A 72089-nucleotide genomic window follows, 5' to 3' on the forward strand; every position below is an offset into this window, starting at 1 on the left:
GCAGTGCAAACGCTTCGCAAGTAGCAACCAACGATGACTCTCACTACCCCCCTGCACATTGACCCCCTCCGTTCCCAGGAAGCACATCCTGTGTGTGTCAGAACAGGAGGCAGCATGAGGGCCAGGGACAGGAGGCAACCTATCTGGGTGACCGGCTCATTAAGTGTTGCAAGACTTCTAGAGAAGGGGGGGGGGGATAGAGAGAGAGAGCGAGAGAGAGCGAGAGAGAGATGGGGGGGGCGAGGGAGGGAAAGAGAGAGAGAGGTGGTAGAGCAAGAGAGAGGGGGAGAGGGGAGGAGAGGGAGGTAGAGAGAGGGGAGGAGAGAGAGGTAGAGGGGGGAGAGAGAGGTAGAGAGACGGAGCGGGAAAGAGGCAAGGGAGGGAGAGAGAGAGAGAGAAAGAGGAGGGGAAAGAAAAAGAGGAGGTAGAGGGGGAGAGAGAGAGAGGGGGAGAGGGAAAGAGGGGAGCGAGAGAGGGGAGGAAAGAGAGAGGGGGAGGGAGGGAGGGATGGGAGAGGGAGGAAATTCAGCAGGAATGGAACGGAGAGAGAGCGAGAGAAAGAGAGAGAGAAGGAGAGGCAGAGGGGGAGGGGGAGAAGAGGGAGAGGAGAGACTAAGGGAAAGGGGTGTAGGCTATGAAGGGTCGGCAGGTAGCCTAGCGGTTAAGAGCATTGCTGGTTCGAATCCCCGAGCTGACTACATAAAAAATCTATGTGCCCTTGAGCAAGGCACTTAACCATAATTGCTACTGTAAGTCACTCTGGACAAGAGCGTCTGCTAAAATGACAAATATATATATATATATATATATAAATTCCCCATATAATGTACTTTAGGCTCTCTATTATTTAGATATTAAGACATTTCCTTTGTTTTGTCAATCTGACGGCCAAGAGGAGTTACAAGAGGTTTACAAATATACATTTTTCATGGGAGCACCAGCAGAGTTATACAGTATCCTTTTCTGGTAGTAAATGTCAGATGGTGTTGTCAAGTGTGTGTGTGTGTATATATGTGTGTGTGTACGTGTATGTGTGTGTGTAAACCAAGAACAAAAGCGACGGCCTTCCCAACCACTGCTGAACCATTTCCGCTGAGCCACGGACGTTTCTCAGGCATCCTGAAAGGAAGAATTCTTCCAAAATGTCTCAAACCACGACAGAATGAACAAGTGCCAACCTTTTCTACAACAGCTCCCCACTGTCAGAATGTCAGACAGTGTTTAAAAAGCAGTGAACACAGAACAGCGGGTTGCAAGGTGTTTTTACACACACACTGTTTTCACACACAGCAGATTGCTCTCTGAATAATGTATGGTTAGTGGATGGAGTCTGCCATTTACCATGGGGGGGAAGGGGTAGTGTGAGCCTGTGAGTTCATATGAACTACATGGGTGTTAACAAAGTGTGTGTTTCTTTCTATCTATAGGGGGTTAAAGGTGTGTGTGTGTGGGGGGGGTTTCCCTACTGTAGGTAAGTGTACTATATACGTGCATTGTATTCAGTATGTGTATGGACATATTTTAGCGTGTGTGTGCGTGGATCCGCGAGTGTGTGTCCTCCCTCCACGTAGATTGGAGAAATGCCCACTCTGTAATGTGATTAAACAGAGATTTGTGGCTGAGCCTAAGCAATGTCACTGTAGTGGCAGGGGAATTGCTCAACACAAGAGATCTCAGCCAGGGAAGACTAGGTAGATCTCAGCCAGGGAAGATGAGGTACAGTAGATCTCAGCCAGGGACACACTCTGGCTCAATCTCAATTCGTCTTTCCTGATTCGTTGCATCCTCTGTCTTCATCTCCTTTCCAACCATATGTGAGGATAATGTCCATGGTGACTCACCTCAGGCCTTCTTCAAGAAATTGGGTTCCTCTCTCTGTCTCCACCTCTACGTCATCGCACGCACACACACACACACACACGACAGATCTGACAGCGAGTCCATCTTTCAGGGTTTATCTGTGAACCTCAATGACTCCAAGTGGCTGGAACCACATCCACATTATGAGTCTGCTATGCTCCTCCTGATGTAACTAGCCTCCTGATGTAACTAGCCTCCTGATGTAACTAGCCTCCTGATGTAACTAGCCTCCTGATGTAACTAGCCTTCTGATGTAACTAGCCTCCTGATGTAACTAGCCTCCTGATGTAACTAGCCTCCTGATGTAACTAGCCTCCTGATGTAACTAGCCTCCTGATGTTTCCACTCAGTGAAGTTACAGAACACCAAACCACCACCTGGGTCTTGTTAGTGTATTTGTTTAATAAACACTACAGAGAGACTGGGGATGCTCGAGCTCTCTAGCGTAAACTAGGACAGCTCTGTTTAAAAACTACATCACAAACACAGGCTGTGGTCATAGACAAACAACAGGCTGTGGTCACACACAAACAACAGGCTGTGGACTTCACTGAGCTTATCCTTCTTCTGCTCTCCTTCTCTCTCTCCTGACCGTCGCTCCTGCGCTCATTCTCTCCATCCAGTACACAGGGCTCTTTCCCAATACGTCTTCCCTTGATCCTCGCTGCCTCTCTCTCTCTGGCCTCCTTATCAAAATGCATTGGAGAAGAGGATCCGAGGGAAGGACCTTGGACCTCCTACAATGTGGTTTTTGGCGAGGAGCTGAGGAAAGTCAAATTTATGAGCCATGGTCAGAATTGTAGCAAACACAGCTATATTTGGACAGTGCATTGAAGTTGCAGGCCAGTCCTGCCAGCTACGGTCTCTGTTCTGACCAAGTTGCTGGCATCGCTCCCTAGCCATCATCGCTCTTCCAAACAACAATGGCCTTAGTTGACATCATTCCAAAATCTTTAACTCTCCCTCTCCTCTCTTTGTCCTATCCCTCTTTCTCCTTTCTGCCTCTCTCCACCTCTCGCTCTCTGTCTGATTCCTTCTCTGATATCCCTCTCTCTAGTGATTATGGAAACAATGGCCTCTCCTTCCTCCAATATATTTCCCTCTACTCTCTATCAAGCTCTCTCGCTCTCAATTTCTCTCCACCTCTTCCCGTGTCCTATTCCATCGCTCTATCCCACTCTCCTTCATCTGTCATGGGCCTTTCAATAAACAACATCCTCAGTTGACATCATTCCAAAATATTTACCTCTCCTTTCTCTCTTCACCCCATCATTCTTTCTCCTCTAAGTCAATCTCTCTCCACCTCTCTCCCTCGCTCCCTCCCTGCCCCTATCTCTCTGTGTCCTATTCCATCTCTCCTTCTCTTTCTCAGTTGACATTACTCCAAAATCTTCAACTCTTCCTTCCTACATCCCATCTTTCTTTTTCCTCATGGTCAATCTCTGTGTGTGTGCGTGTGTGGACGTGTTAGTGTGTGTGTGTGTGCGGTCACTGTGATCTAAAAGGAAAAACCTTTGTCAGGCCTTACTAAGAGTTTGGACTACACATCAAATTTAGCCCCACTCAACCCAAGTCAACTAATCAATCAAGATTCCATTAATAAAACATAAAACTTAACCAACATTTTCTAAAGGGGATTTTATAAGCCATTAAATTAGGTTTGATTCGTTCCAGAGGAAATTGAGATGGAAAGGACCCAAAACCTCTAGTTTGTGGTTGTGTCCCAAATGGTACCCTATTCCCTTTATGGTGCCCTACCTTTGACCAGAACCCTATGGGCCCTGGTCAATGGTTAGTGCACACATAGTGAATAGGGTGCCATTTGGGACACACAGTGTGTCTTTGGGCTCTATTTATCAATTCTACTGAATCAGCCTTTTATTTAGCTGTTGCCGGTAAACAGCGATACATCCCATCAACAACATTCTCCTCTCCTACGAGTGCTGGATTGCGCCTCTGCTTGCTCAGCGTTCCTTCTTTCCTATCTCATCCCGAGAAGCATCTTCATGTGGGTCGATTATTCAAATGTATGTACGTCAAAGCGTTGCTTGTTGCTCCCCTGGCACTGTTTAGCTCTGCCTGATTAGCTAAAGCGGTCATAACAGGGATGCTAATATACAGCTCTTATTCAACACTATACGGTGTCAACTCTACTTGGCTTGGCGAGAGTGTGTGTGATCTAACGCTCTCTCTCTCTCTCTCTCGATGCAGTGCACAGATTCCTAGCTCCTCACCGTGTGTGAGTGTGTGTGTGTGTGTGTGTGATCTAACGCTCTCTCTCTCTCTCTCTCGATGCAGTGCACAGATTCCTAGCTCCTCACCGTGTGTGAGTGTGTGTGTGTGTGTGTGATCTTACGCTGTCTCTCTCTACACGGTGCTGTAACCTCCTCTCACCTCATCCGTGTCCCCACATGAACCCTTTTGAAAGCCCTTAGACTGCAAAGCACTCCGAGATGAGAATGTAGAAGAGTATGTGTGAGTGCATAACGTGTGATCACTGTCCATACTTGCATACATACAGTGAAAGAGAGAAATACAATTTGATTTGATTGTGTGTGTGTGTGTGTGTGTTTAACTGCACACGTGTGCATGCCTGTTTCTATGGCAAAGACACAAACCTCAGTCACATTGAGTCCCTGGCACAGGACGGTTGAGACACTCGACTTACATTTCCCGTCAGAGTGATAGGGGGTCCATAAGATCTCTTCACGGTCGTATTGACCGTCCCTTTAAAAACCAGCGGACGTGATTGAATAATTCAATCTGGCGATGGTGGATAGGCAAGCACGCCGGAAACAAACGTTACAATGGCCAGATAAGATGTTTTACAGCAAAATGAAATCAAAGAAGAAGTGCTTGGCATTTTCAAAGGGATTTACGGGAATAGAGAGGAGAGAGATGCGCGCACACACACACGTCCGGGGAGCACTGGGACTGTGGGAACTCCTAGGGCCATAAAACATAAGGTAACAGCAGCAGTGGCCAGTTATTAGTTATTAGAGAGCCAGAGACCAGATCCTGGGAGAGGAGGTGGAGGAGACCAGAGCCTGGGAGGAGGAGGAGGAGACCAGAGCCTGGGAAAGGAGGAGGAGGAGGAGGAGGAGGAGGGAGGAGGAGGAGAGGAGGAGGAGACCAGAGCCTGGGAAAGGAGGAGGAGGAGGAGGAGGAGGAGGAGGAGGAGGAGGAGACCAGAGCCTGGGAAAGGAGGAGGAGGAGGAGGAGACCAGATCCTTGGAGAGGAGGTGGAGGAGACCAGAGCCTGGGAGGAGGAGACCAGAGCCTGGGAAAGGAGGAGGAGGAGGAGGAGGAGGAGACCAGATCCTTGGAGAGGAGGTGGAGGAGACCAGAGCCTCTGAGGAGGAGACCAGAGCCTGGGAGAGGAGGAGGAGGAGGAGACCAGAGCCTGGGAGAGGAGGAGGAGGAGGAGACCAGAGCCTGGGAGGAGGAGGAGGATGAGACCAGAGCCTGGGAGGAGGAGGAGGAGGAGGAAGAGACCAGAGCCTGGGAGAGGAGGAGACCAAGAACTAGACCCCCCTCCAGTCTAGCATGCCTCTTTGCAGTCCACAAATATACAAAGCAAATCTCCAGTAATATAATATACAATAAATACATGCCATTTAGACACTTTTAGCCAAAGCAACTTACAATCACGCTTGCATACATTTTCGTAAGGGTGGTCCCAGCGGGGAACAAACCCTCAATCCTACCAACTGAGCCACAGAGGACCGCCTTATCTTAGATCATTGGTCACCATAGCAACACCCACCCGTAGTATGCGTTCCAGCAGGTATATCTCACTGGTCATCCCCAAAGCCAACACCTCCTTTGGCCGCCATTCCTTCCAGTTCTCTGCTGCAAATGACTGGAACGAACTGCAAAAATCTCTGAAGCTGGAGACACTTATCTCCCTCACTAACTTTAAGCATCAGTTGTCAGAGCAGCTTACCGATCACTGCACCTGTACACAGCCCATCTGTAATTAGCCCACCCAACTACCTCATCCCCATATTGTTATTTACATTGTTATTTATTTTGCTCATTTGCACCCCAGTATCTCTATTTGTACATAATCTTCTGCACATCTATCACTCCAGTGTTAATACTAAATTGTAATTATTTTGCACTATGGCCTATTTATTGCCTTACCTCCATAACTTACTACATTTGCACACACTGTATATAGATTTTCTATTGTGTTTTTGACTGTACGTTCTGTTTACCCCATATGTAACTCTGTGTTGTTGTTGTTTTTATCGCACTACTTTGCTTTATCTTGGCCAGGTCGCAGTTGTAAATGAGAACTTGTTCTCAACTGGCTTACCTGGTTAAATAAAGGTGAAATAAAAAATAAAAAAATGACATACTGCCTTCATAACTTCATGGCCTGCCAGAATAGGTAATAAAGTATTAATACTCCACTTCCTTCTGCTGTACAGATGTTGTTTAATATTAACTTCAAAAATGTTATGACAATACAGTAATGGACTAAGTGATATTTACAGTATTGGAATAGTAGACCGGTAATAATATGGATGGAAACATAGGATGGTTGTATAAAAGGCTATAAAAGACAGGACCTGGAGGGGCTATGGGATATAAAGACAGGACCTGGAGGGGCTATGGGATATAAAGACAGGACCTGGAGGGGCTATGGGATATAAAGACAGGACCTGGAGGGGCTATGGGATATAAAGACAGGACCTGGAGGGGCTATGGGATATAAAGACAGGACCTGGAGGGGCTATGGGATATAAAGACAGGACCTGGAGGGGCTATGGGATATAAAGACAGGACCTGGAGGGGCTATGGGATATAAAGACAGGACCTGGAGGGGCTATGGGATATAAAGACAGGACCTGGAGGGGCTATGGGATATAAAGACAGGACCTGGAGGGGCTATGGGATATAAAGACAGGACCTGGAGGGGTTATGGGATATAAAGACAGGACCTGGAGGGGCTATGGGATATAAAGACAGGACCTGGAGGGGCTATGGGATATAAAGACAGGACCTGGAGGGGCTATGGGATATAAAGACAGGACCTGGAGGGGCTATGGGATATAAAGACAGGACCTGGAGGGGCTATGGGATATAAAGACAGGACCTGGAGGGGCTATGGGATATAAAGACAGGACCTGGAGGGGTTATGGGATATAAAGACAGGACCTGGAGGGGTTATGGGATATAAAGACAGGATCTGGAGGGGTTATAGGATATAAAGACAGGACCTGGAGGGGTTATAGGATATAAAGACAGGACCTGGAGGGGTTATGGGATATAAACCAGTCAACTAGTTGATGAGACACTACAGTATATGAGCTTCAATTATTTTGAAGCAGGAAAGAGTTTCAGGATAAAACAACAGAGAGAGGATTATGGTTTATGTAGCTGACAATACTGGAATCACTCACTAAAACACACACAATAGGCCCTACACACACACACACACACACACACACACGCACGCACACACACACACACACACACACACACACACACACTCGGCCCTACACACACACACAGACACTGAGGGAGATGGGAATCTGTGCTGGCACTGATGGTTCTTTTAGCAGGTTTCAGGTTGGTGGGTGGACTGGCTGGCTCCTCTTCATGATCTGATCTCATTCATAATTCACACATCCATTTATCACACACACTCCCCGCAGAGCACACTAATGAGCTGAGAGAGAGAGAGCGAGAGAGGAGAGAGTATGTGTATGTGTGTGTGTGTACGTGTGACCTGTACGTGTGACCTGTACGTTTGTGAGAGAGAATAGGAAGGGAAAGAAAGCGTCAGAGAAGGAAAGGGAGAGAGAGTGAGCGTGCATATTTGTGCACGTCTTCTGAGCTACAGATACCAGTTCTATTTGCCAATGTCAGCTGTTATGACTACCATGTATATCCCCCCACAGTCCTACACACACACTACACTGCCTAACCAGAAACACTCCAGACACACAGACTCCAGCTGACCCCGTCAGCTAGCTACTGGTTGTTGTTGCCATGGCACTTCACTGGGACCTCCGGGCAGAAGGATGGTTTGCGTTGCCGTGGCACTGCCTTGGGGATTGCCCTCCTCCCCAATGTGTTCTGTTCTGCTGAGGCTGGCATTTTGACGGGCATCTCTGACTCTGCCAGCTGAGTCAACACAGCGGACATCTCTGACTCGCTCTCAAAAGGAAGTGATAAGGGCTTCACAGAAAGTAATGAGCAGAGATCGTTTGAACATTCTATGTGTTCAATGAGGGGTTGGGTTGCTGTGCTAACTGCTAACAGGGTGATAGAAGGACGTGCAAATAGAGAACGGACCTGAAAGTCAGTAGCCAGAGCTTTGGAAGTAAAAACACTCTCCGTCCTTCTCCTTTTCAACAACAATGGGGATCTGTGTGTCAACCTTTCTCACTGTAGAGAGGATGGAGAGAAGAACCCTAGTGAGATCATCACTAAGGGACACTACCATCCTATCTCCACTGTTCCAACCCTGACATCATCACTAAGGGACACTACCATCCTATCTCCATGGTTCCAACCCTGACATCATCACTAAGGGACACTACCGTCCTATCTCCATTGTTCCGACCCTGACATCATCACTAAGGGACACTACCGTCCTATTTCCACTGTTCCAAATCTGATGTCATCACTAAGGGACACTACCATCCTATCGCCACTGTTCCAACCCTGACATCATCACTTAGGGACAATAAAGATCCTATGGATCCTATACCTCCACTGTTCCAACCCTAAGGTCACTTCTAATGTAACAACCCCGCTCAGTCAGCCCACTGATTTATAGCCTAATTACAGTTAACCTAAATCTCTCCCTCATACCCACAACAACAGGGCACTGCATGGCTGCATTGCATTAGTGCCGCCCTCCAGTTGAATGTAAACTAATGGAACAGATGAAACGTGTAGAGCCAGAGCCACATTACACCCCCATACTGCTCACTGCGGTAGAGTACGTCTTTGGGCATTTGATATGTTGATCATAGACATTAGGTTGGTTTCCTGGACCCAGATTAAGCTTTTTACTCCTGGACTAAAAAGCAGCTCACTAAATACTCAATGGAGAATATTAATTAGAAGAGGTTTTTAGAAACAGGAATAGGCTTACTATGAGTCCAAGAAACCGGTCCATTAATGTTAAGGGATACAACATGTTAAAATCCTGGTGAAGATCTCATTCAGCAGTCGCCACTGCTGATGGAGGACCAACAGAGCCTACAAGTTACTGATGATACGCAGATCAAGAGGAGCCAATCCATGAAGGAACAGCAAGGGAGGGATGAGAAATGCATTAAAGACACTCAGACACATTCTGGTCCCTACTGCATCTCCTCTTCTAAACAACATTTAAAAAATGTGAACACAAGGGAACACAGGGGGACTTTTCCAGCGATGGTGACCTTGCTGAAGAGAGAGGGCTGGGCTGGCAGTGTGATCTGTAAGCAGCAGCCAAAGCAGCAGAGCAGCTGACCCCAGGCTAGTGCCCGTTTACCCCCTCTCCCCGCCTGTACCCTTCCTGCCCACTCCAACTCACGTCCAGGACGCTTGACCACTGGCACTGACCTTGCTATTAACTGACCAGGCAGACAGCCAGACAAGGTCAGAGACATCCATTAACACGCCGCTAATTGTCCAATAACACTAAATGGTCAGTTGTCTCTCACTAAGCGAACTGCAAAGAGCTGGCCTGGTTACACAGTAGTTGATGGAATCAATGCTGGAAAAGTGAATGTGAAAAGCAGAGTTCCAGTGTTTACACTCTAACCAAGGTTACTGACTAAAACCTAGTATTATTCTATATTGATTTGGAGGATTATTCGTCCAGTTTATGCTGTTATACACAGCTTTGCATTTGCAGCTTACTATCATCAGGTGTCCACATAGCCTTAATGTTGATGCCTTCTGACAAGGACAACAACAGGCTACATTGCCAATATAACTCTAAAAGACAGCCATGTTCATTGCAGACATTGCTGGTAAACTGTGGGTCCCTGGATATGAAGTGTTTCTGTTCCTTTAACAGACAGAAAGCAGTGCTCTGATTCTCTCTCTCTCTCTCCTTGACCCTCCCTCAGGGCTCCCTCTGTCAATGAGACAGGACACTCCACTGGAGAGACAGCTATCCTCTACTGTTGATTCAGTTAGGGATTTCTAACACACACACACGCAGGCATGCACACACACACACACGTGAACATATGCCAGCCTTGTTAGAGCAACCACACTGCATGGAATGGGTAATAGGCCTGGTCTGATATTGCTGAGCACTGGCATTGTACTGTAGCCTACGACATAGCATAATTGATTGACTGGCACTATAAAACTCTAAGCTTATTACCATATCATAATTCTGCAATAACCTTGCTGTAAGTAACGGTTGCCAAATTCACCCAGCATGACACAGATCATTTTGCTGAGTTCTGGGTCCTGTTCAGCAAGGAACACTGTATCAAAAAATAAATATCTGTGTTGTAATGAGACAAGTTCAGGTAGAACCTTACCAGTTTCACTCGGCTTCAAAACGTTTTATGCCCACTGAACAGGGCCCAGCAGATTAAGCTAATGGTGTCCTGCCTCTGTTTGTCTTCACTCTACACAGTACAGTCCCCTGTCCTGTCCCCTCCTGCCACTGTCTGTCTTCACTCTACACGGTACAGTCCCCTGTCCTGTCCCCTCCAGCCTCTGTCTGTCTTCACTCTACACGGTACAGTCCCCTGTCCTGTCCCCTCCTGCCTCTGTCTGTCTTCACTCTACACGGTACAGTCCCCTGTCCTGTCACCTCCTGCCTCTGTCTGTCTTCACTCTACACAGTACAGTCCCCTGTCCTGTCCTCTCCTGCCACTGTCTGTCTTCACTCTACACGGTACAGTCCCCCTGTCCTGTCCCCTCCAGCCTCTGTCTGTCTTCACTCTACACGGTACAGTCCCCTGTCCTGTCCCCTCCTGCCACTGTCTGTCTTCACTCTACCCGGTACAGTCCCCCTGTCCTGTCCCCTCCAGCCTCTGTCTGTCTTCACTCTACACAGTACAGTCCCCTGTCCTGTCCCCTCCTGCCACTGTCTGTCTTCACTCTACACGGTACAGTCCCCTGTCCTGTCCCCTCCAGCCTCTGTCTGTCTTCACTCTACACGGTACAGTCCCCTGTCCCGTCCCCTCCAGCCTCTGTCTGTCTTCACTCTACACTGTACATTCACGTTGTCCCCAGTCTCACCAGGCCTTAGATGAAAGCACACCCGTCTCCCACCGCCACTCGCAGTATGCAGCGTAATGGTAATCCCCAGGATCTATTTACCCTTAGTCTTACAAACCATCCCTGCAGCTGCCTCCACAGCTTAACCACCCTCACTGACCATCTCTCCATGTCTGTCTCTGTCTGACAGCCCTCTTCACTTTCCTCTGCAGTCTACATCCCCCATCTAGTATAGACATGGAGACAGCTCTCACGTTTAGAGCTGAGTGACTATGTAGTGATTTGAGCTCTGAGTCTCGACTAGAATGACTTCAGGACAGAAACAGTCCTATTAAAGCTCTGAACGGGGTTGCAAAGTGGGCCAGTATAGGCATACATGCATGAATATACATGTGCGCACGCACGCACACACACACACACACACACACACACACACACACACACACACACACACACAGACCGACACACACACTCAAGCGTCTGTAACAGGGTTACAGTTTAACTGGACCTTACCATGAAACCCTGTTAGAGTACTTCAGCCAGATCATTGCTGTGGTTCTGCTATATTCTTCCCGGCGACCCAGAGGACTCGGCTAGCCTCATAGCAGCCTGCAGCAATAGACTGCTAATAGACCATGCTCCCATTCTCCCTCCATCTAGTTCTCCCTCCTTCCCTCCCTCCTTCCATTTCGCCCTCTGGGCTCTCTGAGAACGACCTCCGAGCTAGCGTCATTTCTCCTTGTCAAGGTCACAGGTAGCTGCATTAGTAACCTTCATGGTGTAAAGAGGATTGTTTGAATTACAAGCAGGCAGAAAAGAGAACTATGGAGTGTGGATCCCTATAGACTACTGTAGCATTGTGTTTGGGCAGTGTTTATGTGTGTGTGTGTGTGCGTGTGCATGTGGCTTCACCGATAACAGGTACCTGTTCTAGGGCTGAATTTAATAACAAGCCCATTTGGTATGCAGGGATGCATGAACATTCATCATCTTGACTATTTGCAGTTACCAGGGTCCCACTCTTTCCAACCAAATAAATTCCAATGGCGCTAATCAATTACCCCATCGCAAAGCAGCGAAAGGTGTGTGTGCCTGAGTGTAGAGAGAGAAAGATACAGACCAGAATACAAATTGAGTGTCTTAAGCCTCCATCTTCTAGTCGATTCTCTGTGATATCTAATACCCAAAGCCCCTTTTCCCTCTCAGAATACATCAACGCTTCATAAATTACACCAACATGACAGCCCTATTCTAGAGAATCAATAATATGTCTAATGATAAAAATGTATTGACAAAGACCTGAAGTGTTTTGGGTTATTAGTGAGAAATACGTGTTGAATGCCAGACCTGCGTCCCAAATGGCACCGGATTCCTTATATAGTGCTCTACTTTTGACCAAAGCCCTATGGGCACTGGTCAAAAGCAGTGCACTATATAGGGAATAGGGTGCCAGACCCAACCCAGGCCTGTGTAAAAGATATAACAAGTAAGAATTACTAGTATTAATCACTTTAGAGGAGATGAGATTACCCAGTCCTGTTTAATTATACATGTCCCTAGAGAGGAGGAGAGAGGAGGTTCAGGAGATGTGATCCAACGCTCCCCCAGCAGATCTGGGTTCAAATACTATTTGAAATAATTTGTGCTGTGATTGAGCTTGCCTGGCAAAATGGAACCAATAGAATACTTCCAAAACCGCAAACTCCACCCATTTGACACTCCAGACAGGCTAAAGCAAACGCTCAAAGTATTTGAAAGATTTTGAATAGTATTTAAACCCAGGTCTACTCCCCAGCTCTCTAGCAGAAGCAGTACACCACTGAGCTCAGCAGTACAGTTGGAGAAGGTCAGGGTTCTACATTCAACAAGAATATGATATAATAATAATATGATCCATTCCACTTCAAAGAAGCCTAACCAGCACTCGTCAGAGAGCTGTAATTGTCATCTGAGTTCTGTCATCTAAACAGACTAAAGAAAGCCATACAAACTGTAGAAATATAATTACTAATCCACCCATCATGGCCTCATTGACTTGAATGGGGATGCCCATTCTAGTAACACTATTTCTATGATGCTGACATTCAGCTCCAACTATAGCGTGATGATCTGCAGGTGCCATCGCTCCGAATTAGCCACCAAGACAGGATGGACACAGCCAGGTAATTTCCAGGGTGAGAGCCCAAAATAGCTCCCATTTCCACTGAGATAAACACACACTACAACAGGGGGCCGGGCAAACATTGCAGACAGGCAGGCGGGCAGACAGACAGACAGACCGACAGACACTCGACTAGACAGATATACCGACCGATGGGACCACACAGAGAAAAGGGGAGAGAGGTACGAGGATTGAAAAGCTGCATGAGGACGAGGAGATTCAAAAGCCTTAATCCACGTCATCGGCGCCCGGGGAGCAGTTGATGCTGGGGGTTAACTGCCTTGCTCAAGGGCAGAACGGCAGTTTTTCCACCTTGCCGGCTCTGGGATTCTTAACCGCTAGGCTACCTGCCGTCCCTTTTAAGTCTAATGACAGACGATACCGCGCTCCTTCAGAACGATGCACTCCACTTCCCCAACGATTCAGTCAGATCTGTCAATTTGACTGTTTAAGCCTAGGCTTCCTCTGCTAGGACCATTTTACATCTCAACTAACTCACAAGACATACTGCATACTGTCAGCAATTTTAGTGAAGGAAATGGAAGATTAAAAACAATGTCACCATGGCTTATTAGCACCGTGTAGACAGACACAAACAGATCCAGAATGGCTATTATTAGAGGGTCACTTAGGGGCTGGCTAGCTCATCCTTAACAGGATGCACCTGTGACATATAACTCTATGGCCACCAGCCAGACGCTATAACCACAATACATTGTAAACAGTTAGGTCAGACACAAGTGTGTTTAAGCATGTGTGTAATGAAATGCCTGATTCCCCCTTTAGACTGTAGAGCCGTCCTGAACTGGGTGGATATTTTATTTTCACATTGTGCTTTCCAGCACAGTTCCAGCAACTATGATGGATGTAACCAGTACAGCCCAGTAAGCCTACAGCTTGGCCTGGCTTAGCAGTGCGAAAGGGTAAAAGATCTAGTATAGATTTTTTTTAAAGGCTTGAATACAATCTTGGCCTATGAATGTGATGAAGCTTTTAAAAAGCGTTGAAGGTCCTGAACACCAAGAGTGAGACATTAACTTACTCAAAAGAACATCAAGACCACGGAGGGAGGGCAGCGGCACAACGATTAGTGTCTGGGTCAAAGCCATTTACTCCCACTGCCAGAATCCACACCCTCCCGCAACTTAACATTTACATTTTAGTAATTTAGCAGATGCTCTTACCCAGAGCGACTTACAGTTAGTGAGTGCATACATTTTCATACTGGCCCCCCATGGGAAATGAACCCACAACCCTGGCGTTGCAACTGCCATGCTCTTTACTGTAGCCTAGGTACGCTAGCCAGAGCTAGCGAGACAGTGGGGAAGAGCTTTCACAGCGAACAAGCACAACTCTCTCCTCCTGACAGCTAGCTCTCTCAGCGGGCCAAGGAAATCTATGAGAACAGGATACATCTTGGGAGGTAAACTGAATACATCATGGAGGGAAGGGAGGAGAGGGGAGGGGGAGAGTCAGAAGAGTGGGAATAGCACATTTATCCTGAGGGAGGGAAAAAAGGGAGAGCAACGAGTGCAGACGCGTACGCCCTCGTGAATCTAAAGAACGAGGGAGAAATGTTGCGCCGCAAATCACTTCTTTCTCTGACCGTTAAGCAAAGGGCACTTTCGGTAGCCTAAAGGCATGCACAATATATAGTCCTTCCTTATACCGAAACGTTGTCACTATTAAAAGGTGGAATAAGGACCTCAGTATTTCTTTCTGCAGTGTCTCGCCCAGAAGCTCAGAATCATGTGATGTAGTGCATGACGCCATTTCTTTCCCACACAGGTCAGCCAGCCCAGCATCCACCTACTAGCTGGGAAGGGGCCTTTCCCCCTGCATCTGGGACGCAGGTTCGTGGGAACGAGCCAGGTGACTCAAGTCATTTGACCTGAAAACCCTGACTACACACTGCAGGAGTAGAGTATACTGGTAGTGCTGCATGTTCATTAGATACACGACTCCACAACAACAAACCCACTGAATCGAAGCATGGTAGGTCTATCATTGCCCACAATGACAGACGTGTAGCGTTAGCCTCTGCTACTGCTAGGGCTGGAGAGAGAGACCAGTCGAGACCAGAATAAAGGAGATTTACATTTCTGCACATTTGAGTGGCGGTTCAATCCCTCAGCCTTTCAAACACACCTACGTTTGACAGCATAACTTTATTACTGCTAGGTGATAATGTACTGATTCTTCAAATGATGAAAAGAGGCATTAAGCCCAAGGTTTAGTTCCATCAGAGGTATTTGCATAAATGCATCAAATAAAAGCGAAATACTGGTCTCTCTGGAGTTGTGCGATTTAGCAGGGAGAGAGGGCGAGTGAGAGAGTGAGCGAAAAGGAAACGGAGAGAGAGAGAGAAGGGCGACCGAGAGAGAGAGAGAGGAGTCAGGCTGAAAAGGATGAGGTGCAGATGCACTGTAAACTGCTGACATCTCCATTTATAAAGAAAGCCTTTGCATAAATAGTGGCATTAAGGTAGGACAATCCCCTGGAGGTTCAGAGCCAAGGTAAGAGAACAGGGTCACATTGAGGATGACGTCTGGGTGGCAGGCAGGCAGGCAGTGTAACTGAACAGGGAACAGAAATAAGGGGGAGGAGGAGTACAACCGTCTGTTTGTGGTTCAGTGTCACATAAAACCAACACCCAGTCGGCCACAAAGGGCACCTCCCGACAAACTGAACCCCCCCATCTGTCCCTGATGTCCCCAACGTATGACATACGACGCTATGAAGCAGGTGCTGACCTTGACCAGTGTCAGGCCCCACTTTTCTCCCTCTCACGGACAACAAAGAGGGAACCACCAATCACCTTTGATGTAGTGGCCCTACATAAAGCTCTCATTCAGAACAGAAATGGGTGCACTGTACTGCAGCACATAAACAACGCAGCATAAAGGTGTCAGGGTTTTCATAAAAACCACATAGGTTTACTAAGTGAAAATGAACAGCCGTAACGTCCTTATTACTGCTGCCTGTGTTGTGAAACTGCCGTTAGGTGACCTTGCTGCATCAGTGGAGCACCGATAGAGAGGCCGTCAGTAATACAGAACAAGTCCCAGCGTATGTTAAAATGTTCCACTGCATAGAAAGATTGATATCAATACTGCTTCTGCATCTGACTCTCCCCATGCTATGCTAAAGCAAATACACAAGATTGCTAAATGTAACATGATATTCAATCACAAAAACAACAGAATAACTCCTGGCAGCCAGGCAATACTGGAAAGCAATCAGTGATGTAAAGTACTTAAGTAAAAATACTTTCAAGTACTACTTAAGTCACAGCCAGGCAATACTTAAGTGAAAATGCCAGAGAAGCCAGTGTTTGGAGGATATATTGGCATGGGTGTTGTTAGGCCCAAGATGAAGTCGAAGGCTACTTATGTAGGCTTCAACTGTAGTCAATGAGTGAACTTTACAGTTGAATATTGCAGTGGTGTACAGTACTTAAGTAAAAATACTTTGAAGTACTACTTATGTAGTTTTCTGGGGTATCTGTACTTTACTTTACTATTTTTGACAACTTTTAAATGATGTACTTTTTACTCCATACATTTTCACTGACACCCAAAAAGTACTCATTACATTTTGAATGCTTAGCAGGACAGGGAAATGGTCAAATTCACACACTTATCAAGAGAACATCCCTGGTCATCCCTACTGCCTCTGATCTGGCGGACTCACTAAACACACGTGTCATTTGTAAATGTCTGAGTGTTGGTGTGTTCCCCTGGCTAACCGTACATTTAAAAAAATAAGAAAACGGTGCCGTCTGGTTTGCTTAATATAAAGAATGTGAAATTATTTATACTTTTACTTTTAATACTTAAGTATATTTAGCAATTACACATACTTATCATACTTAAGTATATTTAAAACCAAATACTTTTAGACTTTTACTCAAGTAGTATTTTACTGGGTGACATTCACTTTTACTTGAGTCATTTTCTATTAAGGTATCTTTACTTTTACTCAAGTATGACAATTGGGAACTTTTCCCACCACTGAAAGCAATCACATAAATCACAACCCATTCCCACAGATGTGCAAGCCCCGCTTTGCAACCAGCTGGTTACGTACCTTTCAGCTGATCCGCCACCACGCTCTGTCCAACCCTCTCAGTGACCTGTCCATTCTCCCGCTGGTACCGGTCGTCCAGGAAGTTGGCGGTGGCCTCTGATAGGTGCACCTTCCCGGCTACGCCCAGTTGCTCCATCAAGTTGGCCAGGTTCACATCGTTGGACCACACGTCGAACTTAAACCGCTTCATCCCTAGGATACCGCACAGGACAGTGCCCGTGTGGACGCCCACCCTCATGTTAACCATCTCGCTCTTCTCCTGGCAGAACTGTTCGATGGCTTGGATCATGCCCAGCCCCATCTCTACGCAGCAGTAGGCATGGTCGGGCCTAGGTTCAGGGCAGCCTGCCACGCAATAGTAGCAGTCCCCAAGGGTGCTTATCTTCTCACAGCACGTCAGCTCACATAGCCGGTCGAAACGTCCAAAGAGGTCGTTGAGGAGCCCCACCAAGGCATGGGCCGACTTGTTGGCAGACATCTTGGTGAAGCCTACGATATCCGCGAAGAGGATGCTGACGGGCTCCATGCGCTTCATGTTGAAGGGTCTGAAGATGATCTGGCCTCTCGGGATTGAGGTCTTATTCCTCTTGTTGTTCTTGGGGCTGGAGATGACAGCAGCCGCACCGCTGCTGGAGTAGCGCTTGGCCGAGCTCCCGCCGGCCAAGCCTTCCTCATCGCCCTGCTTCATCAGGTCGTCGGCCACCCTCCGAGGCATCACGGAGTGGATCATGCGTTCTTTCAGCGCCTTCTCCACCTCCAGGTCTTTGCCGTGCATGATGGCCTGGCCCACCTTGAGGAAGGTGCTTCGCGATCGCACCTCGGACATGATGAAAAGGTGGATGCCGATGGCGTGGGCGCACAAGTGGAGCAAAGCTTTGGCTGGCCCCAGCCAGCGTAGAGTGTCCCAGTCCGAGTCTGCCCCCTCCGAGGCCTGGCTCCAACCGTCCCCAGCAGCCTGGGTGAGGTGGAGCCATCCCAGAGCCTCGAAGAGCACCGAGTAGAGAAGTCCCAGTAGCACAGAGGCATAGAGTCGGACGTGGAGGACGCTGTAGAGTAGTAGCAATACCTCCATGCCCAGGGAGAAGGTCCCTACTGGAGATAGGCAGGGGGCCCAGGCGCTTCCCCTGGGTAAGTCCCGGTTGAAGGTCACATTCCTGGGCTCCATGCCACTGACGTCCCCCACGTCCTCCACCACATCCTCTGGAGGGAGGGTCTCCAGGTCCCTGAAGCCGGCTGTCTGGATCTGGGGTGCCAGGGTGAGGGCAAAGGTCACCACGATGAGCAGCAGCGACGCCTGGTTGTAGCAGCGGGCGTAGATCCTTGTGAACGTCAACAGGAAGAGGAGGAGGCAGAAGAAGAGGAAGCAGGCGGTGGGGACAAGGAAGGCAGTCCGGTCACAACGGTCGGGGTTGGCGCTGAAGTACACCCCCCAGAGGAGGCTGGCGGCGAACAGGTAGAAGAGGACGTAGCGGAACCTCCGCTGGGTCTGGGGAAAGCACCTCTCCCTGCATGCCTCCTCCAGGATGGGAGAGTCGAACTTGGGGTCCCAGAAGTGCCCAGCGGACCTCTCGAACAGCTGGGGCATCTTCCTCTGGGTTCGCAGCCCCTTGACCACGGGCCTGAGAACCCCGGACTCTCCCGAGCTGCAGCTAGAGGAGATGCTGTACTTGCAGTGTTTGGACCCGCCCCCCATGAAGCCTCCTCCAATGCCACCCAGCGCCCCGGCTCCTCCTCCATGCTTGTGTTTGATGCTACTGCTGATCCTCACTGAGACGCCGCCTTCGCCGCTCGAGTCACAGCTCACCTCTGTGAGCAGCTGCTGATGTTGGGGGGATGCCATGTTTCTTTTTAATCTAACAGAAATTAGACGACAATAGAGCTAATTGCAATGTAGGCTATGAATGTATCCATAGTGTGGTACCCTCTAGTCTAGAATGAGTGTAAAAGAAAATAAAATGTTTTGGGGAAATGAATTTTGCACAGAAACTTCTCCAGGGAAAAAGTCTGCCAAGTTAGCTGTGTACTGTTCCAGGATTTTGAGCAGTTAATTATTGCCCCTCATGACGTCAATACTCCCATTCTTATACCTTCCCCTCTGTTTTGACGCACTTGTGTCGGCATGGTGCATTCAGTGCCCATTCTGTTGCAGTCCAAGTACAGACAACTGTTTTTGACTCATTGAAAAAGATTTGGGGAGTAGTCAAAATCTTACATAATATAACTATGTTGACTGTAGAAACTTAGTTGAGTAATACTACTTCAGTAACATTTCCAAGGCTCTCCCGTGACTAAACAGCAGACTGTAGCCTACTGGTATATTGGGACAAATTCTGCAGATAATGGCATAACTGAAACCTGGATCAAATTCCCTCATGCTCTCACTACTTGGCTGCCTGCATAGCCATTCTTTGTAAATGCACTGTCAAAATAATCCTCTATTGATTTTAGATCCCGTCTGCATTTCTATTCGTGTCTACAGAACTCCTGCCTGTCCTCTCTTATATGTTATATATTACATGTTAATGCTTTTAAGCAAGTTGACTATAATGAATGCAGAAATTGCTTCCAATTTACAGTGATCTATGAGGAAAATAATCCTTTCAAACTTCACGCGTAAGCACTTTGCTGACAGTGTGAGTAGAACTTCATCCTGTATTCCCAAAATAAACCCCTCCGCCGGCGTTGTATTGGCATCGCAATAAAGCCACAGTTACGGAACTATTGTTTGACATATGCCGGGTTATTTAAGGCGGAAATGTCCTCACATAAACAAGAAAGAGAAAACAAACACTGACGTCTAATGCCCCTTAGCCTTCTTTACCAACATGCTCTTGCTGTGACTAGGAAAAGGCCTATTCGTAAGTATTTCCATGGATGGAGCCCCGTCCTTTCCTGAGTCCCTCTCCGGAATTTCCAAAGCTGCGACTCCAATTCCTGGGGATACACCCTGATAGAACAGGGCAATTGGAAGAGGACAAGGTGGCAGAATAGTGCAAAGACCTGCACACATTTAGTAGACCTACAATTGAATTGGAGATCAAGTGTTCACGCACAAATACCTACTTTATTGGATCCAGACCATGCTCAGTCTGTGTTGAGTAAATATTGTTTTGATAATACAATCAAACAATACATGTCAAGTCAACATAAAATTAATTTTAATTTCCTGATAACTGGCACTGGTTTCTCCCATAATTCCACGAGTGACCGCAATTTAATTGTCAGTAGACTTCAGTCTGCCATCCATACAGGGCCACGGCTGAAGCCAGTCTTGGTTGTATGTAGCCCCTTTCCGTCCTCCTTTCCTCGAGTGGTGGAAACTTTTCCCACGCCACTATTCTCCCCATTGAGTCGCAGACGACTATCAAGTGGACAACCCGGGCTAATTACAAGCTTTCTCCCCTCCTCGTATCCCACGAATACCGAGTCCTCACTGAACAGACAAGAGGCTCCTTGATCCCCCCCCACCACACACACTTTAATTCAATTGCATGAAGAAGCAAGCGTCTTTTTCCTCTGTTCAAATAATTCTATTTTACTCAAGGCAGATTTGCGGGTTTAGCTATTTAAGCGCACTTCCCGTCCGATCATCTCTATGCCAGTCTCTTCATCCCTTGGATATTTTCTTCTATTCCCCGTTGTCTGGCCAGTCTTTCTTTCCAGAAGAGGCACAATGGATACCGCTGTAAAGCGTTGTGTGAGCTATCCAAGCACAGTTAAAATAACGGCGCTTTCAGAATCCGCCGTCCACCCGCATGTGTGTAGATGTGTGCGACTGCCTGTGAACGAGAGTAGTGACACCGGGGACGGACGTGTTTAGGTGCGTGCACGCAAAAGCGAGAAAGGGAAAGACTGGACTGTGGCGAGCACGTATTCCGGGGTAGGTGGGGTGTCTTTTATTTTTTTTACCCGCAGTGAGCGCGTCCGAGCACGCCCACATCTCGCCAGCCAAATTCTCGACAAGATGTGGGCTCATCACTCACCACCACCGCTGTTACCGAGACCACCGGTGTTTTTATCCGTAGTGTGGGGGGTATTCGTATTCGTGGAACCATGACAAAGACTGAGTATGGAGGTGTGCTAGGGCGGGGTGCAGCCTTGAACAAAGATAGCAGCAATCCCCAGAGAGAACAGCTCCCTTATGATATTAACGGTGCCATGTCCCCAGGCTTCAATATTGGGAACAAATTATTACAATCAAATGTCATGGGAAATGCTAGCCCAATAAATCTATTCATATCACCTGTCATTTATAATGCTCTATTTATTATGCACTCCTCCCCATGCATTCGTTATAGACCTAGAAAGTGACATTGGAAGGTTTTTATAGGCTACTGTATGTAGGCTTCAACTGTAGTCAATGAGTGAACTTTACAGTTGAATATTGCAGTGGTGTAAAGTACTTAAGTAAAAGTACTTTAAATAACTACTTAAGTCGTTTTTTGGGTTATCTGTACTTTACTTGACTATTTATATTTTTGACTACTTTTACTTTTATTTCACTACATTCCTAAAGAAAATAATGTACTTTTTACATTTTCCCTGACACCCAAAAGTACTCATTACATTTTGAATGCTTAGCAGGAAGGAAAATGGTCCAATTCACGCACTTATCAAGAGAACATCCCTGGTCCTCCCTACTGCTTCTGATCTGGCGGATTCACTAAACACTAATGCTTTGTTTGTAAATGATGTCTAAGTGTTGGAGTGTGCCCCTGGCTCAGTGGCGACCTGTCATTCAGGGCAGGTGGGGCAGAGCCTATAGTCTGTTTTAGAGAAATGTCATCATCAAATATTGTAAGAGCTTTCATTGTCTGCTTATATGCCCCCTGTATTTATCCTACAGTTCTGACTTGTTGTACAGGGAGAATACTGTAAGAATGGCCCAGTTTCTGAATTCTATCGCTGTATATTTCAAAAGTGCTGAACAAATAGTTATATTGACTACGTCCGTCTTAGCTCGCTCATTAATGTCTTAATCGAAATTACGGATTACCTCTTATCCGCTCATCATTCCCTTATGCCATAGTTTGTACATTTCAATTGTCAGCAGAAACCACATTTGTTTAAGCAAGTCAGCCATATCAGCTATGTTTTAAAAAAAGGCAGTAAATTAGGCTGAATGAACTGTTTCGCTGCCAGTCAAGGCTCCGCTGATAGCCAGGTGTAGCAGTGGTAAGGATTCACTCCATGGTGCTGAAAAGAAAGCTCTGCTGTTGGGGCAGCTTTATGTAAATACTTTTAGACTTTTACTCAAGTAGTATTTTACTGGGTGACTTTCACTTTTACTTGAGTCATTTTCTATTAAGGTATCTTTACTTTGACAATTTATTACTTTTTCCATCAATGGAATATTGAGACCATCCGCTTGACGTGCAAAGGGAAGTACAGTCTTGAGTAACTTCCTGCTCTGTCCGTTTGGGATTCGTGGGAACGACAAATAACCTGCCCTGCACTTTGTTGTCAAGTGCTGTATCCCAAACATAGAGACAGAAGAGAAACGTGTCAGGCTTTCAGACACGGCTATATAAAGAATCTCTAGGCAAACTAACACAGCAAACAACGGAGGGAAATTTCACAGCCAGGGATAGGCCGTTGCTGCTACCAGCTCTCACAGTCTCACGTCACAACATGGGGGCGCTTTTCTTTTATTATTAAGAAGATAACGCCAGTCTGCAAACACTTGACTAGTGAATATGCCATGGGCTAAACTTTCACTGGGGGACGGGGAATGTTTTATCATTGGAATGTGATACAAAACAGGGCAACAGTGTACTTTAGGACCATGCGGACGCCTCCAAGCGGTCGGGTAGCAGGTTTAGAGTTTTTATCCCACTGGATAACAAAAAAAAGTTATTTCCCCCCCACTTCTAAAACCAAAGTTGCACCCCTGGAATATGCTATGACCAACATGGAAACGTATGCCCCAAAGGCACCCTATTCCCTATAGTGCACTGAGTAAGACGTGAGTAAGACATTTAAGCATGTCAACCCCACGCAAGGCTGCCGGCCCAGACGTGTCCTCAGAGCATGCACAGACCAGCTGGCTGGTGTGTTTACGGACATATTCAATCTCTCCCTTTCCCAGTCTGCTGTTCCCACATGCTTCAAGATGGCCACCATTGTTCCTGTACCCAAGAAAGCAAAGGTAACGAACTAAATGACTATCGCCCGTAGCACTCACCTCTGCCATCATGAAGTGCTTTGAGAGACTAGTCAAGGATCATATCACCTCTACCTTACCTGTCACCCTAGACCCACTTCAATTTGCTTACCGCTCCAATAGATCCACAGACGATGCAATCGCCATCACACTGCACACTGCCCTATCCCACCTGGACAAGAGGAATACCTATGTAAGAATGCTGTTCATTGACTATAGCTCAGCATTCAACACCATAGTACCCTCCAAGCTCATCATTAAGCTCGAGGCCCTGGGTCTGAACCCCGCCCTGTGCAACGGGTCCTGGACCGACGGGCCCAGGTGGTGAAGGTAGGGAAACAACATCTCCATCGCTGATCCTCAACACTGGGGCCCCACAAGGGTGCGTGTCAACCCCTCCTGTACTCCCTGTTCACCCATGACTGCGTGGCCAAGCACGCCTCCAACTCAATCATCAAGTTTGCAGACGACACAACAGTAGTAAGCTTGATTACCAGCAATGATGAGACCACCTACAGGGAGGAGGTGAGGGCTCTGGGAGTGTGGTGCCAGGAAAATAACCTCTCACTCAATGTCAACAAAACAAAGGAGATGATCGTGGACTTCAGGAAACAGCAGAGGGTGCACCCCCCTATCCACATTGACGGGACCGCAGTGGAGAAGGTGGAAAGCTTCAAGTTCCTTGGCGTACACATCACTGACAAACTGAAATGGTCCACCTACACAGACAGTGTGGTGAAGAAGGCACAACAGAGCCTCTTCAACCTCAGGAGGCTGAAGAAATTTGGCTTGGCACCTAAAAACCTCACAAACTTTTACAGATGCACAATTGAGAGCATCCTGTCGGGCTGTATCACACCTGGTACGGCAACTGCACCGCCCGCGAACGGCAGGGCTCTCCAGAGGGTGGTGCGGTCTGCCAAACGCATTACCAGGGGGCAAACCACCCGCCTCCAAGACACCTACAGCACCCGATGTCACAGGAAGGCCAAAAAGATCATCAAGGACATCAACCACCCGAGCCACTGCCTGTTCACCCCGCTATCATGCAGAAGGCGAGGTCAGTACAGGTGCATCAAAGCTGGGACAGAGAGAATGAAAAACAGCTTCTATCTCAAGGCCTTCAGACTGTTAAATAGCCATCACTAGCACATTAGAGGCTGCTACTGCCTATTGAAATCACTGGCCACTTTAAGAAATGGAACACTAGTCACTTTAATCATGTTTACATATCTTGCACTACTCATCTCATATGCATATACTGTATTCTATTCTATAATATTCTACTGTATCTTAGTCCATGCCACTCTGTCATTGCTTGTCCATATATGTATATATTATTTGTGTGTATTGGGTATATGTTGTGAAATTGTTAGATATTACTTGTTAGATATTACTGCACTGTCGGAGCTAGGAAGCACAAGCATTTCGCCACACCTGCAATAACATCTGCTAAACACGGGTACGTGACAAATACAATTTGATTTGATTTGATTTACCTTTTAACCAGAGCCAATGGGCCCTGGCCAAAAATAGTGTACTATAAAGAGAATAGGGAGTGCCATTTTGGATGTGGTTGATATGACTGTATTATGCCCTGGTTTATTAACAACCACTTCTCCTGCGTTATCTTCCATCTCAGGAGTTTTATTATAAATATCCCCACTAACGTACACCCACCCTAAAGTTAGGGCTCTATTAAATCTGTAAAGCTCATGCGTTACAGATTTCGCAATAGAAATGTAAAGGGAATTTCCGATTGTGGGACATACGTAGCGTTTATCGTGAACGCAGTTTGCGCTAAAGCTGGAACATTGCCTTTAAATTTCAATCACGCTGTAAAGCTGAACTTCAGCGATGAGGATTGAAAAGAGCCCTTAATGATTGAAGTTACAGTATGTGATACACACACTACCTCAAACTCCAGTAAAAACCCTGCTGAGTCAGCCCTTCACTGCAGACTGAGGACTCAAATTGTGTGCGTGCGAGTGTGTGTGTGTGTGTGAGTGTGTGTGTGTGTGTGTGTGCAAGTGTGTGTGTGCGTTAATTCGTTTTTTATGTGTGTGTGGTGTGTGTGGGTGTGTGTCAGGTTGAGAGATCAGGCCAGCAGTGTCCCATGTGTGGTCTTTCCTGTCTGTAGCCCTGGAGGGTTGAGGATATGAGAGAGAGAGAACGTGGATTATATTAAACAGAATGGAGGAGGACACCTCTAGGGCTCACCTGAACCTGGTCAGGCTTTACTGTGGAAATGGATGAGGATTAGAGAGAGTGCTGACAGACACATGTAAAGGTGGTAGAGAGATCACACGTGGATAGTGTATAATATGATGTAAAGGTGGTAGAGAGATCACACGTGGCTAGTGTATAATATGATGTAAAGGGTGGTAGAGAGATCACACGTGGATAGTGTATAATATGATGTAAAGGTGGTAGAGAGATCACACGTGGATAGTGTATGAATATGATGTAAAGGTGGTAGAGAGATCACACGTGGATAGTGTATAATATGATGTAAAGGTGGTAGAGAGATCACACGTGGATAGTGTATAATATGATGTAAAGGTGGTAGAGAGATCACACGTGGATAGTGTATAATATGGTGTAAAGGTGGTAGAGAGATCACACGTGGATAGTGTATAATATGGTGTAAAGGTGGTAGAGAGATCACACGTGGATGCAGGTATGAGTACGCACACAAACAGGCAGAGACACATAGTCAGGTAGACAGGCATGCAGACACACAACACCTCCCTGTAATGTTTGAGTCACGACGACAGACTGTTGGTGCAGTGTAGCCCCCTCCCTAACAGAGTGAGAGGAAAAACCTCAGCCTATACATTTACGTCATTTAGTAGACGCTCTTATCGTGAGCGCACATTTATTTTTAATTTTTCATACTTGCCCACCGTGGGAATCAAACCCACAACCCTGGCATTGCAAAACGCCATGCTCTACCAACTGAGCTACATCGCTGCCGGCCATTTCCTCCCTACCCAGGACGACGCTGGGCCAATTGTGCGCCGCCCCATGGGTCTCCCGGTCGCAGCCAGCTACGACAGAGCCTGGATTCAAACCAGGATCTCTAGTGGCACAGCTAGCACTGCGATGCAGTGCCTTAGACCACTGCGCCACTCGGCATGTTCACACCAGTAAGCTATTGTACTGAATCATGTGTACTGTAGGCTACTGTACTGAATCATGTGTACTGTAAGCTATTGTACTGAATCATGTGTACTGTAAGCTATTGTACTGAATCATGTGTACTGTAAGCTATTGTACTGAATCATGTGTACTGTAAGCTATTGTACTGCGCCAGTCTCCCGAGTGGCACAGTGGTCTAAGGCACTGCATCGCAGTGCTAGCTGTGCCACTAGAGATCCTGGTTCGTATCCAGGCTCTGTCGTAGCCGGCCGCGAACGGGAGACCCATGGGACGGCGCACAATTGGCCCAGGGTAGGGGAGGGAATGGCCAGCAGGGATGTAGCTCAGTTGGTAGAGCATGGCGTTTGCAATGCCAGGGTTGTGGGTTCGATTCCCACGGGGGGCCAGTGTGAAAAAATAATGTAAAAAATAAGTTATGTATGCACTCACTAACTGTAAGTCGCTCTGGATAAGAGCGTCTGCTAAATGACTAAAATGTAAATGTAAAATGTACTGAATCATGTATACTGTAGGCTACTGAACTGAATTATGTAGTCTACATTGTGTACTGTAGGCTATTGTACCATTGTGTCTGACTGTATAGCTATTTACATATCTCTCTCTGCTGGACATGCCCTGTAACTACAGTGTTAACTACAAACGCCAAACCAAATATGTTGAGCGCAGAGCTGACAGAGAGGCACTCACAGTATTGTACACTTGATTTTTTTTCTTCCTTTTTTCCCTTGAATGAAACATTGTAAGGGCCTGGTTGATCAACAATGGTTAGTATGGGGTAGGAAGAGAGGGTGAGGATGAGTGACTAGTTTGTTAACAGAAGGGATTGGACATCTAATGCTGTTAGTAAATAATAAAATAGTATTCGTCAGACAAAGGCTGTCGCCGAAACGCCTCCTTTTGCTCTGACCTCTGCTGCTAAATAATACATTAGAACTTAAAGAATATTTCAGTGAGTGCAGGTTTTTCCTTTTGTCCAGTGTATGCCTTTTGAACCCGGCACCCAAAATACTTTTTGCTACTACAAACTTTAGAGTTGAGCACGCCAATTACTCATTCTAATGTTGTTAGTGAGCCATGCACCTCCCATGCAGCACCAGAGGCCTGTTCAAGAGGATGTAATGTTACAGAACGTTCAGATATAAATGTTTTGAGTACAACAAATCAGATAGAAATGTTTTGAGTGGAACATATCTGATTGTCTGTCAGATAGAACAGGGAATCATGTCAGCTCTATTCATTCTATTTTTATTAACAACATTCAGAAGGTTTCACATCACTGAATAGACCCCAGTTGATCCCCACCTGGCTGTAACAGGAGAGGAGAGACCTCAGGTCTGGAGTTCAGCTCAGCAGCCTCAGCTTAGAGTAGGATGAAGTTGCACCTAGACACTGATCTTAGGTCAGTGTTGTGTTCTTCCCCCTGATGGTTAAGGTGAGGGTAAGCTGATCCTAGATCTGAGCCTTTGGGTGACTTCTACCCACAGCCCTCAACTCTCACAGAGGTCAGGAGTCAAAGGGCTGCCGATAGTCATGAATCCGTTCACTCCTCCCTTCTACTTCTCTTCTTTACCTCTCCCTAAAGAGCAGAGGAAGTCACACTGTTCTAGAGTGCATGAATGCAATAAATTAAACTTGAACTAAAGGATGCAGCATCCTTTGAGAGGGAGTTACTCAACTAATCTTTCTCAGAAAATCCAATACAACCTCTTGGCACTAGTTTCTGTGTGTTGCAATGTGCCATTATCCTGTGTAATAAATATGTAACTGTGTGTAACATACTATGTTTTGTAATGATTGGCTACTCATGTAATCAATTACCTATGTTGAACTATGTACAGTGGGGCTGAAAGAAAGATTATTATTACAATATCTGTAAATGGCTCACTAACCTGCAGAAGAAATGGATAAAGACATACATGTCACACTCAAACACACATCATTTGGTTTATTTACTGTCACACCATGAGAAAGTTCTCCATCATTCATGTAACATGTTTCACTATTATATCCTGTTGGTCATTCAGCTAAAAAGCTGGCAAGCTTATCATTTAAAAGGAGAAAGAAAACTTTGAAATACAATATTGAATTCCTATCAGACAATGGAAGATTCATAGCCGGGTTGCCAGACCTGTTTGTACTTTGTAATGTGATATGATAGAAGGGTTGGGCTAAAGCACAAACAGACCTGGCAACTAAGCCGGCAAATGTATACTCAAACAACAACAGCAAAGTAAGCATAGTTAAGAAGTGAATCAGAGAGTACACCCCAAACCCCACCCCTCCCTACCACCAATAGGACGTGAAGGTCATGACCCCTGACCTCTGCATTCAACACAGTGCTCATATCAAAGATGGTGGATAAATGAAGATGTCCCACTCAGGCCATTTACCATTGAAAAAAATTGTCACAGTTCCGGTCTGCTTAAGGGGTGGTTCTCCCATAGACACCAATGCGATAGCAGCTGGGTCTGGTCTACTAGTTCATTGACTGCATATGAACCAGAAAAAATAAGGGAGTAGGATGTCTCGCTTCCTCTTCCATCTCTGCTCATGTCACAGGCTGTCAACAACCTGAGAGCGAGAAGAAGCATATAAAACAAAGATGGCCGACAGAGTGGCCCATCTTACAGCACCATACATAGGGTTTGTTGGTTCTGCACCATAAAGTTTGTCAGTTGTTTAAGGGAACATTATTGAAAGTTCAAAGTGAGAAAGGTAAATACATGCACCTATAATATCATCTGTTAATAAATAAATACCATCTGTCATCTAACATGCAGTGTTAAAAGGTATCTCGACAGTGTTATTACACCTAAAGGCTGAGCTTATAATGCCTTCATAGGAGAGAAAAAACATCAAGCTCTAATGTCTGTGGAAAGGACTGAACCCAGACAGCAGATACCTCAAAAATAAAGTCAAAGAACGTCGCACAGAATTGAGACCTGCTGAAATGCATTTTTCAAATAAGATCTTATAAAACAAATTGGCAACTCCTGTTTCCAATTTCCCATTTTATTCACATACAAGGGAGCTGGTGGTCAACTGTTTCAGTCTCACAATTTTTCCTTTTTATACAATGTTATATATTTTTTTCAGTTTTGTTTATTTTTCTCCACATGTATCCCCCCCATCACAGACAGTTCATTGTGGTTGTGCAAGGAGAGAGGAAGGAGATTTGTTTTTCTGTAATCTTCTCATCTCTCCAAGCAACTACTATTCTCAGCTGCCAAATCATACACACAAACCAACCCTCCCTCCCTCTATCTCTTCCTCTCCCCAAACCCTCAACACACCACCACCTCTTGTTCTCCTGAGAAACAATCCTCTAAATGAACCCCCTCCCTTCTCCTCTGTCTCCTCAAACAACGACATTACAGGCTTCTGACAGACCGGGGTCTGACAAATGTCGCCGCTCCCCTTTTCCTTTTTCACCTATCACTCCTTCACACCTCCTCCTTCTCTTCCCTCCCTCTCTCGCTCGTATTCTATCAGTTTTTCCGATAGCGGTTCTTTGGCTTGTCTCCGCATCCAGTGGCCTCGCAGGAGGACAGGCCGGGGGCCTTGCCTGGGTTGATGCTGCTTAGAAGACCGGGCAGCTCGCTGGTGATGGCCTTCTCGATCTTGTCCAGCAGGCAGCCACCTGAGTAGGAGCACTGGGCGGACAGGGACTTGAAACTGTCGATCGGGTTCACACCGAAGAAGTCCTGGTAGGCTTCACGGTTGGGCAGGTCGAACTTGCTCACGTTGGTCTTGGCCAGGATGGACTTGAAGATGAAGAACTTGTCCGGATCGTCCACGATCTCCTTGAACACCAGGTCGGGGTCGCTGAAGTAGCTCATCTTGTCTTTGAAGGTCTGGGACGTAGCGGTCCACCAGAAGAGCATGGATGCGACCGGATGGCATGCTGGTGGATGAAGGCGATCTTGTTCTCCATGCGGTTCTCGATCACCTGGTTTAGGTCTTCCAATAGGGAGATCTCCTCGCGCTTGAAGAGCTCGCGGCTGGTGTCGGGGGGCGTAGTCATAAGGCCAGAAAGAGCTGACGTAGACCCTTGGGGGGCTCTGTGACGTTGATGAGGGGCGCCAGCGACCAGGAAGAGGGCGCCGTAGACGCGCATCAAGTCCTGGGTGGCCAGGTTGTCGGCCTTGTTGAGGATGATGCGGATCTGGGACTCACGGCCCTTCAGCTGGCGGAAGAGCATCTCCAGCTCCAGGCCCACGTCCAGCTTGGTGGGGTCAAAGGTCACGAAGATGAGGTCGGCACGATCGATGAACCACTGGCACACATCGTTGAAGGGATAGCCTGGAGGGAGGAGGTAGAAACAGGGTCATTTAACATCAATGTCTTGGACAGTCAGGAGTCATGGTTGAATTCCATTTAACACAATTGAGGCTAGATTGATTCCTAAATGTAAATTTTTCCATTTTCCATTTTGGCCATTTATCAGACACTCTTATCCAGTGTGACTTACATCTTAAAATGAATGTAGATTATTATTACATAACACTGATTATTATTTATTGATGTGGATAAATGTATACTGTAGGTCTAACTGTGTAACGTAAATCCTACAGGTTTTCAGGGGTCACCACTGTCTTAAAGTTCCTCAGTCTATTTGAGATAAGAGGTGATCATGTTTAATATTTCATGTTCATGCGAATTTGAACTGAAGATATTGCAGCGACGTAACTTAGGATAACAGCCATGGCAAAGCTGTTGGACTGACAGTCGCAATGACCCGTGTTTGAGCCCCAGTCGTGCTACCGCCTGAATTTGCTACAAGATCTTCAGCGCTCCTGCTCTCCGTGTGCCTTACCTCTCTCCTGCTGCTTGCGGTTCCTCAATGATTCCAGGCGTGTCCACGAAGGTGACGCGTCCAGCAGCTTGTGGGGCATCTCAATGCCAATCAGCTTCTCAAGAAAGCTCTGCCCAAACTTCTCCAGGGGCGAGAAGGAGCGCGAGCTGTCGGCCGCCATGACGATACCCTCTATGGAGCGGGTCTTCTCGCCGTGCATGATCACAGTGAACTCAGAGGTAGTGGGCTCAGCACCTGGTGGAGCGAGGAGGATGGAAAGATGTGAGAGAGGGGGATGGAAAGACAGGAGAGAGATGAGACGAGAAGAGAAAGATGTGAGAGAGGGGGATAGAAAAGCGGGAACAGGAAAGAGGAGAAGATGCAGAGTGGTTGATGAAGGAGGGAACGGCAGGGGGAACAGAAGAATGAGATAAGATTATAGAGCAGAAGAAGATGAGTAAGTAGGTAGAGTGAAGAGTTAAGTACATCAGAAACCAGTTGAAAAACCAGGTACATCAGAAACCAGGTGAAAAAACTCAATTACCTCGACTAACCTGTACCCCTGCACATTGACTCGGTACCGGTACCCCCTGTACATAGCCTCGTTATTGATATTTTATTGTGTTACTTTTTTAAAAACTTTATTTTATTAAGTAAATATTTTCTTAACTCTATTATCTTAAAACTGCATTGTTGGTTAAGGGCTTGTAAGTAAGCATTTCACAGTAAGGTCTACACCTGTTGTATTTGGCGCATGTGACAAATATATTGATTTGATTTCAAAACCAGGTACATCAGAAACCAGGTGAAAAACCAGGTACATCAGAAACCAGGTGAAAAAAACGGTATATCAGAAACCAGGTATATCAGAAACCAGGTGAGGTTTGAAGGGGCTTACCTGTGTACAGCTGGTAGGGGCTGTCCTTCAGGCCAAGCAGGTAGTTGATCATGGAGGACTTGCCTACACTCCAGGGCCCAAGGAACAGCACCATGGGCTTGGAGGTGATCTCCCCATCTGTCAGGTAGAGAGAGGAGGAGGAGGAGGTGGTGATGCTGGTTAGAGCCATAGAGGTTCACTGCACTCATGACGACATGGAAGGCCAGAGACATAGAACCGCTCAAGTCCGTCTAAAACATAACCCGATAAATCACAAAAGCCTATACACTGGGAGTGTATTCAAAATGAAAGAATTGCTGTAATATTGTTACCTACAATCACACTCAAATAAAGAGAATGAGACACTTCCCTGAACGTAAATCGATGTTCTTAAGATGGTCAACGAAAACTTGAGTTGTTATATGCTGGCCAGCTGACAATGTAGAAATTCCAGCATGTATTGTAAAGGTTCCAGACCTTTCTGTGTTTGAGAACATGCTTCTCAACTGTAGGGGTCAGGAACCAGTGCAATGGCCAATGGGATGCAGGCTTGATGCTTCCTCAACCACAGGCTGCATGGTGCACATGCTTGTAGGTGACAGACAATAAAGATATGACAGCAAAGCTGGACCATGTGCAACTATAGAAATTGTAGTACTTAGCCGGAATTTCTTTCATTAGTTTGATGATGATGCTGTCAAGTAATGATCCTTTGGTGAACAAAAAACCCCCATATGAAACCATGATGAACAGCTTGCTGTTAAAAGATTAGTGAATAAATCATTCCATCGGAGCTACTAGAGTATGCAGCTTTTCCTTTTTTAATTTTTTTTTACAAAACCCCCCCAACAATATCTATACAGTATGTTACACATGCCCTGCATTGTGGCATACCCATTTCTATGTCTGGCACAGAGCGCAGACATACACTGAGTGTACAAAACATTATGAACACCTAATCTTTCCATGACATATACTGACCAGGTGAATCCAAATAAGGATTTTTAAGCCTTGAGACACTTCAGACATTGTGTGCCATTCAGAGGGTGAATGGGCAAGACAAAACATTTAAGTGCCTTTGAACGGGGTATGGTAGTAGATACCAGACACACCAATTTGAGTGTGTCAAGAACTGCAACTGCTGGGTTTTTCACGCTCAACAGTTTCCTGTGTGTATCAAGAATGGTCCCCCACCCAAAGGACATCCAGCCAACTTCACACAACTGTGGGAAGCATTGGAGTCAACATGGGCCAGCATTGCTGTGGAACGCTTTTGACACCTTGTAGAGTCCATGCCCCGACGAATTAAGGCTGTTCTGAGGGCAAAAGAGGGTGCAACTCAATATTAGGAAGGTGTTCTTAATGTTTTGTACACTCAGTGTATTGTACTTTGTCTACCGTACTGTACTTCTCTAGTCTGCTGAGAGAAGACACCTAGCTGGGCAATCAGCTGGCAATTAGCAACATACAGTGGTTCAGAACATCTGTTCATGGAGTGAGGTGAATGTTTGCATCTGTCTTTCTCTGAAATGGCTCCCTATTGCCTAATAGCGCGAGAGCTCACATGGCTCTGGTTAAAAGTAATGCACTATAAACAGTGGGGGAAAAAGTATTTAGTCAGCCACCAATTGTGCAAGTTCTCCCACTTAAAAAGATGAGAGAGGCCTGTAATTTTCATCATAGGTACACGTCAACTATGACAGACAAAATGAGAAAAAAATCCAGAAAATCACATTTTAGGATTTTTTATGAATTTATTTGCAAATTATGGTGGAAAATAAGTATTTGGTCAATAACAAAAGTTTCTCAATACTTTGTTATATACCCTTTGTTGGCAATGACACAGGTCAAACGTTTTCTGTAAGTCTTCACAAGGTTTTCACACACTGTTGCTGGTATTTTGGCCCATTCCTCCATGCAGATCTCCTCTAGAGCAGTGATGTTTTGGGGCTGTCGCTGGGCAACACGGACTTTCAACTCCCTCCAAAGATTTTCTATGGGGTTGAGATCTGGAGACTGGCTAGGCCACTCCAGGACCTTTAAATGCTTCTTACGAAGCTTCACTCCTTCGTTGCCCGGGCGGTGTGTTTGGGATCATTGTCATGCTGAAAGACCCAGCCACGTTTCATCTTCAATGCCCTTGCTGATGGAAGGAGGTTTTCACCAAAATCTCACGATACATGGCCCCATTCATTCTTTCCTTTACACGGATCAGTCGTCCTGGTCCCTTTGCAGAAAAAACAGCCCCAAAGCATGATGTTTCCACCCCATGCTTCACAGTAGGTATGGTGTTCTTTGGATGCAACTCAGCATTCTTTGTCCTCCAAACACGATCGAGTTGAGTTTTTACCAAAAAGTTCTATTTTGGTTTCATCTGACCATATGACATTCTCCCAATCCTCTTCTGGATCATCCAAATGCACTCTAGCAAACTTCAGATGGGCCTGGACATGTACTGGCTTAAGCAGGGGGACACGTCTGGCACTGCAGGATTTGAGTCCCTGGCGGCGTAGTGTGTTACTGATGGTAGGCTTTGTTACTTTGGTCCCAGCTCTCTGCAGGTCATTCACTAGGTCCCCCCGTGTGGTTCTGGGATTTTTGCTCACCGTTCTTGTGATCATTTTGACCCCACGGGGTGAGATCTTGCGTGAGCCCCAGATCGAGGGAGATTATCAGTGGTCTTGCATGTCTTCCATTTCCTAATAATTGCTCCCACAGTTGATTTCTTCAAACCAAGCTGCTTACCGATTGCAGATTCAGTCTTCCCAGCCTGGTGCAGGTATACAATTTTGTTTCTGGTGTCCTTTGACAGCTCTTTGGTCTTGGCCATAGTGGAGTTTGGAGTGTGACTGTTTGAGGTTGTGGACAAGGTGTCTTTTATACTGATAACAAGTTCAAACAGGTGCCATTAATACAGGTAACGAGTGGAGGACAGAGGAGCCTCTTAAAGAATAAGTTACAGGTCTGTGAGAGCCAGAAATCTTGCTTGTTTGTAGGTGACCAAATACTTATTTTCCACCATAATTTGCAAATAAATTCATAAAAAATCCTACAATGTGATTTTCTGGATTTTTCTTTCTCAATTTGTCTGTCATAGTTGACGTGTACCTATGATGAAAATTACAGGCCTCTCTCATCTTTTTAAGTGGGAGAACTTGCACAATTGGTGGCTGACTAAATACTTTTTTCTCCCACTGTAGGGTGTAAGGTGCCATTTGGGATGCGTCCCAAGTTATGACAGACAGAACAGGACCTTGGCAGACAGAACAGGAACATGGCAGACAGAACAGGACCATGACAGACAGAACAGGACCATGACAGACAGAACAGGAACATGACAGGCAGAACAGGAACATGACAGACAGAACAGGAACATGACAGACAGAACAGGACCATGACAGACAGAACAGGAACATGACAGACAGAACAGGAACATGATAGACAGAACAGGCATATGACAGAGAATGGGAACATGAAAGCAAAGGCTTTCATAGCAAGCTGAAGGGTGAGTGTGAGTAGACATGGTGTTTGTTGGGCTGGTCAGGGTCACTATGTACTGTCAGTGTAGATATATTTGTAATTCAGTCATAGGTAAAAAGCCTAAAAAAGTAGGGGGGATTAATTTTTTAAAAGTAAAAAATAAAACAAAAGGTAAAAGGAGAGACGTTAGGGAAAAAAAGATGGAGAAAAAAGCCAGACAAAGTTTTGTTGAAAAATGAACCCACTGCCTGTCGAATGTGTTGCGAAACTATCATCTCCCTCACAGTGGATGGAATGGATTTCTCACAAACATGGGAGTGTTCCTGAATCTCCTCTCTACCTCAGTTTGCTCCTCAATTCATGCACCTTGGTTGGAAAGCGAGGTAGAGGCAGTGATCCCTCCCCAAAACATGGGAAAGAAGTAAAGAAATGGCCAATTTTTATTGAAGGAGAGGTACTATAAGATTATCCAGTGATGAACCAATTATACCAATGATGCCATCCAATTACAGTTTTTCTAAACTTCTTGAAAACATTTCTTGGAATAATATTGTCCGATTGTTAAAATGGTGAACACAAGATACAGAACTGCATTTTAAATGCATTTTCAAAAATTAGTTTCCTTTACAAAACATGAATTACATTCAGAAAAACTATACGAAACACTCAAAACTGCAAATACATTCATAAATAAAACATAATGCCTGATAAAAGATGAGCACAACCTTAATATGTCTTGCACCATGCTGACTAAACTGAACGTTAGTCTGTCTTCTAAAAGATTCCATAAAATCTACATATTTCTTTGCAGTCACTTTGATAATATTGAGGCCTGATTCATTCATTGACAAGTGTATCATCGCAATCCAATTCCCTGTATTCTACCTGAGGCTGTTCTGGTGCCATAGACTGAGAAAGTATTTTCATCTCAAAGCAGAAAAACAAGCCCCAATAGTAAAAAGGAAAGGTGAATACAGTGGAGGATATGTGGCCTATGATATGAATAGATAGGCCTTCAACCAAACCAAAGCAAGCTCTGTAATGGAAGGTTGTCGGAGATGGCGACTTGGGAGTGACCCAAAGTTACTTAGAAGCGACCAGACGTTGTTGTCTGCATCTCTGCATGTCAGAATTACAGAGGAAATCTGAAGGATCATCAGATCTTTAGTATAGAACTTTCCCTAGATTGTATATTCCTTACTTAGATTTGTGTGTATGTGGGTATATGTTGTGAAATTGTTAGATATTACTTGTTAACTATTACTGCACTGTCGGAGCTAGAAGCACAAGCATTTCGCTACACCCGCAATGACATCTGCTAAACACGTGTATGTGACCAATAAAATTAGATTAGATTTGATTTGGTATGATTTAATACTGATAGAGCTTTTTAGAACTTTGTGCCCTTGTATTTGTTCATTGTCATTGTTTCTCTTCTGATGGAAACAATATTTTCATGTTCTGTGAACAAAACACTTGACGGTGAGTCTTGTATCCACTGATGATATTTGTATTTAAAGTTTATTAAAAGAGTGTCTAAGATATGCAATCCACGTACAAAGGCAAGAAAAGTATCTTATTTTTTTATGTCCCTCTCTCCCACCCTTACCTGTGCTTACTTTGCTTAAGCCAGTGCTGCACATGCACCCCCCAGTTGCAACAACTGCAGCCCCACCCTCCCCATACATGTACATACCGGTAGTTTACACTAAAGGCATGTTTGAATGCTGTAGGACTCTGTACATCTTTGATTCCAATGGGGTAGTGCCTTTAAGCATCCCAATTCTAATGGAGGACAACTCAGGGAATCCTTTCTCAATAGGAATTCATGTGTAACTGCAGATTGATGATCTCCCCTTTTTAATTGATTAGTATAGAATTAAGGGACTGAGTTAGAATGATATATTTACTTAGTATCAAGGGGAAATAAATCACTAAATTGTTTTGTGAACGTTTAGTCATATAAACAGATTCATAAAATGACCTCTTAAATGAGTTTAATTTTACATTACAGTAAATCATGTAAATGCAATTTCTGCTCAAATTCACCGCAGTTCAAAATGATGTGAATGAAAATGCCTATACCACAACTGATGACAATTGTGACATACAGGATAATTTGGGTGCTCCAAACAACCAAACTGGTTGCCAGTGCCATGCTTTAGGCAAAGGTCCCCCTATTATACCAACCTGTGTTCCCATCCCCCAGTGTTCGTCCGGCTGTTAGGTGAAGGGGTGGTGAGGTGGGGATGAGGAAGGGGCAGACAGTAGAAAGGGCAGAGGGAGAGTGAGAGGGAAGGAGAGATGTCGGGCATAATCACATGTTTAACTGTCAAACATGCAGATCTATGATGGACGAAGTTGAAGGTTACTTGACCACAGTGTAGTCCTGTGCACTACACTCCATACAGTTCAATTCATTATGTGACAGTTAGTCAAATTACAGTAAAGTGGGAGACATAGCAACATCTTAGAGGAATTTCTCAGTCAAGGGAATGAACCATTGCTTCAATGACACCTGACTCACTCTAAACCTTTTTAACACAGCATCTGAATATTCTGGGCCACTCTATGGCTTAGAGCTTCATATAAAACCTTTTATTCTGACTATGTAAGGATAAAGTATTTTTGTCATTATTGGGATGAGTGTGTAGGTTAACGGTCATGCCAGGCCACAAGAGGGCGAGCTTTGCTTCAAGATAGGGAAGTGCAGTTGGGTCTGCACAGGTTGACCAAGGGAGGAGTGAAAGTCATCCTCCATAACATTAACACCTCCTATGAATACCCTCTTTATAATGCACTATAACACATTTTCTAACGTTTTATGGGCTATGCATAATGCATTATATTGCACAACATGGGTGATAATAACTGTTTATAAACATCCATAACAATACTGCAGTAAGAGTTCTATTAAAGTACTTAAAATTTAATGGTTTAGAAATATTTTAAACATTCTTTAAAAATCTTTAAAAAATAAAAAAAACGTTGAACATGGTGAGGTGTACTCAAGAAGAAAACTTACAACAAAAAAAAAGGGGGGAGAGAAATATCTAAATGGTAGCCTGCTGTACCTTTTCTCCAGGATCAAAGAACAGAAGCCATATATGGGTGATACATGGCACGTTTCACAGTGTTGCATTATGGGGGACTTATGAGTAGTTGAATATGTGCAAGTGTGTTTATATTCATATGGAAGAACCACTTGTTCAGTTTTTCAAAGGAACAATAAAAAGTATATTAGATTAAGTAATACATAATAATTGATTGTATTTATCTGGTGCTATTCCAGTAATACATAATAATTGATTGTATTTATATGGCGCTCTTCCAGTAATACATAATAATTGATTGTATTTATATGGCGTTATTCCAGATGCTCAACATGGACTTTACATAGCACATTACATACACATTTATATGACTGGATATGTGATACTGATGAGCGCTTGAGACACTCATTGTATTTAAAAATATATAGCCGTGGGTTCTTTCATATGGATATAAAGCCTATATACAGTATATCTCTTTACCAGAGTAATGCCAGCCTAGGAGACCGATTGCGCAGATGATTCTGTACTCTATCCTATGAGGGAGGAGTGTGTTGTACGAAAACATATCAGTCAGCAGTCAACAGTCAGTCAGGTCCAAATGCTAACTTGATGTCCATGTACGCAACTCAAGTTTCATGCAAATCTCCCATTGACATCAATGCAGGATTTATGCAAAAGTTCAAGTTAGGTGCACAGACCACTAGCTAGGATTCAAACCCTCAGTCAACATGTCAACCCAAACAGGGAACCCTGTCCACACACACACACACACACACACTTAGCCTGATCCCAGATCTGTCTGTGCTATCATGTCAACTAATAAATTACAAGGTGACATGGTAGCACAAACAGATCTGAGATCAGGCCAACACACACTAACAACCTGAAGTGGTAGCAGGGTGCCAAGCAAAGCCCTCACTGTACCTGAGATCTCGTGTGCTCTGAGCTCGTTGTACTTATAGGCCTGTTCCATGGGCTTGATGGCTGAGTGGTAGATCTTACGTAACTTCTGAAGAGCAGCTGTACGGGGAGAGAAAGAGAGAGAATGAGGGGAGGATGGTAAGAACAGGGTTCAAATTACAGCAGGGGATAGGAGAAGCTGGGCATCCCCCATTACAATTAGGGCCACCATATTAATTGAAATATCAATGTAAGCCCCCCCATAATTGTCAAAAATATAAATGTCGGGCACCCCCAAGTGGCTTCGGGCACCCCCAAGAGTCTATATATTTTAGGTGTGGTATTGGGCACCCCCAAGAGTCTAAGTATTTGAATCCTGGTACCCATGGTAAGAAGGAATGTAGATGGAATGAGATAGAGGGAGGGAGGTAGAGTTGGATGGAATGAGAGAGAGGGAGGGAGGTAGAGTTGGTTCACGTAAGAGGAGAGGTAGAACGGTAGGAGAAGGTAAGACAAGGGTAAGACAAGGAAACATAATAAGATGATAAGGAGTGTAGATGAAAGAAAGGAGAAGAGAGGTAGTACAGGAGTTTCAGTTAAACAGGAGAGGCAGAAAGGTAGGAGGAGGTTAGATTAAATGACAAACAAGTCATTATGGAATGAGAATGTTGGGAGGTTCAGAGAGATAGAGCGAAAGAGAGAGAGAAAGAGAGGGGGAGAGCGAGAGAGATGGGGGGGATAAAAGGAAAACAGATTAAAAACAGAAGATTTGGGACTCCGGTAACACTAACGATGTTACCCATTAGTGCTAATGGAGAAGAGGTCCATTAAGGCTCTGGCACCACGTGTTTCTTTCTCTAACTAAAGCTATAGACTGCGTGTTAAAAGGCACCTATTCGTATATAGTCCACTACTTTGACCAGAGACCTATGAGCCGGTGAAAAGTAGTGAACTATATACAGAATAAGGGTGTAATTTGGAACGCAGCCATACACAGGAAAGTACCCATAGACCCATAGAGGATCACCCATCATTACTTTCTATGATGTGCTCCATTAACCCATAGATTAGCAAAATGACACATCAGAGCAATACTGGGAATATATTGAGTAAATTTCTCCAAACATAAATATGACTTTTTCTCTGTAATAACACTACTGGCATTTGACAGATAATTAATAGTCATAACGCAACAAATTCAGAATCAATGCAGCATCCCAAATGGCACCCTATTCCCTATTTAGTGGACTACATTTGACCAGAGCCATATGGGCCCTGGTCAAAGGAAGTGCACTACACAGGGAATATCCCATGTCACACCAGGAGCAAACATGTCAAGTGAATATCTGCAAAACGCTCTACTGCATGTCATGTTGTATCTCATAACATCCTTGTGACAATGCTAATGCTCAACAATGAAATTTGATAACGTCAACAATGTCAAAAGCTCTACAGCCTATTAAGATGTGATCACACTTGACCATACTTGTGATCATACTTGACCTGACCAGGAACAACTCTGGGCCTCAGTAATATAATTAACGTATTATTTACCATGATAGTTTTCTGCTGCGTTCTCCTCAGAGGCCAGCCTCAGCGTCTCGTCGATGTGTGATCTGTCTCTCAGGATGTTGCTCAGGACATCCTCCACCTCCTCCTCTGTGGAGAGAAACAACAGATGTCAGTCTCTGCTAGTGAATCTTTGCACATTGGACCGGTTTAACTGGTATAGGGTATATGACAGTGGAGGCTGGTGGGGGGGAAACGGGAAAGGTTTGTTTGTGCTAATTTGATTTGCAATCGCAGGCCAAAAGTGCCAGAATTTACTGGTATAACGCCCCTCTAAAATATATGGCTGGTGCGTCCCAAATGGTCCCGTATTCCCTACATAGTGCACTACTTCCTGAGATTGTAAATCATGTTTTAGCACAAAACGTGTGTGTGTGTGTGTGACTGTTTATTGTCTATTTCACTTGCTTTGGCAATGTAAACATATGTTTCCCATGCCAATAAAGCCCTTTGAATTTAATTGACAGAGAGAGAGGTGCTGACTGTTGCGTGTCGTAAATGTTCCATTAGAGGCTTTACAGAGGCCAATTACCACCATGCTACATCAAGGGTCATATCAATCAGTAAAACTGATGTTTCAACCTCTCTCTCTATTGCTGGGGTCTACAGGGATGGGTGTCAATATATAAATAAAATGACTAATGTATTCTAAAGCATAAGAAAATGACTAAAGCATAAGAAACAACAACTACGAAATGAACAACTATCAGTGGCACCATACAGTATCTGAATAACAAAGCCATGGGTGAGTATAAGGGATATGTTCGTTGTATTAACTGAGGAAAAACAACCCTTTGTGATATCAATTGTACTGCAAGCGCCTTTCCTCAAACTCAGCCACAGGTTGGGTAGCTACCATACAAGTTCTCTCACAGAAGCTGCAGGGAGGATATTCATGGAGATTCCTGTCTATCTGTCTCCCAGTCCCAGAGACATACTGTAAATGGAGAGAGGAGGGGATGTTGAATGAGAGACATTTATATCCAGCTACATGGCTGTGGGATGAACAATTCCTCCTGGGAGGTACATTTAGCAGTGTCCCCATTCATTAACATTCTAGCATTCTATGTGTGTGTGTATGTCTCTGGGCCTGGGAGATAGATAGACAGGAACATCTATGAATATGCTGCCTTCAGCTTCGGTGAGAGCTTCTGTGTGTGTGTGTGTGTGTGTGTGTGTGTGTGTGTGCGCGCGTGTGTCTATGCATGTGTGTGTGTCATCTCCTAATTTGAATGCCTATGTTATTTATTGCATTTGATCACAGCTGCTACTACAGTACGATCAATTCTGTAATTAGACAGACTGCTGAAAATACAGGTTTGTTTCACGTAGCCTTGGTTTCACAACAACACCATAGTGTGTGTGTGTTGTGGGGGACTCCCCAGTTTCATAACAAACTGGGATAGGAGAGTGCTGTCTCTCTCAAGCATGCAGGCACACACAGACTCTCTCTCTCTCTCTCTCTCTCTCTCTCTCTCTCTCTCTCTCTCTCTCTCTCTCTCTCTCTCTCTCTCTCTCTCTCTCTCTCTCTCTCTCTCTCTCTCTCTCTCTCTCTACCCAATTGTCATACAGAGGGGAGAATACGTAAGACTTTCTCTACCCTTCGGCTTCACCTCCTCTACTCACTGTCTAAATATAACCCTCTGTTAGGACTGTCCTTGTGTGCCCAGGAAAGAGCCTGTTAGGACTGTCCTTGTGTGCCCAGGAAAAGGTATAATTTTATGGCCCCTGACTGTACCATACAGGGGCCACTAGGGGCCCACAACCAGATCAGGTTACACAGCAGCACTACAGCCATAGAAATATAACTACCAGAACAGGTATTCCCATTCAAGTCAATATTCTTTGATGGGTGGACCAGCGGCCATATTGAGTGTACCCACAGGAGTAACACCATGTCAGCCATATTGAGTGTACCCACAGGAGTAACACCATGTCAGCCATACTGAGTGTAACCACAGGAGTAATACCATGTCAGCCATATTGAGTGTACCCATTCTGAGGTGGTCTGAGGGGCTTTGACTGTTCTAGTAATTCTAGTTATATGACTACAGCTACAGAGCAGAGCTATATTTAGGGGCAGCTGGGATATCACCCTGATTCATACTGCTACACCCAGGGTGTCGTGGAACTCGGGTGCCGCCTCCGTGTCGGTCCTGTCACGGGAGATCGGTATGTGACTCTTAGTCGAGGTAGTTCCACTTATAAAGTCAATCACTAGTTTCAGAAGTCGGAAGACACCCAAGTGATAGATGGTCATGCTGGAATACTCATACACACATCTAGGTGGCATAGTCGAGTACCTCTTCTCCCTTGGCTGCTTGACACATAGGCCTCCAGTAAAACGGTGGATATAATTGTTATGTTCTGAATTGCTCAGAGTGTCTAAGACAAAGTGTAAAGCTAGTTTATACTGCAAACTACACCCTAAACTATATGGATAGAACAAACTACACCATAAACTACAGTGGGCTCCAAAATTACTGCCACCCCTGACTGGCAATGCACAAACAATAATTTAAAAAATATAAACAAAATAATCATAGAGAAAAACTCAAAATACCAACATGTGAGAAATACTGTACTATATTAATGTTCCAATGGAACCCACCAAAATCATTTATTGATTTAATTAAAAATCAATGTCCTCCAAATCAAGGTTTCACAATTAATGGCACCCTTAAAGATTATTGTAAATAACATTTACCAAAATTAAAAACCAGGAATTATATTCCAGTATTTAAGTCTTAAGGAACTATATTGACCCATTACATCACTTCCTGTTTCAATAGGGTATAAAAATGAGGTAACACGCATGCAATATCCCTTTGTCATCCAACACCATGAAGAAAACAAAAGAACTGGCAGTTCAAAAGAGAGATGGTTGTAGACCTTCATAAATCTGGCAATGGCTACAAGAAGATCCACAAACTATTGAATATACCACTGAGCACTGTCAGGGCAATTCTTTTTAAAAACAGTTGAAAACCTCACGGGTAGAGGACGCAAATGCATTTTGCCCCCCAGGATAGGGAGGAGGATGGTGAGAGAAGCAACAAAATCCCCAAGAATCACTGTGAAAGAATTGCAGGCCTTGGTGGTGTCTTGGGGTCACCAGGTCTCAAAAACCACCATCAGACGCCACCTCCACAACCACAGGCTCTTTGGAAGGGTTGCCAGAAGAAAGCTCTTTCTGACCCCAAGACACAGACACAAGCGATTGGAGTTTGCCAAACATCATTTAAATTATGACTGGAAGAAGGTGCTCTGGTCAGATGAGACCAAAATTGAACGTTGGTCAGATACAGCATCGGCATGTTTGCCGTTGAAACAGAGATGCATACAAGGAGAGGCACCTCATTCCACGGGAAATATGGTGGTGGGTCAGTGATGTTTTGGGGCTGTTTTAATTCCAGAGGTCCAGGGGCACTGGTTAAGATTGATGGCATAATGAATTCCACCAAGTATCAGGCAATTTTGGCTGACAATCTGGTTGCCTCTGCCAGAAGGTGGTAGCCGTAGGTGGACTTTCCAACAAGACAATGACCCAAAACAACTCAAGATCCACACAGAAATGGTTCTGTGACAACAAAATCAATGTTCTGCCATGGCCATCTCAGTCCCCGGACCTCAATCCAATCGAAAATCTGTGGGCTGAGTTAAAGAGGGCAGTTGATAAGCGCAAACCCAAGAATGTGAAGGATCGTGAAAGTATCTGCATAGAGGAATGGTCCAAAATCCCTCCAAATGTGTTACTTAACCTTGTCAAACATTACAGGAAAAGGCTCCATGCTGTTATCCTTGCCAGAGGTGGTTGCACAAAGTACTAAATGAGAAGTGCCAATAATGATGAAACCTTGATTTTGGTGACATTTATTTTGTATTAAATAATTGTATGATTTTGGTTGGTTCCATTGAAACATTAATAAAGTACAGTATTTCTCACATGTTGGTATTTTGAGTTTATCTCTATAATTATATTGTTTATATTTTTTAAAGTATTGTTTGTGCATTCCCAGTTAGGGGTGCCAGTAACTTTGGAGCCCACTGTATATGGATAGAACAAACTACACCCTAAACTATATGGATAGAATAAACTACACCCTAAACTATATGGATAGAACAAACTACACCCTAAACTATATGGATAGAACAAACTACAACCTAAACTATATGGATAGAATAAACTACACCCTAAACTATATGGATAGAACAAACTACACCCTAAACTATATGGATAGAACAAACTACAACCTAAACTATATGGCTAGAACAAACTACACACTAAACTATATGGATAGAACAAACTACACCCTAAACTATATGGATAGAACAAACTACACCCTAAACTATATGGATAGAACAAACTACACCCTAAACTATATGGATAGAACAAACTACACCCTAAACTATATGGATAGAACAAACTACACCCTAAACTATATGGCTAGAACAAACTACACACTAAACTATATGGATAGAACAAACTACACCCTAAACTATATGGATAGAACAAACTACACACTAAACTATATGGCTAGAACAAACTACACCCTAAACTATATAGTTAGAACAAACTACACCCTAAACTATATAGATATAACAATGGATGTAAATTCACTACTGCATTGTTTCTCCTTCACAACTGAACATATTGACAAACCACTTACCTAGACAGTAAACAGAGAAGATATTTGTTATTGAATCATACATTATTGTATTTATAACTGAATCATCTAAATGACACAAAGTCATAAATGACATCCTCTCAGCAAATACTGCTCATTTTCACCTATCAATGGTTACCAAAACTGTACCTCCTAAAGGTTTTCTCTGAATGAACGTGAAAAAGTCAGACATCAAGTTCCCGTCCCTTCAAACATGATCAGACCTCATGTATTCCTCTGTACTTCCCCCTCAGTCCAGTCCAGACACCACCAAATGTTCGCCCACAAACGTAGAGCAGAAAATGTTCCAAAGCTCTGGCCCTGAGAGGTATAATGCTGGAGATGTCTGTCCAGATCAAGCTATGCTGAACAAAGGAGAAAAATGAATAAAATGCAAAGAAACCACTACTAAGGACACCAATAAGAAGAAGAGACCTGCTTGGGCCAAGAAACACGAGCAATGGACATTAGACCGGCGGAAATGTGTCCTTTGGTCTGGAGTCCAAATTGGAGATTTTTGGTTCAAACCGCTGTGTCTTTGTGAGACGCGGTGTGGGTGAACGGATGATCTCAACATGTGTAGTTCCCACCATAAAGCATGGAGGAGGAGGTGTTATGGTGTGGGGGTGCTTTGCTGGTGACACTGTCTGTGATTTATTTAGAATTCAAGGCACACTTAACCAGCATGGCTACCACAGCATTCTGCAGCGATACGCCATCCCATCTGGTTTGGGCTTAGTGGGACTATCATTTGTTTTTCAACAGGACAATGACCCAACACACCTCCGGGCTGTGTAAGGGCTATACTACCAAGAAGGAGAGTGATGGAGTGCTGCATCAGATGACCTGGCCTCCACAAACCCCTGACCTCAACCCAGTTGAGATGGTTTGCGATGAGTCGGACCGAAGAGTGAAGGAAAAGCAGCCAACAAGTGCTCAGCATATGTGGGAAGTCTTGAAGGAGTTCCCACATATGCTGAGCACTTGTTGGCTGCTTTTCCTTCACTCTGCGGTCCGACTCATCCCAAACCATCTCAATGGAAAAGCATTCCAGGTGAAGCTGGTTGAGAGAATGCCAAGAGGATGCAAAGCTGTCATCAAGGCAAAGGGTGGCTATTTGAAGAATCTCAAATTTAAAATATATCTTGATTTGTTTTGGTTACTACATGATTCCATATGTGTTATTTCATAGTTTTGATGTCTTCACTTTTATTCTACAATGTAAAAAAGAGTAAGAATAAAGAAAAACCCTTGAATGAGTAGGTGTATCCAGACTTCTGACTGGTAGTGTATGTTCACCAATCCACCAGAATAATGGATCATATGGACATCATCTAATACCAGAAAACATACTATCACATTCGTGTCTTCATGTCTATGATTGAAACCATTCAATCACAAATTAGTATTTCTAACATCTAAAAATGTTCTAACGCATATCACAACTCTTGAATGACAACAGATTTAAGCTAGCAAGTGACTTCCACAGTCCAGTGATCTTTAACACAGAAATACTTGGAGTGAAAGTAGAACATCTAAGCCATGTAGGATCCCCAGTGTCAGTCAGCCAGCTGGATCTCAGGTTTAAAGTTCTAGAAGGAACCAGCGCGGATGAGGATACGTGACCTCCTAACCTCCCCTCTCCATTTAGCTGGGGAGAATCCGCCTCACCCCTATCATTCAACACTGCCCCAGGTGCTAAAGAGATCCTCTGGCTAACTGGACTATTCCTTGGCTACACCAGGGTCATGTGGCCCTGTGTAGCTCAGTTGGTAGAGCATGGCGCTTGCAACGCCAGGGTTGTGGGTTCGTTTCCCACAGGGGGCCAGTATGAAAAAATGTATGCACTCACTAACTGTAAGTTGCTCTGGATAAGAGTGTCTGCTAAATGACTAAAATGTAAATGTAATGTTCATTAGGGCATGCAGCGTTATACGCTTCAAAACGTTCTGCAACACAAAACGAAAATGAGCATTTCTTATTGGACAAGGAAGTTAATTTTCCGTCCACTTTCTTCTGTTTGGTGCCTAATGAACACATCCCCGAGTCATGATACCAACCACGGGAGGACTTAGCCTTCCCAGTGGGCCGTGATGTTGAGACCAAAGGCCTGGACCTCTGACTTTAGCTGCAAGGCTTGGACTCAATCCACAAGCTACTGCTTACTTTGTCACTCCTTGGCTTCATTTGCATTGGCCAAGTCTCAAAAGAATGCTGCATCAAATGACCCAGAAAAATTACGTAGTGGCCACTGACCACCAAACTTATTTGTTTACTAGCTTCTGCAGTTAGCATATTTTATTGACATTAACTGTTGATGATTTTCATTTTAAAATAAAAATTAACACACTCAACAGCATCAGCTCTGATTTGGAGTCTTAGAGTTGTTAGAAGATATGGATATGGAACTTTGTTTACACTGAGCAGACATTAAAAACATTTTAGTGCAGTGGGCTAAATCAGGGTCACACAGAGTGTTTCTTGGCAGTCTTAAACAAATCTACTTTGAATCAAAAGTATACACATCACACGCATGGTTATTGGCTTAAAAAAATTTCATATATAGAGTTGAAATGCATTCCATTTTGAGTTTACATCCCAATATTACACTTTATATACATCACAGAAGACTGAAATATAACAAAACCGTTTGACATTGAAACACTGGATTTTCTAAGTATATATACAAAAATACAGTTGATTAATTATGAAATTATGAGGCCACTAGGTCATTTCACTTCAGGAAAGAGCTACTACCACATTATACCACATTAAACCAGAGGAACAGGACCATACGTCCCATGTTAAACATACAAACACACTCATCCTATAGACACAGACCTTCTGCTGGTTTCACTCTGCTTGCTTACATTATTCACTAGTGTTAACTGATGGATGGTAAAGACATACACTGTAGCATTGTGTCAACGCTAACCAAGGGAAGTTATTACATGGGGGGCCTTGAAACTGTCTTGAGCCAGAGTAAGAAGGGAGAGGTTAGTGATCGTTACAACACACCACAGCAAACAATTAATATGAGCATATTCTACTGCTCAGGCTTCAAATGAATGCTAGACAGATGCTCCTTTCAGCGCCAGGAGGCTGCGGGCGGCAGCGGCATGATAGCGATGACATACGCTGCCTGCTTAAGGCATACTTGTGCACTGCCGATGATAGTGGAGTCAACCTGCTAAAAATAAAGACTGCGCAATGTTGCTCTCAGCACGGCCCAAGAACAACCAACAACCAAAGGTTAGCAGGGTGGATAAAAGTCCAGATAGGACAAAATATTGCTTTTCAACAGCTTCAACAACAACAGTGTATTGTATAAGCATGTGATAAAGAGCGACTTTGATAACTTGATACCTGATACCTTCTGGAACCTGAGTGAGGCAAGCAAAGGGTGTGCAATGTCTTACCTAAAGTACTGTGGTCTGTTAAAGTGGTCTGGTACAGTGGCCTGTTAAAGTGGTCTGGTACAGAGGCCTGTTAAAGTGGTCTGGTACAGAGGCCTGTTAAAGTGGTCTGGTAAAGAGGCCTGTTAAAGTGGTCTTGTACAGAGGCCTGTTAAAGTGGTCTGGTACAGAGGCCTGTTAAAGTGGTCTGGTACAGAGGCCTGTTAAAGTGGTCTGGTACAGAGGCCTGTTAAAGTGGTCTGGTACAGATGCCTGTTAAAGTGGTCTGGTACAGAGGCCTGTTCAAGTGGTCTGGTACAGAGGCCTGTTAAAGTGGTCTGGTACAGAGGCCTGTTAAAGTGGTCTGGTACAGAGGCCTGTTAAAGTGGTCTGGTACAGAGGCCTGTTAAAGTGGTCTGGTACAGAGGCCTGTTAAAGTGGTCTGGTACAGAGGCCTGTTAAAGTGGTCTGGTACAGAGGCCTGTTAAAGTGGTCTGGTACAGTGGCCTGTTAAAGTGGTCTGGTACAGTGGCCTGTTAAAGTGGTCTGGTACAGAGGCCTGTTAAAGTGGTCTGGTACAGAGGCCTGTTAAAGTGGTCTGGTACAGAGGCCTGTTAAAGTGGTCTGGTACAGAGGCCTGTTAAAGTGGTCTGGTACAGTGGCCTGTTAAAGTGGTCTGGTACAGTGGCCTGTTAAAGTGGTCTGGTACAGAGGCCAGTTACAGTGAATTAAGATCAGTGAGGCCCGGGGATGTCTGTGAGTCTCCAGACCAGCTAACACTCTAGGTCTTAAAATAGAGTGGAGAATTCTCTGCCCCCCTCCTCCTTCTATCCCCTGACCCATTGTAGGGCTATTTCTGGCCACAGGGGGTACCAGCTCCAAACGCTATAGCACCTGTTGCTACCCCCCAGCAACCAACCATGTCCTGCACAAGCCTCTGTGTCCAGCCATGCTCCCCTGACCCCTGACCCTGGGATGTGTCGATGTCAGCTACATGTCAGCCATTTTTGTTTTAAGCCCAGGAATTGACCACAGAAACTCTACATCAAATTAATGTTCTTCTTCTTTTTTTCCTTCTCTTCTTGGAACATGAGTAGGGCCTAACTTGTTACTTTTACAGTCTATAATGATCATCCACAGAATGACTTGTCTCTTATCATATGTTATCGATGACACTAGATCAGTGTCGCATGGGTTGGGCAGTCATGTGTGGTAAGTGTGGATCAGAGTACTCCATCCATGGAGATGAATAGTGTGGTTAATAATCAGGTGGATCTCTTGGTGATGAGACACCATTGTAGATAGTGATGCTGCTCCTCTCTGATGGAAATCCCCTGGCCCGGTGTAAAGGTCGCCTGAAACTCCCCGTGGCCCAGGGTAAATCCACAGGGTTCAGAGGACGCTAAAGACCTAGCGGGCTAATCCTGTTAACGCTAATTTAATTTACCTCCACTCCCTGGTGGTGCAGCAAGCACAGCAGAACTTCATCTGGGGTTTTTACACTGATATTAGATGTGAATGAGAGCACCCACACACACACACTTGCGCACACACACACACACACCTGCTCACATGGACAAGACACAGCAATCGAAGCAGGACATTTATGTGTGACCTTTACATACCTGAGAGTACTAGAGAATACACTGTAATGTATTACATACTGTTGTTACACTATACAAATGTACTGTAATGTATGTTGCATACACTATTCAAATGACTGCCAGTGCTTTGAAGGCTAGATTCTCTTTATTCTCTGTTATCTGACTCCCAGTGACCCCTGGACCAACTAAGTTTATGAACTTCATGAACCTCCTCTACAGTACTTGTTAATGAATAAACTAGTTAGTCCTGATATGGCCCCCATAATAATGGAGCATGCAGCCATACCAGGGCATAACAAGACTAAGAACTGGTACGTTCACAGTATTGATTGAGAGAGAGATTAATCTGCCACCAGTATCAGGATGATTGTAACATTCCCTTCAGTTGGGGTGCATCAGTGAGATAATGAACTGCTATAGTTGAGGCGTGACACAGAACTTCCCCCAGCCCTGGCCGCTAAAGCCTGGAGAACATCAGGGCGTGTCTCACCCGTCCCCAAAAGCCCAGAGCCTACGAGCCTATACCATCATCGGCAGCTCTACCCGCAGCATTCTGACTGGATGTGCTGCCTGTTGCCGGTCGGAATGTTTCTCCAAACTGAACTACGATTGCCTGGCAACAGGCTCAACTCGGATAGACACATGGTCCGAGTGACAGATGTCCTGGGGTTCATATCAGAAGGTTCGCCTGGCGCCTTTGGGGGTTAATTTAGAGAGTGCAGGAGGTTCGGGGGCTGATGCAAACTACAGTATTGACATCCAGAGGCAAGAGACATGATGTCCTCTCTCTCTGATCTATATTATCCAGCTCTATGCTGGATGTAGGCTAGAGGGTGTGGATGATTAGAAAGGGAGGTGTTAAGTACAGATGTATTTTCTAAAGCTCTATATTCTGGGTTGGCTAGAGTGTCCGATCTATTTTCTACAGCTCTATATTATGCTGGGCTATACACTAAGTGTACAAAACATTAGGAACACCTGCTCTTTCCATGACATAGACCAGGGGTGTCGAACCCTGTTCCTGGAGAGCTACCTTCCTGTATGTTTTCGCTCCAACTCCAGTTGTAAGTAATCTGGTTCATTTTATCAACCAGCTAATTCTTAGAATCAGGTGTGCTAGATTAGGGTTGGAGTGAAAACCTACAGGATGGTAGCTCTCCAGGAAAAGGGTTGGAGAGCCCGGACATAGACTGACCAGGTGAATCCAGGTGAAAGCTATGATCCCTTATTGAGGTCACATGTTAAATCCACGTCAATCAAATCAAATAATTGTTTTTATTGTCACATGCTTCGTAAACAACATGTGTAGACTAACAGTGAAATGCTTACAATCAGTGTAGATGAAGGGAGGAGACAGGTTAAAGAAGGATTTTTAAGTGTTGAGACAACTGAGACATGGATTGTGTATATGTGCCATTCAGAGGGTGAATATGCAAGACAAAAGATTTAAGTGCCTTTCACAGGAGGTTGGTGGCACCTTAATTGGGGAGAACGGGCTCGTGGTAATGGCTGGAGCGGTATAGGTGGAATGGTATCAAATAGATGCCATTCCATTCGCTCCGTTCCGTTCCAGCCATTATTATGAGCTGTCCTCCCCTCAGCAGCCTCCACTGGTGCCTTTGAACGAGGTATGGTAGTAGGTGCCAGGCGCACCGGTTTGAGTGTGTCAAGAACTCCAACGCTGCTGGGTTTTTCACGCTTAACAGTTTCCTGTGTGTATCAAGAATGATCCACCAGCCAAAGGACATCCAGCCAACTTGACACAACTGTGGGAAGCATTGCAGTTAACATGGGCCAGCATCCCTGTGGAATACTTTCTACACCTTGTAGAGTCCATGCCCGGATGAAATTAGACTGTTCTGAGGGCAAAAGGGGGTGCAACTCAATATTAGGAAGGTGTTCCTAATGTTTCGTACACTCAGTGTATGTAGGCTTAAGGGTGAGGATCTATGTTCTACAGCTCTATATTATAATAGGCTATATGTAGGCTAGAGGGTGAGGATCTATTTTCTACAGCTCTATATTATGCTGGGCTATATGTAGGCTTGAGGGTGAGGATCTATTTTCTACAGCTCTATATTATAATAGGCTATATGTAGGCTAGAGGGTGAGGATCTATTTTCTACAGCTCTATATTATGCTGGGCTATATGTAGGCTAGAGGGTGAGGATCTATTTTCTACAGCTCTATATTATGCTGGGCTATATGTAGGCTAGAGGGTGAGGATCTATTTTCTACAGCTCTATATTATAATAGGCTATATGTAGGCTAGAGGGTGAGGATCTATGTTCTACAGCTCTAAATTATAATAGGCTATATGTAGGCTAGAGGGTGAGGATGAGTAGGGAGGTGTTAACAAGTCTGAAGCAGCTTCTCAAGAGGCCGCTGACAAACCACATGACACTCAATGATGCATCCAAATAAGGAAGGGAAAGGGGATACCTAGTCAGCTGCACAACTGAAAGCATTCAACAGAAATGTCTCTTCCGCATAGGGATGCAACATTCAGGAGTTATTGTCAAATAGAAAGGTGAGAATTAGCCCTGCTCTTTACTTTGCATTTCTATGAGCAACTTTCTGAACATGGAGCGGATTTTCTGACCCAATAACCCCCTTCTAATTGTTGCAACAGAATGTAATGGTCCTTGGGGATTGTTGGTTGTAGTGGTGATTTGGTGGCTGTAAAGAAGAAGACAAGTCCCATATCCTATCAGTAGCTGTAAGTGTGGTAGCCAAGCAACAAGCCAGTATCAGGTATAATTGCTCTGCTGTGAATAACCTACTCCGGTAGTTTTCACTGTGTTAGGTTTACATTCCTGTCCAGTCTCAGACAGTTCCCCGTGCCTCAGACCAGTTGGCCTACTTCACTAACTGGATGCAGGAGTGTTTATGAGAGAGTTTTGGCAAAATCTGCTCTGAGTGCATTCCAAACAGCCCTCTCAGTTACCCCCCCCAACATCTTGATTCAGAATGAGGACCCGTCTAGCCTCATGATAGTTGTGATATAGCCATCTTGGAGCACCAGGTGGTCTCATCTCAGAGTTCTTCCTGGTCAGGTCACATGGTCAGGAAACATTCCTTGGCCCAATCATCACACTCATACTCATTTACATACCTTAAACACATTTAAACTCCAATACACTGGGCACACAAGCTCTATCCATATGTACAAACCCATACATAGACTCCAGACTAAAGGACAAACCAATTGTCAGCTTGTGTCCAAAATGGAGACAGAGTTCATGCCATTTTACAGTTAAAGAACGTTCAAAGGACTACTGGACCGGGGCTGTTTTTAGGGTTAAATCTTAGAGGGATTTTGTGGCTTAGAGGCTCGCTGGCCAATGTCACAGGCCACAGCGTAAGCACTCTTGGTGACATGGTTCAGGAGGCTGGCACGGGAAGGAGGGCGAGGACCGTGAGGATCAGTCTGAGAACACAGTGAAGTGGCACGGGATGGAGGGCGAGGACAATGAGGATCAGTCTGAGGACACAGTGAAGTGGCACGGGATGGAGGGTGAGGACCATGAGGATCAGTCTGAGGACACAGTGAAGTGGCACGGGAAGGAGGGCGAGGACCATGAGGATCAGTCTGAGGACACAGTGGAGTGGCACGGGAAGGAGGGCGAGGACCATGAGGATCAGTCTGAGGACACAGTGGAGTGGCACGGGAAGGAGGGCGAGGACCATGAGGATCAGTCTGAGGACACTGGGAAGTGGCACGGGATGGAGGGCGAGGACCATGAGGATCAGTCTGAGGACACAGTGAAGTGGCACGGGATGGAGGGCGAGGACCATGAGGATCAGTCTGAGGACACAGTGGAGTGGCACGGGAAGGAGGGCGAGGACCATGAGGATCAGTCTGAGGACACTGGGAAGTGGCACGGGATGGGATGGGATGGGAGGGAAGGGAAGGGGGGCGAGGAGAGGGTTGCGAGGGCGCTTTACGCTGGGGTGTTGATCTGACACTACTCTCCCGGCACTCCTGTCACTGATCCACAGAGACTCACCAAGTGACCGACCTTGAGGGAACTGAGGGGCTTGTTCTAGAGGGGGAGCAGGGGGTCGGGTGTCCCCACTGCCAGCACTGTAGGGATGCCCCAGGCCCCCAGGCCTACTGCTTGCCATCAATGGGGGACACAGAGGGAAAGAGAGTGCCCGTGTCACCCCATATCTCCTCACACTTCAGGTTGGGCCAAAGGCATTCTGTTTAGTGTTACTTCTCTGATTAGTATTATGGCTTCTAGTGTAAACACTCAGGAACACAGGACAAAACAGCAATCAAATGTTAACACTTATCTCCCACTGACTTCAATGCGTAAATCATCCAAAATCAGGATTCTGCTTTAAGTAAGAGAAGAGAAAATGCTCCAGTTAGCACAACAGGGAGACAAGACTAACCCTGGTCTGAATGAGCAGTCCACTGTCTGAGCACCACTCCTGGTTAAACAGGTGGCCTGTAGAAATAGCCATTAACAGTCAGGATAACAAGTATCCCTTTCTAGCAGTGATTAATCCAGTTGAATTATCCATGTCATTAATAGCCATTGCAGTAATATAATTTGATGATGACATACAATAGCCTAACTGAACATGACAGTGCTTCATTTCCATCTGGATGCTCCAATCTCTTAACCATGTATCACTCCAACACTTCGGCTACAATACGATTCCCTTAGTCGTTGCCAATACTGTTCCCATGGGCTTTGAAGGACCTCATGCTTACCAAGAAAACAAAATTTTCTGGCAACCATTGTGTCAAATATGGACAACATCCCCATATTTCAGTTTTACAGTGTAATCTAGGCGATGCTAAAATAAGCCTAAAGTAGGCTAATGCTAACCTGGTTAGCCCAGAGGAACTTCCTGGCAGTCCTTCTCCACTCATATGAACAAGCCATCCACAGGAACAACATCATCACCCTACAGTAGCGCTCCATGGAATCAGTGTTACACACTAACAAAGTTAGCTATAGGACAGGCTCATTGTAATGGCTGGAATGGAATAAATGGAACGGTATCAAACACAAACATTCCCATTCCAGCCATTACAATGAGCCCCTCCTCCTATAGCTCCTCCCACCAGCCTACTCGGATAGCATTAGCCACCTGGCTTTGCTATTCAATGCTACATAGCTAGCCACCCATGCTGCTGGACCAGGCTAGGCCCAAGCTAAGATAGCAGGGGTTGTGACTAGAGGGAGTACAGCTACGAGCGGAAATAACTTTTCGTGGCAGGTTAGGAGAGCATTTTAACTAACCCTAGCCCTTTTCCTAACATTAACCTAAGTCTCCTAACCTGCTGCGTAAATTCTCCTAACCTGTTAGGAAAAAGTTACTTCCGGCTGTAGCTGTAGTCCCTCTAGTCAGAACCGCTAGCAGGGCCTGTGTGCTCCCGCTCCGGCCTCCTCCGGCCCCGCCTGACTCGATAATGCATGTCCCTATAAGGCCAGCTGCTGGGAATAAATTGTGATTGTGACAGTGCAGGGTGACAGCAGCTGTGGAGGCAATGTTGCTAAAGGGTAGTGCTGTGTCTGGGGAGGGGTGGAAGGGGGGGGGGATCTATAGTGGACGGTGTCCGGTTACGGGACGCCTGCCTTTCAATCCTAGACACCTGACAGCAGGCTGGGACTGGGATAGGAAGGCCTGTTGCCCTGGGACTGAGCGGAGCCCAAGGACGGACAAGGGTAACAGGAAGAAACTGTTTTACTTTCGAGAGATCCCTCCGCCGCATTTCTGGAGAGAGGGTGATCTTGATGTAATCAAGGAGTAATCTGGGCATTTTATTTCAACACTTGTGTCATGGGCACCTATCCTACACAATCAAAGGCAGATAAAGCTATGGACAATTCATGTAATCGCTTGAAAATAAAAGTATGTAATATATATGAATGAATCCAGTAAAATGTCAAGCTAATCAGTCAATAGATACAAGTATCAAAAATGTCCCTATGACAACTACTTGTCAGCAAGGACAGAGAGAGAGGGAGGGAGAGAATATCAAAGAATGGGAAAGAAAGAGGGGGTGAGAGAGAAATTGAAGAAAGGGAAATCGAAAGACAGAGAGAGAGAGAGAGAGAGAGAGAGAGAGAGAGAGAGAGAGAGAGAGAGAGAGAGAGAGAGAGAGAGAGGAATCAAAGAAAGCGAGACAGAGGGAGAGACAGAGAGAGTGATACACTGAGGGTATGCAGGCTCTTCTCTCTAGTACAATCTGAGAAGTTCCTTCAGCTGGCGCCAGACTTTAGGACAGGTGACACCGTCACCACGCCAAAAGTTTCTGGTGTATAAAAGTCACACCCACTGTGTGTGTGTGTCTAATAAACATCTTGATGAGACTTAATAAAGGAATATATGCACACACATAAAAAATAACGAGAGACTGCAAGATGTGCCAAGTTTGCACCATTTTTAAAAGGACGGAGGCCTTAAAATATTCTGTCCTGATTGAACCTAGCCTTCTACCATATTTAATTAAAAACCCTTCGATTTTGAATAGCGCTGCAGGATAGCAGAGAGAGAGGGACACAGGTGTCTATGCTCATGCCTGTGTCCGGGTGGCCGCCACTGTTTGAAGGACCCGTGCAAGTCCTGGCTTAAAACTACAACACTTAAAAACGACAAAAACTCCATATCTACAGTACCTTCTATGTCCCTATAAACCCACACAACTGACTGACAGAAGAATCCATCTGCATAGTTGCTAAAAGCCCAAAGAGTAAGACAGTTTAGTCCACTGAAAACAATGGCTGGACGTATCAGTGTAGAGATCTCAGAATTTTTCAGTCTGAATAACGTATGTTGGATAAGTAAAATCGATCCAGTATATTTGTCTGTCTACAAGCCACCAAATTGACTGGACAATGAAAGCATGCTAAGACATCCAACCAACCCAACCATGCCACGTCTCATACATTTGATACATGAGCTGTACCCCAGGACATGTACAGTTCAGTACTGTAGTCTTCCAACGACCAATAGCACTAACAAGCCTATAAACACACATCCATACAAAATCTATGTATATCGACATCCACATAAACATATAAAATGGTAGATAAAGTGTGAGGGCCCCTTACCTGCTGAGGCCAGGACCAGCAGGCTGATGAAGCAGCAGATTGAGACTATACCCTTCATGATGGCTGCCAGGAGAACACTGAGAGCCTCACTGACTATATATACCAAGGCAGGAAAGTCAAAGGGTGTGAGATAGAAAAGGGGGCGGGTCAGAGAGAGAGAGAGGGCCGTTGGGTGGAGGTTATGTGGGTGTGTGTGTGTGTGTGTGGCATCACAGGCGTCAGAGATGACACACAGGGCCTTGCGCGTAGCGGCAGCTGACTGTCTCTCTTTTAGATAGACAGGCAGTTTGGGCACTGACGTCAACACATGGTGACAGAGGTTTAGCCTTTCCTTGTTAAATCATTCCTCAATTTATATTATATTATACAATGGTATATGGATTAAAATAGCATGTAATATTAGATGCTGTACAAACTGGGACTGCTGATACATTCATATGGTTGAATGAGTGGTAAAATCAATGTATTTACATTTTACACCCACTGAGCAAATTATGATCTTTTAGGATTTAGGGATAATTAAAATAACAATAATAATTACGATAAACCATATTCACAAATTACACCCATTATCTGATTAACATGAAAACGCCTTGTCAACAACAGAATGCAAGTAGCAAGTACTGTAGCCATGACAGTTTTATCACTTTTACTACACAAACCATTCACAATAAATAATGTTAATTTAACGAGGTTGATTCTGGCGTTGAAATGAGCTGTCCAACTCGCTCTAGGTCTGTTAAACATTTTCATTTGGATGCCATGTTTTGGGGTTATCAATCATAATAGTGACAGAGCTTGATTGTGTATGTGTGCGTGCCCATAGGCGTGTGTGTGTATGGGTCTTTGTGAGTGCCTATGTGTGTGTGTGTGTGTGCGTGTTGGCTGGCACAGCACGACCACAGTCACCCTGGCTCCCCAAAACAGCGTGATGGGGGCTTAGTACTTTATCACAGTGAACCAGACACTGTGGTGAAAATAATCTCACAACTACTCAGTCAGAATTAATGTCTCACTGCAAATGAATCCTCAAATATGCAGGGTTTACATTTTTACTTAAAAATGTATTAAAGCCAAACAGTGGTTCATGACCGATTTCATTATTGCTCTGTACAGTACAGTACAATGCCTTCTAAAACTGGAGATGGTGAGTTTGGCCATGGCAGTTTGGTGATGGTTAGATGTAATTGTTGTATCACAGGAGGAAATACATAAACGTGTCTTACGCAGGAAAATCTCTTTCTTGAGGACTTAGAATACACATTCAACCTCACTCTGTTAAATAGAGTGCAGACTTTCACAAGTGTCAGTGCTCTACTCTGTGAGCCACCAGGCCTTGGGCAGAGATAGTAGACATCTCACATATGCCACACTACATTAATGCCATTATTTACATTACAACGAAGAGGTTGTTTCTCCCCATAAAATGAAGATAATGCCACCCACTAACACACAGCACCCATCAGATGGAACGTACCATGTGTGGTGTCAAGTGGATCTCTCCAGGTGGCTAGTTACTTACTTCACTGGTGTTGGGCTGCAGCAGGTGAGTAACATTATGAGTCTTTGGCTGTGGGTAGAGTTGGGAAGAGACAGGGGTCTAGCCATTCATGTAGGCAGGATACGTGCCTGTCATGTCCCTGCAGTGCACTACAGGGACGGTAGTTCTACGAGGCTCACCCTGCAGTTCCTCCAGAAATATAGTATCCAGAGAGGATGACCTCCGACCCCAAAGAGAAGACTGGCTCTGGTTGCATAGATGGCCGGGACTGGAGAGGAGCGAAGCATGGTTAATCCTGACTGAAGCTAGCTACTTAACTACCTCAACAAACTTGCAATTTCCCCCCCATGTCCCTTTTGCTTTTGACATTGAATATCTTGAATCAGGGCTATCGCTATTCCAGGATACTGTCCTTCTTAACGGTGACTTTCGTTCTCACCTCTTGGAGGGTGTGATGTTCATGTTCTCAAGACTCAGATTCGTCTCGTTTACACATGGTCTGTATATTCTGTGCCTCCGCGACCATGTGCATGTGCTCCGCAACGTAATCTCGGAACCCGCTAGCTAGCTAATCAATTCATGTGATTTGTTTGTTACAAGACCAAACAACATGTCTACGGACCATTCTGGGGAAACATTGGCCAAATATCAACAAAAAAATACAAAAATAAAAAACTGGACAAAATAGACATCCAAATAAAAGGCAGAAAATGGGGCTGGATCGGCCACTAAGGACATCCAACTTCACCAGACCCTGGTCCCTGACAGGGAAACCATAGGACAAAGAAACTGTGGAAGACCAAGGAACACCTAGATGGAACAACAGAAGTATTTATGGAAAGAACTCAAGAAACGGGCCCAAGAAAACCGGTGGAGGTGGATGACCTATGCTCACCATGGAGTAAAAGGGTTTTTGTCAAGTCTGTCACAAGAGAGGAGCTCCAACTTAACTCTGTCTGGTACTATCATGTTTATTTAGGTGGTGTTCCCCTGCTCAGACGTTGCATGCATCAACCAATGGTTGCGTGCCACGTCAGACTGTGCCACCGGCACTAGATTGCTAGAACATACAGTATGTGGTTAGCTGATATGTAAAATACCTACCCAGGCGTTGTAAGATCTGGCATGCTTCAGCAACGTCTGAACAGAGAAACACAACCTTAGTCATTGTGAACATTATCCACCTCCTGCTGTGTTGACTTTACACAACTGTCCAATTTTTGCCCCCACCAGGAGTTTCCCTGACCATGTGACCTAGCAGACCAGGTGCATGTTGGGATCCAGTCAGACCAGGTGCATGTTGGGGTCCAGTCAGACCAGGTACATGTTGGGGTCCAGTCAGACCAGGTGCATGTTGGGGTCCAGTCAGACCAGGTGCATGTTGGGGTCCAGTCAGACCAGGTGCATGTTGGGGTCCAGTCAGACCAGGTACATGTTGGGGTCCAGTCAGGCCAGGTACATGTTGGGGTCCAGTCAGGCCAGGTGCATGTTGGGGTCCAGTCAGGCCAGGTACATGTTGGGGTCCAGTCAGACCAGGTGCATGTTGGGGTCCAGTCAGGCCAGGTACATGTTGGGGTCCAGTCAGACCAGGTACATGTTGGGGTCCAGTCAGGCCAGGTGCATGTTGGGGTCCAGTCAGACCAGGTACATGTTGGGGTCCAGTCAGGCCAAGTGCATGTTGGGGTCCAGTCAGACCAGGTACATGTTGGGGTCCAGTCAGGCCAGGTGCATGTTGGGATCCAGTCAGACCAGGTACATGTTGGGGTCCAGTCAGGCCAGGTACATGTTGGGGTCCAGTCAGACCAGGTGCATGTTGGGGTCCAGTCAGGCCAGGTGCATGTTGGGGTCCAGTCAGGCCAGGTACATGTTGGGGTCCAGTCAGGCCAGGTGCATGTTGGGGTCCAGTCAGGCCAGGTGCATGTTGGGGTCCAGTCAGACCAGGTACATGTTGGGGTCCAGTCAGACCAGGTACATGTTGGGGTCCAGTCAGGCCAGGTGCATGTTGGGGTCCAGTCAGGCCAGGTGCATGTTGGGGTCCAGTCAGGCCAGGTACATGTTGGGGTCCAGTCAGGCCAGGTGCATGTTGGGGTCCAGTCAGGCCAGGTGCATGTTGGGGTCCAGTCAGGCCAGGTGCATGTTGGGGTCCAGTCAGGCCAGGTGCATGTTGGGGTCCAGTCAGGCCAGGTACATGTTGGGGTCCAGTCAGGCCAGGTGCATGTTGGGGTCCAGTCAGGCCAGGTGCATGTTGGGGTCCAGTCAGACCAGGTACATGTTGGGGTCCAGTCAGACCAGGTGCATGTTGGGGTCCAGTCAGACCAGGTACATGTTGGGGTCCAGTCAGGCCAGGTGCATGTTGGGATCCAGTCAGGTCAAGTGATCAGAAGAACTCCTGGCCCTACGTAGAATAGCGCTGAATAACAGAACACCAGGGTTGGGATCAATTCCATTTTAATTCCAGTAAATTCAAAACTTAAACTAAATTCCAATTCCACATTTTCCTAATTGAAAAGCATTGAGAATTGGAACTGGAACTTCAGTGTACTTCCTGAATTGACTGGAATTGAAATGGAATTGACCCCAACCCTGCAGAGCACTGAAGTCAGAAGGTGTCCCTTGGTTTGATAACTTCTAGTTTCAGAAACGTCCAGATTCAGAAACTTCTAGAGCTTCAATTATAGCTTGAGCAAAAGAGAGGAAACAATGGAGTCATTGAGAATCCTTTCTTTTGACGACCAAATCTGCCATTTGACAGCTGCTAAATTCCACCCAGACAGCATGGATAGTGCCTGTCATAACATGGCAAGTGTCATTATTCCTGCAGTACCATCATGGGGGCATGATTCAGAGTGGGTCTGGGCACCAGAACAGTTATTACACAATTCCAATGGGACATTTTTGAATGGCAATCACATGTCTAGTGTGAACCTGTGCGCTAGACAGGCCGAGATAGTATGAGTGAGGGAATGAGAGAGAGGAAGAGCGGGAGAGAGAGAGACTGAAAATGAACACTGCATAGACACCCTAGTACTAGAGGACAGTGACATGCCACCTACTGGAGTCACCAGTGCTGCAAACTGTCACAGACTCCGATGGTGACGGTGGGCCATCTTTATTTAGCACCGGACCAGCCTGACAGGGGATCGGCACAGGCGGCAGGGGGCTTCTGGCACGACAACCAATCACAAAGGGACACTTGTACATAAACCAGAGCGCTGGAGAGTGAACCAACAGGAGGGAAGGAAGGAGAGCGAGAACCTGGGCCATGTTCAATAAAACCTGTTTTATGACTACAGAACAGAACCCTTTTTTAACCCTTTGCTATAACATCACCGGTATCATAGAAATTGCACTGCCTTAAACATTTCATAAGTTAAAAACAGATATTCATCTGACATAGTTAAATTGCTCTTAAATGCTAACATGCTAGCTACACAAAGTGATAGCGATAACAAACAGAAACGAGACCAACTTGTAAAAAATGAAGTACAAACTTTATTATTCTGTCTTTACAAAAGGCACAAGCCTCTTCTTTATCCGCCCACAAGTTTATTCTTCTTCTAAAAAACTCAAAATATAATAGCTTCTCAACGACCGTGTGGACTGACTGTCCAACAAAACATAATTAAGACAACAGATAAAGAGGAGCTGGGGAGGAGAGGAGGGCGAGGGATAGGGCGAGGGAAGACAGGATGAGAGTCTTGTGTTGACTACAGACAGACAAAGAGATGAGGGACAGACAGACAGGGGTCGTATTCACTAGGGCACACCGTAGCAATGGAAAACGAAAACAACTGTTTCTTATTGGGCAAGGTCAGGTAGTGCTGTTTCAGTCCATTTTCTTCCGTTTGGTGCCTAATGAATACACCCAGGGTATATGACCGGGTCAGACACAGGAAAATACACAGCTGTGTGGTTTTAGTCTCACAACATATCAAGAGCTTCAGCCAAGGAGAGGCCCCCTTTAAGAAAAATAAGAGGAACCCTCTCCCATATATAGTACAGTAAGTGCTTTAGAATCGTAACCCCCCATTCAATGACCCCCCTCCCTGACCCCGCCCTCCTCACAGACAATCTGTTATGTATCTTACAGAAATATTGGATAGCCTAGAAGATACACCAAAAAATCAATGGGACAGTGCTTGGCATCAGCAGAGGAAATGTTTGAACACAGGTACTGAAAAGGGGTACGAAAAGGTTTCTACAGACAAAATAACATTTTGTTCAGCAATCAATATTGAGGACTGCCCCCTCCAATCCAGATTATAAGGTTTATAGAGGGCACACCCCAAGAATCACTGACCATTTCCAAATAATGGAACTCAACATGGCTAAGGGAAAGTACTGTATATGTATCGCAGTAACCATTCAGCTTGTTTTCTGCCTGGGTGAACACAGTGGTCGCGTTCCAGGTGGACTATATTGCAGTCTCACTGCACGCAGCAACCTATGGTTGCGTGCCACGTCATTGACTTTCCAGTCGGGCATCAGTTGGCTGTATAATTTTGTGGTAAGCTGATACAAAAACACCTATCCAGGCGTTGTGAGGTCTGGCAGGCGGCTGCAATGAAGTGGCCTTGAATGTGGCCAGTGTGAATCCACTGTAAATACCAAGAAGGATGGATAAGAGGGAGATGCGTCTAATCTGTCCAGCAGTAAAGGACTCCCTCTACACTCAAAGGGAAGACATAAGGGACAATCAACATATCAATCCAATTTGCCATCAAATTATTTTGCATCAAAATCGATCCCTTTGTTTTTGGCCGTATTGTGGCCAAAACCGTTGCTTTTTGCTCTTGAAAAGTGCCAGTTAAAGATGCTAAATGTAATGGTAGAATCTTCTGGAATGTCTAAAAACAATGCATCCACAGCACACTAAAGCCATGCATAAGCCGCCAAGTGTGTATTTATATTGAGAGGTTCTCGACAAAAAGGTTTACCGTATCAATCCTATTGACCAGTGTTCAGGCTTTCCCTATAGGTGTAGTCAGCCTCTACCTCTTTCTCGCTCTGACTCCAGGGCTGAGTTAAGGCTGGCCTCACAGTGCCTACCATGCACATTAGAAGCTGTGTTATGGCAAGCCGCTGCCCCTCCTCTCTCTCCGCACACCCCAGGCAGTGTGTTATACTGGATGCAATCCAGATGGGCATATTCTGCAAAATTTCTGCAGGTATTGCAAGGATCTGACAATCTGCACAGAATCTGGGTCTCTTGAACACACCCTTACTGTACATCGGTATGTCTGCACTCACCCCTCACTCCAGGGGATAGGAGAACCTCCAATAGATCATGGTTTCAATCAGGTCAGCCTGGGCAAACTCCGGGACCTCTCAAAAAATGTTTTGAAAAAGTGTCTGTGGTTCCTGTAAAACCACTGCCGTATTTGAGGCACAACAAAACAATCATATTAAGACAGACTTTACAGAGAGAATGATACACGCTCAAAAGCACAATATTAAAAACCGACAATAGCCAGGGATGCTAACTGGTGAGTGCCCAAAAAGGTGACCAAAAAATTAAAAAAATTATTGGAAACTGCAAGAAAATGTGCCTATTTTCAGTGGGGGTTGTCACAATATCAACATTTGACTAATTATGTGATACCAAGCCAAGTATCACGATGCCGAGTAGTATCGTGATACCAGTGTTTGCCCTGCCCCCGTTCAGGACGCCTGTTCCTATTAGTGAATACATAGAGTGAAATGCTCAGTCAATCGATATCATTGGCCGTTCAGGATCTAAACTCACAAACATCAGAGAGATGTTTCCAAAACTCAGAGACAAATTGTGGGAGGAGCTTTATCAGATGATGGGAGGAGCTTTATAAGATGCAGGACCATTAATTGCACAGGAGGGTGTGTGTGTTCTCCTACAATATCAAAAAGAGGCCTGTCCCAAATACAGGGCTTTCCTCGCCCCGAACACAACCCACCTAATGACAGTGTGGAGCTGGATACACCAGCCTACCCTATGTGTATAAGAGCAAAAACACACAGAAAGGGTTTTAAAAACTCAGACGTACCCATCGATTAACTTATACAACAAGCTAGATGCCAAAATGTCCGAAGCAACAGACAAAAAGGTGAATTAGTGATACAGGTTCTGTGCTGTACTACTGAGGGAACCAACATACTTTTTTGTAGTTAGGGGAGAGCGTGGCCTACATAAATGTGTACTGGGAACCCAGCCCAGTAAAAAGAGAAAGAGGGAAGCGTAAGTGCACTCCTCCTCTTTCCATAGCAAGCTTAGCTTTAGCTTGGTCTCCTAACAGCACCACTGAAATGAACAGAGACTAGATAGCGACCTCTAGCTGTGTCAATATGGGGCCTTTTCTGTGTTGTCACGTTTCAGTACAATCCCTGTGATTTATCCACCAGAGAACACAAGATCAAAAGGAAAACCTCTAACGCAAACTCTTACAAATTCTTTGTGAAGTCAAACAGAAAATCGACAACATTTTCTCTTACTAAGGTGTGTTGGATCTGATTCAGAATGTGTCTTTGAATGCTCACAGTGTCTCATCGCTCAGGGGAGATCCCCTCTGGGCAGAGATATGGTGAAGAGATACAGGAAGTAGAAGATTTCTTGGAGAGATGATCTCTAGTATGGGGGGTATGGGGTCGCCTGGGATGGCTGTGCTGCTGGTTGGGGTACACCTTTCCTATCCAGGCGCGTTCTCCTGCTCGCTGGGCATAAATTGCTTGGTTGGTTTTGGAGAAGGTGAAAAAGAGTCTCCATTGGACGACTGAGCCAGGGGACCAGGCTGGAACTGGGTGTGAGACCTCTATACTCATGCAGCCCTCTAGAGCAGCAGGTCCCAGAGAGGGAGTGGGTTGGATGGGTGCGTCGTGACCGATGGGAAGGCTGCTGGCTGCTTGAGCTATGTGGAACTGTCAGGTCAACCCATCACCTTTCTACTGATTGTTTTGGTCCGGTTTGAGAAGAAGCAAGAAAGCAAAAAAGAGAGAGACAGAAAGAAGTGTGTATGTGTAAGTATCCGGTTACAGTAGACTATCCTAGTTCAGTGTGTGTGTGAGTCTGATCCGTCTTGCCAACCTAATAAATGTCCATATAGCCAGAGTATTGTGGGTGTTGTACAGGGCCCCCTCTCGTGGCCCCTGTGTGTGATGGGAGGCCTCAGGGCAGTGAGCAGTCCTCTGGCCCCTCGCTGTCGGACGCCGTGTCGGACCCCGCTGTGTCTGTGAGGGCGCGTCCCTGGGTGACGATCACCGCCCGCCGCTGCTCCTCCTCCCCCACCTTCTCCTGGATGCTCTCAATGTGCTGGATGGCCTGGAGGTGGAGGGAAAGAGAGAGAGATATGGAAGGAAGCAGAAAGTGAGTGACAAACAGCAGTGGCAGACGCAGTGAGTACAGCACCATCTGGTGTTCACACGTGGAAATGCACTGACAATTGCCACCTGACTGAAGAAAAATCTATCTGCAGCATACCAAAGATAACAGTTGCTAAATTCCCCATAAATTCAGAGAGCGAACAGTTTTTTCCCTGCATTTGATAGAACTACAATTTCTCCACAGCTGTTGACGTCTTCCATGTCTCACCTGCACAATGGTGTCCAGGTTCTGGCGAGACGTGGATGCTGTGTTGATGACCGAGGCAGGGCCCATGGTTACCACGGTGACATGATGGGGAGGCGGGGCCGGTGCGGGGGCCGGGACGATGACCGTGGCGTGGTGGGTGGGGGCGGGTGGTGACCTAGGGGCCAGCACCTGGAGGAACAGGAGGATGAAGAGGTCACAGAGATATACGTTGTGCATGTTAGAGAGTGACTACATTAGAGTCGGACTGCACAGAATCACAGATCTACAAATCACCTTCCATCCCAAATAACTACATATTCATGGGATCAAGATGAGTGATTCTGCACCTCTCCTTGCCCAAACCGATCCCCTAAAACACGCTGTCTGACACTTTCACTCAATGAAAAGCAGATATTTAGAAAGAGCAAGCCATTTGGTTCAGTCATCCTAAAACGCCACATGATGACCTACAACAGATTATATCCAAGCTTTATTATTTAGGTAATAACAAGAAAATATATCAGCACACTCATCTTCCCAACACCTCTTTCCTAGGAGCTTCTGGTGCCCTCTGGTGAACAACAATAACACTAACCATAGACCTTACTATGTTCCTCTCACTAAATGTTCTGCAGCCTGAGTCCAAGTGACACTGTTTGTTATCATGTTGTTCCCTATTCAATCTGAGATGCCACTGGGAGGGAGGGAGAGGGGGAGAGAGACAGTCACCGCAGAGACTGGGATTTCTAGGGCCCTATAAAAATCTGCGTTGAGGAGAACGCTGACGGAATCACGGAATCCAGACATTAAAACGAAATTCAAAAATGTATTGAACTTAGCTGGAAATCAACTACATTTATTAGAAAATACATTCATTTGCCCAAGATTATCCTGACGCACAAAATGCATCAGTGATTCGTATTTTCCTTCAACTTTCTGAAGAGGCAACGGCACAGGAATGTCCATGTCTGTGTGTGCACGTTTATCTACCACTTCGTGTAGCCGCTAGCGATGATGCTAATGTAATGACAACAGTCTTCTGGTAGATGGAAAGGTTTTCCCCAAAACCTTTAAATTACACGTTAACTAAAAAAGTAGCCTACCTGGCAGAATGATATCATGATTATTTGCATAAATCGAGTGGCCATTTGTTTGGCAAACTCTGCAATCAAATGAGCGCTACAGAAACAACGCGCTACCCAAACAACAGTCTCTGGCTGGTGTGCAGTTCAATTCAAGGGTAACTACACCCCAAAATCAACCTTTCTTTTTTCCAGACCTCAAAAGTTGTCTCCTGGTGTGGTCTAAGCAATGTTGTGGACTTAGAACATCCAATTGTGTTGTTTTTCTATAAAACATGTGTGACTTTGAGAGCGAAAACCTGAAAAAAACAGAATCAGGCAAAAACAAAACAATATGGGGCTCTAGAATGATTCCCGGGCTCTCAAGGATGTGTTAGAAACGTAAAGTGATCTGTGCGCCGGTAATGGAGAGTCGACTGGAAATGTGTCAGAGCTGTTGACCACGGTAAACCTTGAGCTCAGCTATAGGTCATTCTCAGACGGGTTGTGTTGATGTGTTTCCACTGTGGCGATTTAGAGTCTTCCTGACGCCTCTGGAGACAATAATGTATGTCACATCAGAACATATGTCAGTCATATCATTAATGTGTGTGTGTGTTGATATGCGAGTGTGATTGTATGTCTCTCAATCTCTTTCTCTCACCTGTGGGCTGTGAGCTGTGGTGCTGGCTCTCTCCTGCTGCTTGGAGTGAGTTCCTAACACATGTTCAGGCTGAGTACCACCGACCACAACACAGCAGACCTGAGTGGTTAACAGAGGTAGGACTCAGACTGGAGACAATAACACGGCCATTATTGAATATGCACAGTCATCTATTATTGCATCTCTGTGCAACATTGCTAATGAGTATGGTCATTAAAGCCTTGGATTGGACACAATAGGGTCTTTATATACTGAACATAAATATAAACGCAATATGCAACAATTTCAAAGACTTTACTGAGAATCAGGAAATCAGTCAATTGAGATAATAATTAGGCCCTAATCTATGGATTTCACATGACTGGGAATACAGCTATGCATCTGTTGGTCACAAATACCTTTAAAAAAAGGTAGGGGCGTGGATTGGAAAACCAGTCAGTATCTGGTGTGACCACCATTTGCGTCATGCAGCGCGACACATCTCCTTTTCAAAGAGTTGATCAGGCTGTTGATTGTGGCCTGTGGAATGTTGTCCCACTCCTCTTCAATGGCTGTGCTGTCATGACTTCCTCCGAAGCTGCCTCCTCTCCTTGTTCGGGCAGGCCTCAGCGTTCGTCGTCACCGGTCTTCTAGCCACTGCCGCTCCTCATCTCATCATTCCATTTGTTTTGTCTTGTTTGACGCATTGCTGCGTACCGCTGTGTCAACGGAATAAACCCGTTATTCTGTTATTTACCCTCCTGCGCCTGACACCTTCAAATCATATCACCACATGTGCGAAGTTGCTGGATATTGGCAGGAACTGGAACACGCTGTCGTACACGTCAATCCAGAGCATCCCAAACACGCTCAACGGGTGACACTGTCGTCTGGTGAGTATGCAGGCCAAAAAAAAAAAAAAAAAACTGCTACATTTTCAGCTTCCAGGAATTGTGTACAGATTCTTGCGACATGGGGCCGTGCATTATCATGCTGAAACATGAGGTGATGGCAGAGGATGAATGGCACGACAATGGGCCTCAGAATCTTGTCACGATATCTCTGTGCATTCATATTGCCATAGATAAAATGCAATTGTGCTCGTTGTCCATAGCTTATGCCTGCCCATAGCATAACCCCACCGCCATCATGGGGCACTCTGTTCACAACGTTGACATCAGCAAACCACTCGCCCACACAACGCCATACACGTGGTCTGCGGTTGTTTGGCCAGTTGGACGTACTGCCAAATTCTCTAAAACGACGTTGGAGGTGGCTTATGGTAGGAAAATGTACATTCTATTCTCTGGCAACATCTCTGGTGGACATTCCTGCAGTCAGCATGCCAATTGCATGCTCCCTCAAAACTTGAGATATCTGTGGCATTGTGTTGTGTGACAAAACTGCACATTTTAGAGTGGCCTTTTATTGTCCCCAGCACAAGGTGCACCTGTGTAATGATCATGCTGTTTAATCAGCTTCTTGATATGCCACACCTGTCAGGTGGGTGGATTATCTTGGCAAAGGAGAAATGCTCACTAACAGGGATTTAAACTAATTTGTGCACAACATTTTAGAGAAATAAGCTTTTTGTGCTTTTTCTGGGATATTTTATTTCAGCGCATGAAACATGAGACTAACACTATATTTTTGTTCAGTGTAGTTAATCAGATACACAGGGTTCGTACTTACATTGGCAAGTCAAATTCAAGGACTCTTTCATTTTACATTACATTTTAGTCATTTTAAATACTTATTTTCCACCATAATTTGCTAATAAATTCATTAAAAATCCTACAATGTGATTTTCTGGAATTTTTTTTCTCAATTTGTCTGTCATAGTTGACGTGTACCTATGATGAAAATTACAGGCCTCTCTCATCTTTTTAAGTGGGAGAACTTGCACAATTGGTGGCTGACTAAATACTTTTTTTCCCCACTGTATATACATATAAAAAATTAAACAGCCAAAATCCAGTGTTTCTATGTCAAACGGCTTTGTTATATTTCAGTCTTCTCTGATGTACACTACCAGTCAACATTTTGGACACACCTACTCATTCAAGGGTTTTTCTTTATTTTAACTTTTAAAAATGTTTGCATTGTAGAATAATAGTGAAGACATCAAAACTATGAAATAACACCTATGGAATCATGTAGTAGCCAAAAAAGTGTTAAACAAATCAAAATATATTTTGAGATTCTTCAAATAGCCACCCTTTGCCTTGATGACAGCTTTGCACTCTCTTGGCATTCTCTCAACCAGCTTCATGAGGTAGTCACCTGGAATGCATTTCAATTAACAGGAGTGCCTTGTTAAAAGTTAATTTGTGGAATTTATTTCCTTCTTAATGCGTTTGAGCCAATCAGTTGTGTTGTGACAAGGTAGGGAGGGTATACAGACGATAGCCCTATTTGGTAAAAGACCAAGTCCATATTATGGCAAGAACAGCTCAAATAAGCAAAGAGAAACGACAGTCCATCATTACTTTAAGACATGAAGGTCAGTCAATACGGAACATTTCAAGAACTTTGAAAGTTTCTTCAATATTAAGGGAAAAACACACTGTTAAAATGGGAGTAAATGTGGACAGTGAGAAAGACAGTTTGACTTGCCCAGGTAGCGCTTGCAGTCCTTCATTTTGCAAATCAGCTCGCAACTCAAGCAACTGCTTGTCATGATTTAACTGGATTAGAACCCAAATGCAGACAAGTACACCAAGCCAGAGAAGGTTTAACAGGTTTATTTACAATGTTCAAAAAGTCCAGGTTTCCAATAATAGGGGAAGAGCAAGTCCAGGTTACAGGGAGGGTAACAGATCCAGGGCAGGTGTGGTACCGTAATGTCCTAGTGTCCGTGGTGAGTCCAAAAGGGAGGTCCGGTAGTGGGGAGCAGGATGGTGGTGGCAGGAGTGAAGCGGAGGCAGAAGTCAGGTTCCCATAATATGGTCGTCTTGACTATGATCTGACGATGAGTGGAAAGTTTGACCGGGTCTTAAAGGCTGAGGTGATTATGGTGAATGAGCTGCAGCTGGAACCCTGACTCCCACACACCAGACTTCACTCCTGCAATCAAGGACAGACAGAGGGGGAGGGGGAGAGCAGAGAAAAAGCAACCTAGCAGCAGTAGGCCTAACAGTACCCCCCCTCTACGGACGCCACCTGGCGACCGACAGGGTTTATCAGGATGTAACCTATGAAACTCACGGACCAGAGCAGGATCCACAATGAAGCTCCTGGGCACCCAGGAACGTTCCTCAGGACCATAACCCTCCCAATCCACCAGGTACTGGAAACC

The 72089-nt window shown here is 45.2% G+C and overlaps 1 protein-coding gene, 1 long non-coding RNA gene and 1 pseudogene across 2 annotated transcripts in view; all 3 read right to left on the reverse strand.

Moving 5' to 3' along the window:
* LOC121570729 (adenylate cyclase type 9-like) overlaps positions 1–21078 on the reverse strand; it is an 82749-nt gene extending 61671 nt beyond the window's left edge. The window contains exon 1 of the mRNA XM_045214650.1: positions 17309–21078. Within this exon, the coding sequence (XP_045070585.1) occupies positions 17309–19148 (1840 nt within the window). The 5' untranslated portion in view covers positions 19149–21078. The remainder of the gene's footprint in view (positions 1–17308) is intronic.
* Positions 21079–30028: 8950 nt separating this feature from the next.
* Positions 30029–58147, reverse strand: LOC123484372 (annotated as a pseudogene).
* Positions 58148–63024: 4877 nt separating this feature from the next.
* On the reverse strand, positions 63025–69125 carry LOC123484373. The gene is made up of 3 exons (XR_006658509.1): positions 68813–69125; positions 67109–67276; positions 63025–66838 (listed from the first exon to the last, which is right to left on the reverse strand). It is a non-coding gene; the product is annotated as an uncharacterized LOC123484373 (long non-coding RNA).
* Between the last annotated feature and the right edge of the window lie 2964 nt (positions 69126–72089).

This window comes from Coregonus clupeaformis, unplaced genomic scaffold (assembly GCF_020615455.1).
Source record: "Coregonus clupeaformis isolate EN_2021a unplaced genomic scaffold, ASM2061545v1 scaf0293, whole genome shotgun sequence".
Taxonomy (NCBI): Eukaryota; Metazoa; Chordata; class Actinopteri; order Salmoniformes; family Salmonidae; genus Coregonus; species Coregonus clupeaformis.